The sequence below is a fragment of the Sphaeramia orbicularis genome, chromosome 18 (assembly GCF_902148855.1).
Source record: "Sphaeramia orbicularis chromosome 18, fSphaOr1.1, whole genome shotgun sequence".
Lineage (NCBI taxonomy): Eukaryota > Metazoa > Chordata > Actinopteri > Kurtiformes > Apogonidae > Sphaeramia > Sphaeramia orbicularis.
In genome coordinates this window covers 39915730-39987818 of record NC_043974.1, presented here as the reverse complement: position 1 = coordinate 39987818, position 72089 = coordinate 39915730, and the positions used below count along the sequence as shown (strand labels likewise).

Genomic DNA, 72089 nt, shown 5'->3' with positions numbered 1-72089 from the left:
TAACCTTAATGTCAGTGTTAATCTGGTTACTAACCTTATGCTGTATGCAAAGATCCTGAATACTTACATTTCCCTTGGTATTAATAAAATATCTATCTATCTATCTATCTATCTATCTATCTATCTATCTATCTATGTTCAGAAGTTATTCAACAGTTGACATCAGTAGATGATTTTGGTTGCCAGTGGCTGTTTGGGTCTTTATGGGTTAATCAAAACAAATCCATAATTCCTAATATGATGTAAAATTAAATGGGGAATTGTAATTATATTTAAATATATCTGGATATTTTTGCATTCTTCTGCAATAATCAGTAGACTTCATGGACACTATAATATAAATTACATTTTTCCACCGTGTCATTCTTCCACCCTCACCTTGGTCCAGTCACTGTCCATCCATCATAAGTCTGGTCTGCATATCCAGAGTTCTCAATGAGTCCGTCTCCATCCAGGTCGAACTTCATCTCCGACTCCATCACCGCCTGCCAAACCGAGAACCACAGAGATGAACAGAACATGTTTGTGACAGTGCAACCCAAACAGCAGATATCTTATATTATATTTAACCCATGAAGACCCAAACATCCACTGGTGACCGAAAGCATCTACTGACCTAAACTGTTTAATACTTGTTTATCCACTAATCCTATCAATACATGTAAATAATTTGTGCAAAATACAGTTTGTCATCTTTTCATGGTCATCAGATGTGACCCATTTGGACGTTCAGAGGCTCCGTAGTTACCGTGGAAACACCGCAATCATCTACAACATTGATTCACCAGTAAAACCCATGGAGTTGGATCAATAACAGTGGATAGACACATGTGGTTTATGTTCATTTAATGATATATTTTACTGAAACAATCACTTTTTCTGCAGTTTCTGACATAATGACCCTTAACTTTAATCTGATCTTTAAAGAACATCTACTGTCATACCCGCAGCCAGACGTTAGTCTGGTCTCGTCTGTCTTTTATGTTTTGTTTGTCGTTTCCTGTCTTATTTTGTTAAGTTTCCCCTCATGTGTCTTGTCTGTCGTCTTTACTTCCTGTTCTCTGTTCTCCCTGACCTCTTACCTGATTACCTGTCTCCGCCCTGATTTGCTCCACCTGTGTCTAGTTGTCTTCCCTCCCTTTTGTGTATTTAAACCCTGTCCTTTCCCCTTGTCAGTCGCCAGTTTGTAACTCTAGTAGTTCTTACCAGCGTCTTGACCTCGTTTGTTCGTTTTGTCTGCCTGTTGTGACCCTTTTTGGATTCCTCGGTTTTTTGCCTACTGCCTGCTCCCTGTCGGTTTTTGTCTGCCTCATCTGGTTTCCTGGTTTCGATCTTCTCGCCCTGACTTTCTGGTACGTGAGTATCTGTCTAGCCCATATGTCCTGTTGCCTGAGTGATAGCCTGCCTGTGCATGACCTGTTTCCGTCCCTGACCTCCCTTTGCTTTTCCCCAGTCGGGGAAAATACCCCAAACGCCGCTCGGGGAGACGGGCTGCCGCCCTCGAACCGGAGGACGAATCAGAGGAGGATATCTTCCACCTTTATCCTCAAGATTCTGTCATTATTATTATTCTTTCACCTGTGTGTGAATAATAAATCCTTTGAACCTTATTTTTGTGTCCGAGTTACTGCATTTGGATTCAGTGTTTGTACTAGCCGCATTACAGTACAAACTGGCCATAAAATGAATCCAGCAGAACTCACACAGGTCAAGGAGGCTATCCAGTCCCAGGGGCACAGGCTGGGTGGACATGAGCAGGCTCTCCACACCCTCCTGGATAAAATGAACCAGCTCACTACTCAGGTCGCCCAACTCACCAGTACCCAAGCTGCGGCTGCAGCTGCGTCAGGCGAGAATCGGGCCGCTACCCCGCCAGTTCGAGACTCGGTTGAGCCGAACATTCCGGCGCCATCCAAATATTCTGGTAATCCTGATACCTGTCGTGATTTTTTCACCCAGCTCCAGTTAATTTTTGCTTCCCAGCCCGTTCGATTTGCTAAAGACTCTGTTAAGATTGCCTATGTTGCCAGCCTGTTGGAAGGCCCTCCTTTAAGCTATTTCAACGCCCTTTTTGAGCAAAATTCCCCTGCTGTTCAGTCTTTTTCAACCCTTGTATCAGAACTTAAGAGGGTTTATGACCACCCGGTTCGGAGCCAATTTGCTGGTCATCAGCTCATGAGGCTTAGACAGGGAGATATGACAATCAGGCAGTATGTGAGCGCCTTTCGTTCCCTAGCGGTTGAATCGGGGTGGAACAACCAGGCCCTGATTACCGCTTTTTTGACCGGCCTAAGTCGTTCTGTTGGCCGGGAGATGGCGCTTCGCCAACAGCTGCACTCCTTAGACGACGTCGTCACCGAGGCTATCCGGGTCGCAGATCAAGAGTCTGTGTGGCAGTCAGAAGAACCCGAGGTCCGCACTCCAACTAGCAAGGGACCTGGTCGTGAGGTGGTTCGTTCCCCAGTTGCTGAGTCCAGCGGCAATAAAGAGGAGCCGATGCAACTGGGCCGGGCTCACATCTCGGCTGCAGAACGCCGACGACGTTTGGTTGAAGGCCTCTGTTTATACTGCGGACAAGGAGGGCACAGAGTCAGCAGCTGTGCCTTAAGACCAGATGCTAAGACAGGTGAGGGGTCGCTACTGAGCCGAACTGTTTGTCTGTCCACTGTCACTCGTCCGTTTCCTGTGGTTCTTCTGTGCTCTGATTCTCTGTCTCTCCAGCACCCCTTCCTGATCGATTCCGGTTCCGACGCTAATCTTATGGATCAGAATCTGGTACTTAAGTTGGGACTCAGCTCTACGCCTATCCAGCGTCCACTAGAAGCTCGAGCCCTGGATGATCACGTGATCTGCAGGATAACCCACTGTACTGAGCCGGTCGCTGTGCAGTTTATGGACGGACACACTGAGGACATCAGTTTTCATATTTACAACTCAGACCCTCAACCACTTATCCTGGGTTATCCGTGGTTGCAGAAACACGAACCTTTTATTGATTGGGGCACGGGGGAGGTTTATTCGTGGGGTAAAGAATGTGGAGCTCGTTGCAAGTTTGTTAAGTTACCTGTTTGTCCTCCCAAGATGCCTCAGATCTCCGTGGCCCCGGTTAGTGTTCCTCAGGAGGAGGATAAAGACTTTCCTGCACTAGAAAAGGTTCCTCCATGTTACATGACCTTAAGGAGGTATTCAGTAAATCTAAGGCTACGGCCCTACCTCCTCATCGCCCTTATGACTGTTCTATTGAGTTACGACCTGGTACTTCTCCTCCTAAAGGGAGATTATATTCCCTGTCCGGCCCAGAGAACCTGGCTATGAAGAAGTATATAGACGAGTCCCTGGCAGCTGGGTTAATACGGCCCTCGTCGTCGCCTGCAGGAGCAGGCTTCTTTTTTGTTGATAAGAAGGAGAAGTCTCTAAGACCATGCATAGACTATAGGGGGCTTAACGACATTACAATTCGTAACAGATATCCTTTGCCGCTGATGTCATCAGCATTCGAACTGTTACACGGGGCCAAAATTTTCTCCAAACTAGACCTTCGCAATGCTTACCATTTGGTTAGGATTAGAGAAGGAGATGAGTGGAAGACAGCCTTCAACACCCCCAGTGGCCACTACGAGTACCTGGTAATGCCTTTTGGCCTCACCAACGCCCCTGCTGTCTTCCAGGCCCTTGTAAATGACGTACTCAGGGATATGCTAAATGTGTTTGTGTTTGTATATCTGGACGACATTCTGATTTTTTCCCCAGACGAGGAGTCACACATTCAACATGTTCGCCAGGTGCTTCAAAGGCTACTCGCAAACCAATTATTCGTCAAGGCAGAAAAGTGCGAGTTCCACCAGCCCACGGTTTCTTTTCTGGGATTCATCATTTCTGAGGGAAATGTCCAGATGGACCCTGAGAAGGTTAGTGCGGTGAGGGAGTGGCCTACTCCTGTTTCCCGGAAGGATGTTCAAAGGTTTCTTGGCTTCGCTAACTTTTATAGGAAGTTTATTCGGGGGTTCAGCAGTGTGGCTGCCCCTCTGCATGCTCTCACCTCTTCCAAGTCTGTATTCAGGTGGAGTCCGGAAGCTGAAGAGGCGTTTAACCGCCTAAAGGGGGCGTTCTACACCGCCCCTGTCCTGTCCGTCCCTGATCCAGCTCTGCAGTTTGTGGTGGAAGTCGATGCCTCTGATTTGGGAGTGGGGGCTGTCATATCTCAACGCTCCCCTGCGGACAATAGGCTCCACCCCTGCGCCTACCTGTCAAGGAGACTGTCTCCAGCTGAGAGGAATTATGACATTGGTAATCGTGAGCTGTTGGCCATCAAGGTGGCGTTGGAAGAATGGCGGCATTGGCTGGAGGGGACGGATGTGCCGTTTCTCATCTGGACTGATCATAAGAACCTCGAATACCTCCGATCGGCTAAGCGCCTCAACTCCCGTCAGGCCAGGTGGGCTCTATTTTTCACTCGCTTCAATTTCACCCTTTCCTACCGTCCTGGCTCCAAGAATGGGAAGCCGGACGCTCTCTCCAGAGTCTTCTCTCCTGACACATCTGTTTCTGAACCTGAAACTATTCTACCCAGTTCCTGTATGGTGGGGGCTTTTCAATGGGGTGTTGAAAAATTGGTTATGGAGGCCCTGAATGACTGTGAGATCCCGGATGGCGTACCGCCAGACCGCCTGTTTGTCCCTCCTCACCTCCGCCCCCAGGTGATCCAGTGGGGCCACGCTTCCAAGATGGCGTGCCACCCCGGGGTGAAGAGGACCCTGTTTGTGCTAAAGCAACGTTTTTGGTGGACAGCCATGGAGAAGGACGTCACTGAGTACGTGGCTGCCTGTCCTGTATGTGCTGTCAATAAGACCTCCAATAAGTCTCCCATGGGGGAGCTGCGGCCGTTACCTATCCCCAAAAGGCCCTGGTCGGACATTGCTCTGGACTTCGTGACTGGTTTGCCCTTGTCCAATGGTAACACAGTTGTTCTTTCTGTAGTGGATAGGTTCTCTAAGATGGTGCACTTTATTCCCCTACCTAAGCTCCCTTCAGCTAAGGAAACAGCAGAGGCGCTGTTGACTCATGTTTTTCGCCTTCATGGTTTCCCTAGAGACGTGGTCTCCGATAGGGGGCCCCAGTTCATTGCTAGTTTTTGGAAAGCCTTTCGTTCTCTCGTTGGTGCTTCTGTCAGTTTGTCTTCTGGTTTTCACCCGCAGACCAACGGCCAAACGGAAAGGCTTAATCAGGTCCTGGAGGTGGGTCTCCGTGTGTTGGCTTCTCAGAACCCCGCCTCCTGGAGTCGTCATCTGGTGTGGGTGGAGTTTGCTCACAACTCGCTTCCCAGTGCTTCTTCTGGTCTTTCACCTTTTCACGTGGTGTATGGTTATCAGCCGCCCTTGTTTCCTTCACTGGAGAAGGAAGTGGGCGTGCCTTCGGCCTTGGCTCTAATCCACAGATGCAAGAGGACATTGAGGTTTTCCTTTAAATAGTAGTGTTCCGTTCCAGTGACGTCAGCCCGGTTAGCTCAGTCGGTAGAGAATCAGACTCATAATCTTAAGGTTGCTGGTTCGAGTCCCATGTTGGGCGCAAACATTTGGAGGGAGGTGGGTTGTTCATATTCAAACTTTTACTAAGTGCTGTGAGAAATGCCACATCGGTAGGTATAGCTTTAACAAAACATTACTATAAACAAAGCAGTCGTCCCTGGGTGAGTTCGAACCAGCAACCTTTCAGTTAACAGCCGAACTGCGCCACAGAGAAACACATGCCCATATATGGCCGTACAGAACCCTCATGAAATTACTTCCGGTGCTGCGCAGAACCAATTGAGGTTTTCCTTTAAATAGCAGTGTTCCGTTCCATGTGACGTCAGCCCGGCTAGCTCAGTCGGTAGAGAATCAGACTCATAATCTCGAGGTTGCTGGTTCGAGCCCCACATTACCCGCCAACTTTTTTTTTAAATCCACCTTCTGATACTTTGTTGACACGTGATCCGTGTTTTTGCCCCATTCTCGACACTTTCAGCTCACTTTTTCAGATCAATGTCCTTAAATCTCTGTTGCAGACTGACACAGCTCTGCTCTTCAAATGTCAATCACCCACAGCTCGTGCAGACGGTACGAGGTCACAGGCCCCGCCCACTTTCCTCGGTTTCCATAGCGACAAACACTGGAAACAATTCATCACGTCTCCCACTGGTCTGTGTGCTGCAGCTAATCATCTAGTTCACTGAAAAACTCCGTTTTCGCTCTTTTCATACAATAAAACTCAACTTTACTCTCAGCTTTAACCCTTTCATGCATGAATTACGACAATATTAGTCCACATTTTTTTCTTCAGTCGTTTTAATCCTCTTTAGGTCTCAAAAAAACAATGCAAGTCAAATTGTTTTAGCAATCTATTTTTCATGGAGTTACAAAAATGTCCACTCAGCTGGACACCATGTGTTTAATTTTTCAAGCAAACAAATATTTATTTAAGCCCATCATTAGAAAGTGTAGGGAAGGAAATCTGTTTCATCAGATTTTGAATTAGAAATGCTATTGAATTTTTAGCACTGAATTTTTTTCCCACCAAAATTAAGTATCTGAATATTTTTTTTCACTGAAATTAAGTATCTGAATATTTTTTGCACTGAAATTAAGGATCTGAATATTATTTTTGCACCAAAATTAAGTATCTGAATATTTTTTTGCACCAAAATTAAGTATCTGAATATTTTTTTGCACTGAAATTAAGTATCTGAATTTTTTTTTTCACTGAAATTAAGTATCTGAATATTTTATTTTCACTGAAATTAAGTATCTGATTTTTTTTTTCACTGAAATTAAGTATCTGAATTTTTTTTTTACAATGAAATTAAGTATCTGAATATTTTTTTCACTGAAATTAAGTATCTGAATATTTTTTTCACAGAAATTAAGTATCTGAATTTTTTATGCTCTGAAATTAAGTATCTGAATTTTTCTTTTCACTCAAATTAAGTGTTTGATTTTTTTTTTTTTTCACTTAAATTAAGTATCTGAATTTTTTTTCAATGAAATTAAGTATCTGAATATTTTTTTGCACCAAAATTCAGTATCTGAATAGTTTTTAGCACTGAAATTAAGTATCTGAATTTTTTTTTCACTGAAATTAAGTATCTGAATATTTTTTTGCACTGAAAGTAAGTATCTGAATTTTTTTTTTTTTACCGAAATTAAGTATCTGAATATTTTCACTGAAATTAAGCATCTGAATATTTTTTACACTGAAATTAAGTATCTGAATTGTTTTTTTTTCACTGAAATTAAGTATCTGAATTTTTTTTGCACTGAAATTAAGTATCTGAATTTGATTTTTCACTGAAATTAAGTATCTGAATATTATTTTGTACCAAAATTAAGTATCTGAATATTTTTTTGTACCAAAATTAAGTATCTGAATATTTTTTGCACTGAAATTAAATATCTGAATTTTTTTTCACCAAAATGAAGTATCTGAATATTTTTTTGCACTGAAATTAAGTATCTGAATTTTTTTTTTTTCACTGAAATTAAGTATCTGAATTTTTTTTTTGCACTGAAATTAAGTATCTGAATGTTTTTTGCACGAAATTAAGCATCTGAATATTTTTTGCAGTGAAATTAAGTATTTGAATATGTTTTTGCACTGAAATTAAGTATCTGAATGTTTTTTTTCACTGAAATTAAGTATCTGAATATTTTTTTGCACCAAAATTAAGTATCTGAATATTTTATGCTCTGAAATGAAGTATCTGAATTTTGAACACTTTTGACTGGCAGTGTGTATATTATTTGTGCAGTTGATAACAGCTTTTCTGCTGCTTTCATTCTACTTACACAGTGTAAGTTTAACACACAATAATTTGTCTTGCGATTAAGAAAACATTACTATAAACAAAGCAGTCGTCCCTGGGTGAGTTCGAACCACCAACCTTTCAGTTAACAGCCGAACTGCGCCACAGAGACACACATGCCCATATATGGCCGTACAGAACCCTCATGAAATTACTTCCGGTGCTGCGCAGAACCAATTGAGGTTTTCCTTTAAATAGCAGTGTTCCGTTCCATGTGACGTCAGCCCGGCTAGCTCAGTCGGTAGAGAATCAGACTCATAATCTCAAGGTTGCTGGTTCGAGCCCCACGTCGGGCGAAAACATTTTTTTTTTATCCACCTTCTGATACTTTGTTGACACGTGATCCGTGTTTTTGCCCCATTCTCGAAACTTTCAGCTCACTTTTTCAGATCAATGTCCTTAAATCTCTGTTGCAGACTGACACAGCTCTGCTCTTCAAATGTCAATCACCCACAGCTCGTGCAGACGGTACGAGGTCACAGGCCCCGCCCACTTTCCTCGGTTTCCATAGCGACAAACACTGGAAACAATTCATCACGTCTCCCACTGGTCTGTGTGCTGCAGCTAATCATCTAGTTCACTGAAAAACTCCGTTTTCTCTCTTTTCATACAATAAAACTCAACTTTACTCTCAGCTTTAACCCTTTCATGCATGAATTACGACAATATTAGTCCACATTTTTTTCTTCAGTCATTTTAATCCTCTTTAGGTGTCAAAAAAACAATGCAAGTGAAACTGTTTTAGCAATCTATTTTTCATGGAGTTACAAAAATGTCCACTCAGCTGGACACCATGTGTTTAATTTTTCAAGCAAACAAATATTTATTTAAGCCCATCATTAGAAAGTGTATGGAAGGAAATCTGTTTCATCAGATTTTGAATTAGAAATGCTATTGAATTTTTAGCACTGAATTTTTTTCCCACCAAAATTAAGTATCTGAATATTTTTTTTCAATGAAATTAAGTATCTGAATATTTTTTGCACTGAAATTAAGTATCTGAATATTATTTTTGCACCAAAATTAAGTATCTGAATATTTTTTTGCACCAAAATTAAGTATCTGAATATTTTTTTGCACTGAAATTAAGTATCTGAATATTTTATTTTCACTGAAATTAAGTATCTGATTTTTTTTTTTTCACTGAAATTAAGTATCTGAATTTTTTTTTTGCAATGAAATTAAGTATCTGAATATTTTTTTCACTGAAATTAAGTATCTGAATTTTTTATGCTCTGAAATTAAGTATCTGAATTTTTCTTTTCACTCAAATTAAGTGTTTGATTTTTTTTTTTTTTCACTTAAATTAAGTATCTGAATTTTTTTTCACTGAAATTAAGTATCTGAATATTTTTTTGCACCAAAATTCAGTATCTGAATATTTTTTTGCACTGAAAGTAAGTATCTGAATTTTTTTTTTTTTACCGAAATTAAGTATCTGAATATTTTCACTGAAATTAAGCATCTGAATATTTTTTACACTGAAATTAAGTATCTGAATATTTTTTTCACTGAAATTAGGTATCTGAATTTTTTTTTTCACTGAAATTAAGTATCTGAATATTTTTTTGCACCAAAATTAAGTATCTGAATTTTTTTTTTTCACTGAAATTAAGTATCTGAGTATTTTTTTGCACCAAAATGAAGTATCTGAATATTTTTTTTGTACTGAAATTAAGTATCTAAATTTTTTTTTTCACCGAAATTAAGTATCTGAATATTTTCACTGAAATTAAGCATCTGAATATTTTTTGCACTGAAATTAAGTATCTGAATTTTTTATGCTCTGAAAATAAGTATCTGAATTTTTTTTTCCACTCAAATTAAGTGTCTGATTTTTTTTGTTTCACTGAAATTAAGTATCTGAATATTTTTTTGCACTGAAATTAAGTATCTGAATATTTTTTTTCACTGAAATTAAGTATTTGAATGTTTTTTGCACGAAATTAAGCATCTGAATATTTTTTTGCACTGAAATTAAGTATCTGAATTTTTTTTTTTTACTGAAATTAAGTATCTGAATTGTTTTTTTTCACTGAAATTAAGTATCTGAATTTTTTTTGCACTGAAATTAAGTATCTGAATATTTTTTTGCACTGAAATTAAGTATCTGAATTTGATTTTTCACTGAAATTAAGTATCTGAATATTTTTTTGTACCAAAATTAAGTATCTGAATATTTTTTGCACTGAAATTAAGTATCTGAATTTTTTTTCACCAAAATGAAGTATCTGAATATTTTTTTGCACTGAAATTAAGTATCTGAATTTTTTTTTTTTCACTGAAATTAAGTATCTGAATTTTTTTTTTGCACTTAAATTAAGTATCTGAATGTTTTTTGCACGAAATTAAGCATCTGAATATTTTTTGCAGTGAAATTAAGTATTTGAATATGTTTTTGCACTGAAATTAAGTATCTGAATGTTTTTTTTTCACTGAAATTAAGTATCTGAATATTTTTTTGCACCAAAATTAAGTATCTGAATATTTTATTTTCACTGAAATTAAGCATCTGAATGTTTTTTGCACTGAAATTAAGTATCTGAATATTTTTTTGCACTGAAATTAAGTATCTGAAAATTTTTTTGCACCAAAATTAAGTATCTGAATATTTTTTTGCACTGAAATTAAGTATCTGAATTCTTTTTTTTTTTTTCACTGAAATTAAGTATCTGAATATTTTTTGCACTGAAATTAAGTATATGAATTTTTTATGCTCTGAAATTAAGTATCTGAATTTTATTGTTCACTCAAATTAAGTGTCTGAATTTTTTTTTTCACTGAAATTAAGTATCTGAATATTTTTTTCACTGAAATTAAGTATCTGAATATTTTTTTGCACCAAAATTAAGTATCTGAATATTTTTTTGCACCAAAATTAAGTATCTGAATATTTTTTTTTCACTGAAATTAAGTATCTGAATTTTTTTTTTCACTGAAATTAAGTATCTGAATATTTTTTTCACTGAACTTAAGTATCTGAATGTTTTTTGCACGAAATTAAGCATCTGAATTTTTTTTGCACTGAAATTAAGTATTTGAATATTTTTTTGCACTGAAATTAAGTATCTGAATTTTTTTTTTTCACTGAAATTAAGTATCTGAATTTTTTTTGCACTGAAATTAAGTATCTGAATATTTTTTTCACTGAAATTAAGTATCGGAATATTTTTTTCACTGAAATTAAGTATCTGAATTTTTTATGCTCTTAAATTAAGTATCTGATTTTTTTTTTTCACTGAAATTAAGTGTCTGAATTTTTTTTTCACTGAAATTAAGTATCTGAATATTTTTTTCACTGAATTTAAGTATCTGAATATTTTTTTGCACCCAAATTAAATATCTGAATATTTTTTTGCACTGAAATTAAGTATCTGAATTTTTTTTTTTTTCACTGAAATTAAGTATTTGAATATTTTTTTCACTGAAATTAAGTATCTGAATTTTTTTTTCACTGAAATTTAGTATCTGTATTTTTTTTTTTCACTCAAATTAAGTTTCTGATTTTTTTTTTTTTCACTGAAATTAAGTATCTGAATATTTTATTTTCACTGAAATTATGCATCTGAATTTTTTATGCTCTGAAATTATGTATCCCACTTTCCTCTGTTGAAATTAAGTATCTGAATTTTTTTTTTCACTGCAATTAAGTATCTGAATTTTTTTTACATTGAAATTAAGTATCTTATTTTTTTTTTCCACCAAAATTAATTATCTGAATATTTTTTTATACCAAAATTAAGTATCTGAATATTTTTTGCACTGAAATTAAGTATCTGAATTTTTTTTTTTTCACTGAAATTAAGTATCTGAATTTTTTTTTTGCACTTAAATTAAGTATCTGAATGTTTTTTGCACGAAATAAAGCATCTGAATATTTTTTGCAGTGAAATTAAGTATTTGAATATGTTTTTGCACTGAAATTAAGTATCTGAATGTTTTTTTTCACTGAAATTAAGTATCTGAATATTTTTTTGCACCAAAATTAAGTATCTGAATATTTTATTTTCACTGAAATTAAGCATCTGAATGTTTTTTGCACTGAAATTAAGTATCTGAATATTTTTTTGCACTGAAATTAAGTAAGAAAAAAATATTTTTTTCACTGAAATTAAGTATCGGAATATTTTTTTCACTGAAATTAAGTATCTGAATTTTTTATGCTCTTAAATTAGAGCTCTGCTCTTCAAATGTCAATCACCCACAGCTCGTGCAGACGGTACGACGTCACAGGCCCCGCCCACTTTCCTCGGTTTCCATAGCGACAAACACTGGAAACAATTCATCACGTCTCCCACTGGTCTGTGTGCTGCAGCTAATCATCTAGTTCACTGAAAAACTCCGTTTTCTCTCTTTTCATACAATAAAACTCAACTTTACTCTCAGCTTTAACCCTTTCATGCATGAATTACGACAATATTAGTCCACATTTTTTTCTTCAGTCATTTTAATCCTCTTTAGGTCTCAAAAAAACAATGCAAGTCAAATTGTTTTAGCAATCTATTTTTCATGGAGTTACAAAAATGGCCACTCAGCTGGACACCATGTGTTTAATTTTTCAAGCAAACAAATATTTATTTAAGCCCATCATTAGAAAGTGTATGGAAGGAAATCTGTTTCATCCGATTTTGAATTAGAAATGCTATTGAATTTTTAGCACTGAATTTTTTTTCCACCAAAATTAAGTATCTGAATTTTTTTTTTCACTGAAATTAAGTATCTGAATATTTTTTTGCACTGAAATTAAGTATCTGAATATTTTTTTGCACTGAAATTAAGTATCTGAATATTTTTTTCACTGAAATTAAGTATCTGAATATTTTTTTGCACCAAAATTAAGTATCTGAATATTTTTTTTCACTGAAATTAAGTATCTGAATATTTTTTTGCACTGAAATTAAGTATCTTAATTTTTTTTTTTTTTCACTGAAATTAAGTATCTGAATTTTTTTTTTTCACTGAAATTAAGTATCTGAATATTTTTTTGCACTGAAATTAAGTATCTGAATTTTTTTTTTTTCACTGAAACTAAGTATCTGAATTTTTTTTTTTCACTGAAATTAAGTACATGTATTTTTTATGCTCTGAAATTAAGTATCTGAATTTTTTTTTTTCACTGAAATTAAGTATCTGAATATTTTTTTCACTGAAAATAAGTATCTGAATTTTTTATGCTCTGAAATTAAGTGTCTGAATTTTTTTTTTCCACTGAAATTAAGTATCAGAATGTTTTTTTCACTGAAATTAACTTTCAGAATATTTTTTTTGCACTGAAATTAAGTATCTGAATATTTTTTGCACTGAAATTAAGTATCGGAATGTTATTTGTCTCTGAATTCAACTATGTTCATAAATTTAGAATAAAAAAAAATTCAGATGCAAAAAATTCAGATCACACATCCACACTGAACGTCTGCATTGGCATCACATGACCAACCTAACATAACTTGATTGGCTGGCTGTCATTTCGACTTGAGATACAATCAATTGCTTTTCCTTCGTGTCCTGGATGTGTGATCTGAATTTTTTGCATCTAAATTTTTTGCTTCTGAATTTTTAGCATCTGAATTTTTTTATTCTAAATTTATGAACATAGTTGAATTCAGAGACAGAAAAAAAAATTCAGATATTTAATTTCAGTGCAAAAAAAAAAAAAAAATTCAGTTACTAAATTTCGGTCCTAAAAAAATCCAGTGCTAGAAATTCAACAGCATTCATAATTCAAAATCTGATGAAACAGATTTACTTCCACAGAAACTGGCCATAACACTCCTGTTTGTCACCGCTCTCCTACCATCATTCACTCTTTTGCGAGGTCTAAAGGGCAGGTGTGCGTTTCACTATGTAAAGATACGTAGGTTCATGAGTAGTATGTACACGTGACCACAGACAACATACATACACAGACTCATGGACTGTGGCTCAAGTCCACCCAAGGACACACATTTTCAGATGGGATTCTTCCTTCTTAAGCCCACCCCTTTTGTAAATGTAATTTTCCAACACTCATCTGTTTTTAGTTACACTTTACATATACTCTGTGACTGATTCAAGTGAAGTCGAATGTGTCTTTGTTTAACCCATAAAGACCCAAACATCCACTGGCAACCAAAGGAAGTATTAAGTATCTGAATTTTTTTTGCACTTAAATTAAGTACCTGAATTTTTTTTTTTTTTTTTGCACTGAATTTAAGTATCTGAATTTTTTTTCCACTGAAATTATCTGAATTTTTTTTGCACTTAAATTAAGTATCTGAATTTTTTTGCACTGAAATGAAATATCTGAATTTTTTTTCTACTGAAATTATCTGAATGTTTTTTGTACTTAAATTAAGTATCTGAATTTTTTTTGCACTGAAATTAAGTATCTGAATATTTTTTCCACTGAAATTATCTGAATTTTTTTCCCACTGAAATTATCTGAATTTTTTTTGCACTTAAATTAAGTATCTGAATTTTTTGCACTGAAATGAAGTATCTGAATTTTTTTTCCACTGAAATTATCTGAATGTTTTTTGCACTTAAATTAAGTATGTGAATTTTTTTGCACTGAACTTAAGTATCTGGATTTTTTTTTTGCACTGAAATTAAGTATCTGAATTTTTTTTCCACTGACATTATCTGAATTTTTTTTGCACTTAAATTATCTGAAGTTTTTTTTCACTGAAATTAAGTATCTGAATTTTTTTTTTGCACTTAAATTAAGTATCTGAATTTTTTTTTTGCACTTAAATTAAGTATCTGAAATTTTTTTTGCACTTAAATTAAGTATCTGAATTTTTTTGTCTCTGAATTCAACTATGTTCATAAATTTAGAATACAAAAAAATTCAGATGCAGAAAATTCAGATCACACGTCCAGGTCAGCATCGGCATCACATGACCAACCTAACATACCTTGATTGGCTGGCTGTCGTTTGGACTTGAGATAGAATCCATTGTTTATCCTTGGTGTCCCGGATGTGTGATCTGAATTTTTTGCATCTAAATTTTTTGCATCTGAATTCTAAGGGCCGGACCGGACCCTTTGGCGGGCCGGATTTGGCCCCGGGCCGCATGTTTGACACCTTTGGGTGAAGACCATCAGCTAAATATTTGACATTTCATCACATAAATACAGCATTTAATAAGAAATGAGCACAGAACATGCATTGTCCTCTGATTTATTTTGCAGGATTGTCGTAATCATCGGTGTTTATAAAACATAACTATTCAGTTCATCAATACAGTCTAGATGCAGGTCAACAGGCAACAAGGCACATGCTATTACAAAAGAAACAGATCGTCAGAGGTCATTCCCAAACCTACTTATCATCATATGCTATCACTTTCACTGCATTCATGTCTTTCTAGAACCTTTAGAATGACTTTCACTGCTGCTGTTTATGGGTGTAGTCCAGTAATCATTCAGATCTGGGATCACTCACAGGTCCGGTTTAAAATAATCAGACATAGACGGTACTGACAGCAGCTCCAGAGAAACACTTCCAAGTAAACATGAATCTGAACCGACTGAAATGATGTAGTGCTTTGAATGTGCAACATCTGCTGCAACCAAAATTAGATTTTATAACTGATTTTTCATTGTCCGACTATAACCGGACACTTGAAAATAGTCGCTTTTCCATTGACCCTCAAATTGTGTGAATATAACCTGCGCATAAATATTTGCCTGATGGAAAAACGACAACTTTGCCAAAGTTTTTGCGCTGGCAAGACGTGGTTTTTCAGGCGTAGCACAAATGCTACATTGCACAAAACTGCAATGGAAAGACCTTTTTCCACAACTAGAGTCGCATGAATAAAAAAAGCCGGATGTTGACGGACGTTACAAGTGAAGACGAGTTTTAAAAGAAACATGTGGACATACCAGGAAACCAAATAATTTTTTAATTTAGTACGAGATAGAGGGGTAAAATATAATAATAATAATGAATATATCTGTAAATCAACACCATATTTACGTTCGTCGCCATGTTTATGGAATGACTTCTCATGTCATCTTGCGATAATAAATAAACAAATCATCGCATTTGTGATTGAATGGAAAAACGACAACTTCGCCAAAGTTTTTGCACTGGCAAGACGTGGTTTTTCGGGTGTAGCGCAAATGGTATATCGCACAAAACTGCAATGGAAAGACATTTTTCCGCAACTAGAGTGGCATGAATAAAAAAAGCCGGATGTTGACAGACGTTATAACAAGCGAAGAAGAAGAGTTTTAAAAGAAACATGTGGACGTACCAGGAAACCCAATCATTTTTTAATTTAGTACAGGATAGAGGGGTAATATATAATCCTACTATAACGGACGTTCTGTGTGCGATACGTGTCCCGATGTTGCAGCACAGGAGGGCGTACTGGTGCAATACAGCTGTTGCACCACAGGAGGGCGCTATCGTACAATGGCACCACGGGTACAATGCAGCTAGTAATAATAATAATGAATATATCTGTAAATCAACATGATATTTACGTTCATCGCCATGTTTATGGAATGACTTCTTGTGTCATCTGGCGATAATAAATAAACAAATCATCGCATTCGTGATTGAATGGAAAAACGACAACTTCGCCAAAGTTTTTGCACTGGCAAGACGTGGTTTTTCGGGTGTAGCGCAAATGGTATATCGCACAAAACTGCAGTGGAAAGAGCTTTTTCCACAACTAGAGTCACGTGACTAAAAAAAGCCGGATGATGACGGATGTTATAACAAGCGAAGAAGAAGAGTTTTAAAAGAAACGTGTGGACACACCAGGACACCCAATCATTTTTTAATTTAGTACAGGATGGAGGGGTAGTATATAATAATAATGAGTATATCTGTAAATCAACACCATATTTATGTTTGTGTCCATGTTTATGGAATGACTTCTCATGTCATCTCGCGATAATAAATAAACAAATCATCGCATTTGTGATTGAATGAAAAAAAGACAACTTCGCCAAAGTTTTTGCTCTGGCAAGAGATGTTTTTTCAGGCGTAGCGCAAATGGTATATCGCACAAAACTGCAATGGAAAGACCTTTTTCCGCAACTAGAGTGGCATGAATAAAAAAAGCCGGATGTTGACAGACGTTATAACAAGCGAAGAAGAAGAGTTTTAAAAGAAACATGTGGACGTACCAGGAAACCCAATCATTTTTTAATTTAGTACAGGACAGAGGGGTAATATATAATCCTACTATAACGGACGTTCTGTGTGCGATACGTGTCCCGATGTTGCAGCACAGGAGGGCGTACTGGTGCAATACAGCTGTTGCACCACAGGAGGGCGCTATCGTACAATGGCACCACGGGTACAATGCAGCTAGTAATAATAATAATGAATATATCTGTAAATCAACACGATATTTACGTTCATCGCCATGTTTATGGAATGACTTCTTGTGTCATCTGGCGATAATAAATAAACAAATCATCGCATTTGTGATTGAATGGAAAAATCGACATTACACACTTTTGTTTTTTCCACACTTAATAAATATCGGTAAAGTTTCGTGCAGACGTCCAATGGAAAAGCGACTAATGTTGTAAATCAGGAGCGTTTGCTCTTCAGACCCATCATCTGACAACATTATGATCTACAGGAGTTCTTCTCCAACCACCACAACTCTGTCAAACAACAGAAAATGTGGAAAAGTCTTCAGTCGATCAGATAAAGCAGCACAGGATAGACAGTCTGTCAGGTGGCTCCGGTCCTAGCTCTGGTCTTCTTTCTGAGCTTGTACTGCCTGGTCCTGGTCTGTGGTTCCAGTTGAAGCCAAAGTGGTCTGGTCCCTCTGTGAGGCGTTCAGGGCCAGCTGCATGGCCCAGATGCTCAGCGGCCTCATGTAGGCCAGAGAGCGGTAGATGCTCTTCTCACAGTAGGCCTCAGGAGTCTGGAAGGCCATGCCCAGCTGTTCCCACACAGTCCGGTAACAGCCTTCAGCCGTACGCAGGCCTTCGGTCAACATACCCTGAGGAGGACAACAGCAATACAGTCACAAACAGATAGTCACAGAAAAAATTATTGGAGCATCAAAAGTCATTTTGGTCATAAAATGATTCTATGGGTCAGTCTTCATGTTGGCCTGATGGTTTTAGAAATATTTAACTCATGAAAAGTGTTGAAAAAGGCTTATGACTACATTTCTCAACTCCATTCATTTACTTCTGAAAAATAACCGATTTGGACATAAGAGGTTTCTGTCATATCAGTCCCCGGACTTCTACTTGTTTTGTCTGTCTTGTGTGTCGTTTCCTGTTTTATTTTGTTAAGTTTCCCTCATGTGTCTTGTCTGGTGTCTTTACTTCCTTTTTGTGTTCACCTTTTCCCTGATTACCTGACTCCTCCCTGATTGTCTCCACCTGTGTCCGAATTTCTTCCCGCCCTCTTGTGTATTTAAACCCTGTGTTCTCCCCTGTTCATTGCCAGTTCGTTTTCCTCCTTTTGGTGTGTTAACTTACCAGCGTTTTTTGGATCCTGTTTGTTCGCCTGCCTGTTGTGACCCGTTTTGCCCTTTGACCACCGTCTCTGCCTGTCCCTCGTCTGCCTGCTCGTCTGTCTTCGACCTGGTTCGTCTATCACACCTGAGAATTCGCCTGACCCCTGTCTGTTCATCCGCCTCGGTGCCCTATCCTGGTTTCGACCCCTGCCTGGACTATCGGTACGTGAGCCTGCCTATCCCCATGTACGTTTGCCTATGGTGTGGCTTGTGATTATGCTCAGGAGAGATCTACATAATGTTACCAATTCATGCCAGAAAAGATATGTAGTGTATTAAAACTTTAATAAAGATATATGTAAAAAAAACAAAACAACAACAACGAAAAGAACAACAAAATCCATGTATACAAGAGAACAGCTGTAGAATAGCTGTCCGCTGTAGTGACCAGTGTGCATGAAAGGGTTAAATTAGAGCTGCAACCGATTAATCGATTAGGTGCTTGAAGCGAATGCAAAAATTCACGATTCGATTAATCAACTCGAATTAATTGAAGGGAAACATATTCTATTGCAGTTTTCCTGAATTGAAGCTTCTTTGTGCGTCACAATAAGCGTCCGTGTGAAACACGACAGTGGAACCAATGTTTAACAGCAGAGAAATGAAGGAAACAAAGCTTTGATTCAGGAGAATTGTGGTTGAATGATTTTTTTTGGATCAGTTTGAAGCGATTAATCGGTTGCAGCTCTACTTTAAATCACTGTTTTCACTTTAAATCACTGTGCCCTGAAATGTGTAAATACTGTACACTGACTATACATTTAGTTTTCTACAGATTTTTGAATTAGAAGTGTTTGGTTTACAGTATTACACAGGAAGTTTTTTAGACTAAGTTTTTTAGCATGTTTTCTGAGAGTATATACTAACCTTAATGTCAGTGTTAATCTGGTTACTAACCTTATGCTGTATGCAAAGATCCTGAATACTTACATTTCCCTTGGTATTAATAAAATATCTATCTATTTATCTATCCATCTATCTATCTATCTATGTTCAGAAGTTATTCAACAGTTGACATCAGTAGATGATTTTGGTTGCCAGTGGCTGTTTGGGTCTTTATGGGTTAATCAAAACAAATCCATAATTCCTAATATGATGTAAAATTAAATGGGGAATTGTAATTATATTTAAATATATCTGGATATTTTTGCATTCTTCTGCAATAATCAGTAGACTTCATGGACACTATAATATAAATTACATTTTTCCACCGTGTCATTCTTCCACCCTCACCTTGGTCCAGTCACTGTCCATCCATCATAAGTCTGGTCTGCATATCCAGAGTTCTCAATGAGTCCGTCTCCATCCAGGTCGAACTTCATCTCCGACTCCATCACCGCCTGCCAAACCGAGAACCACAGAGATGAACAGAACATGTTTGTGACAGTGCAACCCAAACAGCAGATATCTTATATTATATTTAACCCATGAAGACCCAAACATCCACTGGTGACCGAAAGCATCTACTGACCTAAACTGTTTAATACTTGTTTATCCACTAATCCTATCAATACATGTAAATAATTTGTGCAAAATACAGTTTGTCATCTTTTCATGGTCATCAGATGTGACCCATTTGGACGTTCAGAGGCTCCGTAGTTACCGTGGAAACACCGCAATCATCTACAACATTGATTCACCAGTAAAACCCATGGAGTTGGATCAATAACAGTGGATAGACACACGTGGTTTATGTTCATTTAATGATATATTTTACTGAAACAATCACTTTTTCTGCAGTTTCTGACATAATGACCCTTAACTTTAATCTGATCTTTAAAGAACATCTACATGATCAATAAATTAAATATAGGAAAATACATCCTTTGCACTGAAAAAAAAAAAAAAACGCAAAATGCAGCGAATAATATTATAATAAATAGTGATAAATCACTTAAGAAAAATTAAATATAGAAAAAAATATATTTTGGAACAGCTATAAAAGTAGCACTGGGTCTTTATGGGTTAAGGCTGGACAGGATCTACAATGTACCGCATGTATCACAACTCTTCATAGAATTTTTTTTTATGATGGCGGCATATTAAGACATCCCTCTTAAGAGTTAGTGGTTCATCTTAAATAGATCAAGAATGAAGGTAAATCTGGATTATAGTGAGCCTTAGATCACAGATTATTGTAGTGTTTGTGTTGCATAAATACTACTACTACTACTACTACTAATAATCAAAATAATAATGATAATGATACTACTACTACTACTATTATTAATAATAATAATAATAATAATAATAATAATAATAATAATAATAATAATAATAATAATAATAATAATAATAATGGTAATACTACTACTACTAGTACTACTACTACTAATAATAATAATAATAATAATAATAATAATAATAATAATACTACTAGTACTACTACTACTAATAATAATGATACTACTACTACTACTACTACTACTACTACTACTACTACTACTACTACTACTACTACTACTACTACTACTACTACTACTACTAATAATAATAATAATAATAATAATAATAATAATAATAATAATAATAATAATAATAATAATAATAATAATAATAATAATAATAATAATAATAATAATAATAATAATGATACTACTACTACTACTACTACTACTAATAATAATAATAATAATAATAATAATAATAATAATAATAATAATAATAATAATAATAATAATAATGGTAATACTACTACTACTAGTAATAATAATAATAATAATAATAATAATAATAATAATAATGGTAATACTACTACTACTAGTACTAATAATAATAATAATAATAATAATAATAATGGTAATACTACTACTACTAGTACTAATAATAATAATAATAATGATACTACTACTACTACTACTACTACTAATAATAATAATAATAATAATGATACTACTACTACTAATAATAATGATACTACTACTACTACTACTACTACTGCTAATAATAATAATAATAATAATATTAATAATGATACTACTACTACTACTACTACTAGTACTAGTACTAATAATAATAATAATAATAATAATAATAATAATAATAATAATAATAATAATAATAATAATGATACTACTACTACTAATAATAATAATGATACTACTACTACTACTGCTAATAATAATAACAATAATAATAATAATGATACTACTACTACTACTATTAATAATAATAATAATAATAATAATAATAATAATAATAATAATAATAATAATAATAATAATAATAATAATAATAATAATAATGGTAATACTACTACTACTACTACTACTAGTACTAATAATAATAATAAAAATAATAATAATGACACTACTACTACTACTACTACTACTACTACTACTACTAATAATAATAATAATAATAATAATAATAATAATAATAATAATAATAATAATAATGATACTACTACTACTAATAATAATAATAATGACACTACTACTACTACTACTACTACTAATAATAATAATAATAATAATGCAATGTCAGTTAGGCTTACAAAGGAAAATGTAAACCACTTTAGAAAATATATCACCACATATATTGTGCTTCTGCCTAAATATTTTGAGAATTTTTGGCAATATCACTCAATCAATCAATCAATCAAATTTCATTTATATAGCACCAAATCATAACAAAAGTTATCTCGTGCCACTTTACATATAGTTGGTCAAAACCAGACTCTCGAGCCAATTTCCAGAAACCCAGCAGAATCCTGCAGCCCTAATGACTCAGCCCATATCTTTTCCATATCAGATACAAATACGTCCTCAGTTACCTGGCAGATTGGCCACATGTCCTGTAAATACTGCCTGTCCTGTGTGAGATGGAAGTCTCTGTAAACCTGCAGGACAAACTTGAGGTTCAGGTCCTTCCAGTCTGCAGTGTCATGGATGAGGTAGGCATTGACCCTCTGCCACGGCTCATCATCTGGGGACAGGGTTATCGTACACAACCACAGTTAGAATAATGTCAGGATTCATCAGTCATGCCCAAGAGCATTACTGTGTGATGACAACATAACATGTTTTCAATCTGCAATTATCTGTCTCAAGCAACTTTACAAATTGAATCCTATGTTGCATTAAACAGAAATGTTCTATTACGCTGTCGCTACGAGGAAAATAGTAAGCAACCACAAGGTGTAAGGTGTCTGGTTTCTGTATTCATCATATGACTATATTGCGAAACAACCACTTGTATATGCTTTAAATACAGTCACCCATTACGTAGCTAAATTCCGACCAAATTCCTAAATAAAACTGAGTGTATTTCTAAAACATCATGCTATACAAACAACTACAAAAAAACATATCCTATAAAAGACAAATAATAAGGACACATGGCTGGGCACAGAATACCCTCTTCACTAAAACATCCTCGGTAATTTGCTTCCACAACAGCAGGTGGCGCCATCAGTCAGTAAAAATAAATACATAAATAAAAAGCTAGCGTTCTGCCAAAATCAACTCTGCCAAATAATGCAAATTTATTCACAGACATTTTCAGGGTCATTAGCACGTGGCTGGTTTAATTCCATTTGTCAGTATGAATAATTAAATAAATATAAGGTTCAAATAAATTCTTACGAAATATTTGCACTTTTCTGTTTTGTTTTGTAAATACAATCTAGTATAAGATGCCAATGAAATACATAAAAAGCCACATTCTCTGAACTGAATACACATTTCAGCAGAAGCCAAGAATGTTTTCAAAAAGAACAGAATCTTTTAGATTTTAAAACATAACTTGAACTTTGCTAACTGGAAGGGTTAGCTGCTGTTTTTAGGCTGTTCTCTTTTTTTTCTTGAAGTAGATAATTTTTTTCATCTAGTTTATAATTTTTTTAGGCTGTTCTCTTTTTTTTTCTTGTAGTAGATAATTTTTTTCATCTAGTTTATAATTTTTTTAGGCTGTTCTCTTTTTTTTTCTTGTAGTAGATAATTTTTTTCGTCTAGTGGATAATTTTTTTAGGCTGTTCTCTCTCTCTTTTTTTTCTTATACTGGATAATTTTTTTGGGCTGTTCTCTTTTTTTTCTTATACTGGATAATTTTTTTGGGCTGTTCTCTTTTTTTTTTCTTGTAGTAGATAATTTTTTTCGTCTAGTGGATAATTTTTTGGCCTGTTGCACCTCTGGGCCACCGTAGGTTTGGTTTCATACAGTCCTTTTTTTTGGATACTACAGAATATCATACTATTTTAAACTGTAATTGAAATAATATGAAAAAGCAATTATTAGTAGTAGGTCCTTCACTGGGTAAAAACTAATTAAACATTTATTTATCTACATTTCTTTTAATTATCAAAATGATACTATTTAGCAGGTACAAATCTCTGTTCTAACTGTTTTATATGTATATTTTGTAGGTGTATATTCAGTCATTTATGCCTTTTCTGCTACTTTAATTATACTTTCACAGTGTTAGTGTGACACACAATAATTCCCCCTGGGATTAGTAAAGTATTATTATAAATAAACCAGTCGTCCCTGGGTGGGCTCGAACCACCAACCTTTCAGTTATCAGCCGGATGTACTAACCGAATTGCGCCACAGAGACATACACCCCACTTAAGGTTGTATGGAACAGTCATGACAGTATTTCCAGTGTTATACAGTAGTTTATCTACACTGATACTTTTATGTTGTACAGTACACCCTCCTGACTAAGTATAATGATTGTGAACACACTTATGTTCATGGAATTGTTTGTGAATAGAGACCTTATTGCATCACAAACTCCCAGGTTTGTTGTCATCTGGTATTGTGTCCAAACCATAGTACTTCAGTTTAGAATGTACTGAGGGTATACTTTAACACATTAATAGACATATTCCCCAAGAAAGAAATCAAATAATCAAACAATAATTCCTCCTCCATCATAACGTTATTTCCAGTGAACATGTATTTTGAAGGCCCTTCACTGGGTAAAAACCCACTACATTTTTGCACCCTTATTTATTCACATTTCTTTTAATGATCATAAAGATAATATTTATCTGGTACACATTGTACAAACTGCTGCTCTAACTGTATTTAGTAGAGTGTTTGATATGTATATTTTTCTGTGTATGTTTAGACATATACACTACAGGTCAAAAGTTCTAGAACATGGCCCAGGGAAGCCTCTTTTCTTATTCTGAAGTCTCAGCAGTGGCTTTCTGCTGCAACTCGACCCATCAAACCTGCAACTGGAAGTCTTCTGTTCACAGCTGAAACTCAGACTTGCTTCCTACGACCACTATCTTCACTGTGTTTGAAGCTGTTGTCCTGTCAGTCTCCTCTCACTCCAGTTGTTGAATGTCATAAACTTGTCTTCTGGTTCTGTTGTGTCTTTGGCTCTGCCACACCTCTTCTGTCAGCATTTCCTCCAGTTTCTGAGTGCCTTTGGATGGTGAAGGAAACTGGACTTACTGACACCTGGACTTTCTTGGACATTTCTCTGTAGGACAGACCCACATTTTTAAGTGTTCTGATGGTCTGTCTCTTCTATTGTTAATTGCCTTTTCCTCTTTTCCATTTTTATAGTAACACACTACTTTCTGCAGTACAATACTGTTCAAATAATTGTCACAACGGTATGGTACCAAAGTGTGTTCCAACCCTAATCCAACAAAGTGGAAGTGCTGCTGGGTCTTCTTCTTGGTGATTATCCACAGGTGCTCTCTGGAAACTTGTGGTGTGTCTGGTTGTTTAGAGTCAAAAAAAAAAAAAAAAAAATCTGCATTCGCATGCTAGGCACACTGTAGGATTTGTGTAAAAATAAAATGTCTTTATTAATTCATGGCATTTTTTAAAAATACAGTCAACGTGTTGCAACCTCTGGTCTTCATCAGGGCTTTTTTCACTAGTGAGTTGCACACCTTCATACAATCACTTTGATGACCTGAAGGAGGGAGGTGTGAGGGGAAAGAAAAGAGAGAAACAAAAAAAAACATGCATACAGACAAACATATACATTTGCACACATATACACACACGCACACAAATAATAATAATAAAATAAATTAATTAATTTAAAAAAATAAAAAATGAAAAAGAAAAAATAATAATGGAAAAAGTATATAAAAAAATCAACAAAAAACAAAACAAAGAAGTATATTTAAAAAAAAAAAAAAAAAAAAAAAAAAATATATATATATATATATATATATACACAAATACACATTGAGGTTTTCCTTTAAATAATACTGTTCCGTTCCATGTGACGTCAGCCCGGTTAGCTCAGTCGGTAGAGAATCAGACTCATAATCTCAAGGTTGCTGGTTCGAGCCCCACATTGGGCGCAAACATTTGGAGAGAGGTGGGTTGTTCATGTTCAAACTTTTACTAAGTGCTGTGAGAAATGCCACATCGGTAGGTATAGCTTTAACAAAACATTACTATAAACAAAGCAGTCGTCCCTGGGTGAGTTCGAACCACCAACCTTTCAGTTAACAGCCGAACTGCGCCACAGAGACACACATGCCCATATATGGCCGTACAGAACCCTCATGAAATTACTTCCGGTGCTGCGCAGAACCAATTGAGGTTTTCCTTTAAATAGCAGTGTTCCGTTCCATGTGACGTCAGCCCGACTAGCTCAGTCGGTAGAGAATCAGACTCATAATCTCAAGGTTGCTGGTTCGAGCCCCACCTTAGGTGCAAACATTTTTTTTTAATCCACCTTCTGATACTTTGTTGACACGTGATCCGTGTTTTTGCCCCATTCTCGACACTTTCAGCTCACTTTTTCAGATCAATGTCCTTAAATCTCTGTTGCAGACTGACACAGCTCTGCTCTTCAAATGTCAATCACCCACAGCTCGTGCAGACGGTGAAAGGTCACAGGCCCCGCCCACTTTCCTCGGTTTCCATAGCGACAAACACTGGAAACAATTCATCACGTCTCCCACTGGTCTGTGTGCTGCAGCTAATCATCTAGTTCACTGAAAAACTCCGTTTTCTCTCTTTTCATACAATAAAACTCAACTTTACTCTCAGCTTTAACCCTTTCATGCATGAATTACGACAATATTAGTCCACATTTTTTTCTTCAGTCATTTTAATCCTCTTTAGGTCTCAAAAAAACAATAAAAGTCAAATTGTTTTAGCAATCTATTTTTCATGGAGTTACAAAAATGTCCACTCAGCTGGACACCATGTGTTTAATTTTTCAAGCAAACAAATATTTATTTAAGCCCATCATTAGAAAGTGTATGGAAGGAAATCTGTTTCATCAGATTTTGAATTAGAAATGCTATTGAATTTTTAGCACTGAATTTTTTTTCCACCAAAATTAAGTATCTGAATATTTTTTTGCACTGAAATTAAGTATCTGAATTTTTTTTTTCACTGAAATTAAGTATCTGAATTTTTTTATGCACTGAAATTAAGTATCTGAATATTTTTTTTCACTGAAATTAAGTATCTGAATATTTTTTGCACTGAAATTAAGTATCTGAATATTTTCACTGAAATTAAGCATCTGAATATTTTTTACACTGAAATTAAGTATCTGAATATTTTTTTCACTGAAATTAGGTATCTGAATTTTTTTTTTCACTGAAATTAAGTATCTGAATATTTTTTTGCACCAAAATTAAGTATCTGAATTTTTTTTTTCACTGAAATTAAGTATCTGAATATTTTTTTGTACTGAAATTAAGTATCTAAATTTTTTTTTTCACCGAAATTAAGTATCTGAATATTTTCACTGAAATTAAGCATCTGAATATTTTTTGCACTGAAATTAAGTATCTGAATTTTTTATGCTCTGAAAATAAGTATCTGAATTTTTTTTTTCCACTCAAATTAAGTGTCTGATTTTTTTTGTTTCACTGAAATTAAGTATCTGAATATTTTTTTGCACTGAAATTAAGTATCTGAATATTTTTTTTCACTGAAATTAAGTATTTGAATGTTTTTTGCACGAAATTAAGCATCTGAATATTTTTTTTCACTGAAATTAAGTATCTGAATTTTTTTTTTTTACTGAAATTAAGTATCTGAATTGTTTTTTTTTCACTGAAATTAAGTATCTGAATTTTTTTTGCACTGAAATTAAGTATCTGAATATTTTTTTGCACTGAAATTAAGTATCTGAATTTGATTTTTCACTGAAATTAAGTATCTGAATATTATTTTGTACCAAAATTAAGTATCTGAATATTTTTTTGCACTGAAATTAAGTATCTGAATTTGATTTTTCACTGAAATTAAGTATCTGAATATTATTTTGTACCAAAATTAAGTATCTGAATATTTTTTTGTACCAAAATTAAGTATCTGAATATTTTTTGCACTGAAATTAAGTATCTGAATTTTTTTTCACTAAAATGAAGTATCTGAATATTTTTTTGCACTGAAATTAAGTATCTGAATTTTTTTTTTTTCACTGAAATTAAGTATCTGAATTTTTTTTTTGCACTGAAATTAAGTATCTGAATGTTTTTTGCACGAAATTAAGCATCTGAATATTTTTTTCACTGAAATTAAGTATCTGAATATTTTTTGCACTGAAATTAAGTATCTGAATATTTTCACTGAAATTAAGCATCTGAATATTTTTTACACTGAAATTAAGTATCTGAATATTTTTTTCACTGAAATTAGGTATCTGAATTTTTTTTTTCACTGAAATTAAGTATCTGAATATTTTTTTGCACCAAAATTAAGTATCTGAATTTTTTTTTTTCACTGAAATTAAGTATCTGAATATTTTTTTGCACCAAAATGAAGTATCTGAATATTTTTTTGTACTGAAATTAAGTATCTAAATTTTTTTTTTCACCGAAATTAAGTATCTGAATATTTTCACTGAAATTAAGCATCTGAATATTTTTTGCACTGAAATTAAGTATCTGAATTTTTTATGCTCTGAAAATAAGTATCTGAATTTTTTTTTTCCACTCAAATTAAGTGTCTATTTTTTTTGTTTCACTGAAATTAAGTATCTGAATATTTTTTTGCACTGAAATTAAGTATCTGAATATTTTTTTTCACTGAAATTAAGTATTTGAATGTTTTTTGCACGAAATTAAGCATCTGAATATTTTTTTTCACTGAAATTAAGTATCTGAATTTTTTTTTTTTACTGAAATTAAGTATCTGAATTGTTTTTTTTTCACTGAAATTAAGTATCTGAATTTTTTTTGCACTGAAATTAAGTATCTGAATATTTTTTTGCACTGAAATTAAGTATCTGAATTTGATTTTTCACTGAAATTAAGTATCTGAATATTATTTGTACCAAAATTAAGTATCTGAATATTTTTTTGTACCAAAATTAAGTATCTGAATATTTTTTGCACTGAAATTAAGTATCTGAATTTTTTTTCACTAAAATGAAGTATCTGAATATTTTTTTGCACTGAAATTAAGTATCTGAATTTTTTTTTTTTCACTGAAATTAAGTATCTGAATTTTTTTTTTGCACTGAAATTAAGTATCTGAATGTTTTTTGCACGAAATTAAGCATCTGAATATTTTTTGCACTGAAATTAAGTATCTGAATGTTTTTTTTCACTGAAATTAAGTATCTGAATATTTTTTTGCACCAAAATTAAGTATCTGAATATTTTATTTTCACTGAAATTAAGCATCTGAATGTTTTTTGCACTGAAATTAAGTATCTGAATATTTTTTTGCACTGAAATTAAGTATCTGAATATTTTTTTGCACCAAAATTAAGTATCTGAATATTTTTTTTCACTGAAATTAAGTATCTGAATTTTTTTTTTTTACTGAAATTAAGTATCTGAATTGTTTTTTTTCACTGAAATTAAGTATCTGAATTTTTTTTGCACTGAAATTAAGTATCTGAATATTTTTTTGCACTGAAATTAAGTATCTGAATTTGATTTTTCACTGAAATTAAGTATCTGAATATTATTTTGTACCAAAATTAAGTATCTGAATATTTTTTTGCACTGAAATTAAGTATCTGAATTTGATTTTTCACTGAAATTAAGTATCTGAATATTATTTTGTACCAAAATTAAGTATCTGAATATTTTTTTGTACCAAAATTAAGTATCTGAATATTTTTTGCACTGAAATTAAGTATCTGAATTTTTTTTCACTAAAATGAAGTATCTGAATATTTTTTTGCACTGAAATTAAGTATCTGAATTTTTTTTTTTTCACTGAAATTAAGTATCTGAATTTTTTTTTTGCACTGAAATTAAGTATCTGAATGTTTTTTGCACGAAATTAAGCATCTGAATATTTTTTTCACTGAAATTAAGTATCTGAATATTTTTTGCACTGAAATTAAGTATCTGAATATTTTCACTGAAATTAAGCATCTGAATATTTTTTACACTGAAATTAAGTATCTGAATATTTTTTTCACTGAAATTAGGTATCAGAATTTTTTTTTTCACTGAAATTAAGTATCTGAATATTTTTTTGCACCAAAATTAAGTATCTGAATTTTTTTTTTTCACTGAAATTAAGTATCTGAATATTTTTTGGCACCAAAATGAAGTATCTGAATATTTTTTTGTACTGAAATTAAGTATCTAAATTTTTTTTTTCACCGAAATTAAGTATCTGAATATTTTCACTGAAATTAAGCATCTGAATATTTTTTGCACTGAAATTAAGTATCTGAATTTTTTATGCTCTGAAAATAAGTATCTGAATTTTTTTTTTCCACTCAAATTAAGTGTCTATTTTTTTTTGTTTCACTGAAATTAAGTATCTGAATATTTTTTTGCACTGAAATTAAGTATCTGAATATTTTTTTTCACTGAAATTAAGTATTTGAATGTTTTTTGCACGAAATTAAGCATCTGAATATTTTTTTTCACTGAAATTAAGTATCTGAATTTTTTTTTTTTACTGAAATTAAGTATCTGAATTGTTTTTTTTCACTGAAATTAAGTATCTGAATTTTTTTTGCACTGAAATTAAGTATCTGAATATTTTTTTGCACTGAAATTAAGTATCTGAATTTGATTTTTCACTGTAATTAAGTATCTGAATATTATTTTGTACCAAAATTAAGTATCTGAATATTTTTTTGTACCAAAATTAAGTATCTGAATATTTTTTGCACTGAAATTAAGTATCTGAATTTTTTTTCACTAAAATGAAGTATCTGAATATTTTTTTGCACTGAAATTAAGTATCTGAATTTTTTTTTTTTTCACTGAAATTAAGTATCTGAATTTTTTTTTTGCACTGAAATTAAGTATCTGAATGTTTTTTGCACGAAATTAAGCATCTGAATATTTTTTGCACTGAAATTAAGTATCTGAATGTTTTTTTTCACTGAAATTAAGTATCTGAATATTTTTTTGCACCAAAATTAAGTATCTGAATATTTTATTTTCACTGAAATTAAGCATCTGAATGTTTTTTGCACTGAAATTAAGTATCTGAATATTTTTTTGCACTGAAATTAAGTATCTGAATATTTTTTTGCACCAAAATTAAGTATCTGAATATTTTTTTGCACGGAAATTAAGTGTCTGAATTTTTTTTTTTCACTGAAATTAAGTATCTGAATTTTTTTATGCACTGAAATTAAGTATCTGAATATTTTTTTTCACTGAAATTAAGTATCTGAATATTTTTTGCACTGAAATTAAGTATCTGAATATTATTTTTGCACCAAAATTAAGTATCTGAATATTTTTTGCACCAAAATTAAGTATCTGAATATTTTCACTGGAATTAAGCATCTGAATATTTTTTACACTGAAATTAGGTATCTGAATTTTTTTTTTTCACTGAAATTAAGTATCTGAATATTTTTTTGCACCAAATTAAGTATCTGAATTTTTTTTTTTTCACTGAATTTAAGTATCTGAATATTTTTTTTGCACCAAAATGAAGTATCTGAATATTTTTTTGTACTGAAATTAAGTATCTAAATTTTTTTTTCACCGAAATTAAGTATCTGAATATTTTCACTGAAATTAAGCATCTGAATATTTTTTGCACTGAAATTAAGTATCTGAATTTTTTATGCTCTGAAAATAAGTATCTGAATTTTTTTTTTCCACTCAAATTAAGTGTCTGATTTTTTTTGTTTCACTGAAATTAAGTATCTGAATATTTTTTTGAACCAAAATTAAGTATCTGAATATTTTTTTGCACTGAAATTAAGTATCTGAATATTTTTTTTCACTGAAATTAAGTATTTGAATGTTTTTTGCACGAAATTAAGCATCTGAATATTTTTTTTCACTGAAATTAAGTATCTGAATTTTTTTTTTTTACTGAAATTAAGTATCTGAATTGTTTTTTTTTTACTGAAATTAAGTATCTGAATTTTTTTTGCACTGAAATTAAGTATCTGAATATTTTTTTGCACTGAAATTAAGTATCTGAATTTGATTTTTCACTGAAATTAAGTATCTGAATATTATTTTGTACCAAAATTAAGTATCTGAATATTTTTTGCACTGAAATTAAGTATCTGAATTTTTTTTCACCAAAATGAAGTATCTGAATATTTTTTTGCACTGAAATTAAGTATCTGAATTTTTTTTTTTCACTGAAATTAAGTATCTGAATGTTTTTTTTTCACTGAAATTAAGTATCTGAATATTTTTTTGCACCAAAATTAAGTATCTGAATATTTTATTTTCACTGAAATTAAGAATCTGAATTCTTTTTTTTTTTTCACTGAAATTAAGTATCTGAATATTTTTTGCACTGAAATTAAGAATATGAATTTTTTATGCTCTGAAATTAAGTATCTGAATTTTATTGTTCACTCAAATTAAGTGTCTGAATTTTTTTTTTTCACTGAAATTAAGTATCTGAATATTTTTTTCACTGAAATTAAGTATCTGAATATTTTTTTGCACCAAAATTAAGTATCTGAATTTTTTTTTTCACTGAAATTAAGTATCTGAATGTTTTTTGCACGAAATTAAGCATCTGAATTTTTTTTGCACTGAAATTAAGTATTTTAAAATTTTTTTTCACTGAAATTAAGTATCTGAATTTTTTTTTTCACTGAAATTATGTATCTGAATTTTTTTTGCACTGAAATTAAGTATCTGAATTTTTTTTTCACTGAAATTAAGTATCGGAATATTTTTTTCACTGAAATTATGTATCTGAATTTTTTATGCTCTTAAATTAAGTATCTGATTTTTTTTTTTCACTGAAATTAAGTGTCTGAATTTTTTTTTCACTGAAATTAAGTATCTGAATATTTTTTTCACTGAATTTAAGTATCTGAATATTTTTTTGCACCCAAATTAAATATCTGAATATTTTTTTGCACTGAAATTAAGTATCTGATTTTTTTTTTTTTTTCACTGAAATTAAGTATTTGAATATTTTTTTCACTGAAATTAAGTATTTGAATATTTTTTTCACTGAAATTAAGTATCTGAATATTTTTTTGCACCAAAATTAAATATCTGAATTTTTTTTTTCACTGAAATTAAGTATCTGAATATTTTTTTTACACCAAAATTAAGTATCTGAATGTTTTTTGCACTGAAATTAAGTATCTGAATATTTTTTTCACTGAAATTACGTATCTGAATATTTTTTTTCACTGAAATTAAGTATCTGTATTTTTTTTTTTCACTGAAATTAAGTATCTGAATATTTTTTTCACTGAACTTAAGTATCAGAATGTTTTTTGCACGAAATTAAGCATCTGAATTTTTTTTGCACTGAAATTAAGTATTTGAATATTTTTTTGCACTGAAATTAAGTATCTGAATTTTTTTTTTTCACTGAAATTAAGTATCTGAATTTTTTTTTGCACTGAAATTAAGTATCTGAATATTTTTTTCACTGAAATTAAGTATCGGAATATTTTTTTCACTGAAATTAAGTATCTGAATTTTTATGCTCTGAAATTAAGTATCTGAATATTTTTTTCACTGAAATTAAGTATCTGAATATTTTTTTCACTGAACTTAAGTATCTGAATGTTTTTTGCACGAAATTAAGCATCTGAATATTTTTTTGCACTGAAATTAAGTATTTGAATATTTTTTTGCACTGAAATAAAGTATCTGAATTTTTTTTTTTCACTGAAATTATGTATCTGAATTTTTTTTGCACTGAAATTAAGTATCTGAATATTTTTTTCACTGAAATTAAGTATCGGAATATTTTTTTCACTGAAATTATGTATCTGAATTTTTTATGCTCTTAAATTAAGTATCTGATTTTTTTTTTTCACTGAAATTAAGTGTCTGAATTTTTTTTTCACTGAAATTAAGTATCTGAATATTTTTTTCACTGAATTTAAGTATCTGAATATTTTTTTGCACCCAAATTAAATATCTGAATATTTTTTTGCACTGAAATTAAGTATCTGAATTTTTTTTTTTTTCACTGAAATTAAGTATCTGAATATTTTTTTTCACTCAAATTAAGTATCTGAATATTTTTTTGCACCAAAATTAAATATCTGAATTTTTTTTTTCACTGAAATTAAGTATCTGAATATTTTTTTTACACCAAAATTAAGTATCTGAATGTTTTTTGCACTGAAATTAAGTATCTGAATATTTTTTTCACTGAAATTACGTATCTGAATATTTTTTTTCACTGAAATTAAGTATCTGTATTTTTTTTTTTCACTGAAATTAAGTATCTGAATATTTTTTTCACTGAACTTAAGTATCAGAATGTTTTTTGCACGAAATTAAGCATCTGAATTTTTTTTGCACTGAAATTAAGTATTTGAATATTTTTTTGCACTGAAATTAAGTATCTGAATTTTTTTTTTTCACTGAAATTAAGTATCTGAATTTTTTTTGCACTGAAATTAAGTATCTGAATATTTTTTTCACTGAAATTAAGTATCGGAATATTTTTTTCACTGAAATTAAGTATCTGAATTTTTATGCTCTGAAATTAAGTATCTGAATATTTTTTTCACTGAAATTAAGTATCTGAATATTTTTTTGCACCAAAATTAAGTATCTGAATATTTTTTTGCACCAAAATTAAGTATCTGAATTTTTTTTTTCACTGAAATAATGCATCTGAATTTTTTATGCTCTGAAATTATGTATCTGAATTTTTTTTTTTTCACCGAAATTAAGCATCTGAATATTTTTTGCACTGAAATTATGTATCTGAATTTTTTTTTTTTCACCGAAATTAAGTATCTGGATATTTTTTTCACTGAAATTAAGTATCTGAATTTTTTTTTTCACTGCAATTAAGTATCTGAATTTTTTTTTTCACTGAAATTAAGTATCTGAATTTTTTTTACATTGAAATTAAGTATCTTATTTTTTTTTCCACCAAAATTAATTATCTGAATATTTTTTTACACCAAAATTAAGTATCTGAATATTTTTTTTCACTGAAATTAAGTATCTGAATTTTGTTTTTTCACTGAAATTAAGTATCTGAATTTTTTTTTTCACTCAAATTAAGTATCTGAATATTTTTTTGCACCAAAATTAAATATCTGAATAGTTTTTAGCACTGAAATTAAGTATCTGAATTTTTTTTTTCACTGAAATTAAGTATCTGAATATTTTTTTTACACCAAAATTAAGTATCTGAATGTTTTTTGCACTGAAATTAAGTATCTGAATATTTTTTTCACTGAAATTAAGTATCTGAATATTTTTTTTCACTGAAATTAAGTATCTGTATTTTTTTTTCACTGAAATTAAGTATCTGAATATTTTTTTCACTGAACTTAAGTATCAGAATGTTTTTTGCACGAAATTAAGCATCTGAATTTTTTTTGCACTGAAATTAAGTATTTGAATATTTTTTTGCACTGAAATTAAGTATCTGAATTTTTTTTTTTCACTGAAATTAAGTATCTGAATTTTTTTTGCACTGAAATTAAGTATCTGAATATTTTTTTCACTGAAATTAAGTATCGGAATATTTTTTTCACTGAAATTAAGTATCTGAATTTTTATGCTCTGAAATTAAGTATCTGAATATTTTTTTCACTGAAATTAAGTATCTGAATATTTTTTTCACTGAACTTAAGTATCTGAATGTTTTTTGCACGAAATTAAGCATCTGAATTTTTTTTGCACTGAAATTAAGTATTTGAATATTTTTTTGCACTGAAATAAAGTATCTGAATTTTTTTTTTCACTGAAATTATGTATCTGAATTTTTTTTGCACTGAAATTAAGTATCTGAATATTTTTTTCACTGAAATTAAGTATCGGAATATTTTTTTCACTGAAATTATGTATCTGAATTTTTTATGCTCTTAAATTAAGTATCTGATTTTTTTTTTTCACTGAAATTAAGTGTCTGAATTTTTTTTTCACTGAAATTAAGTATCTGAATATTTTTTTCACTGAATTTAAGTATCTGAATATTTTTTTGCACCCAAATTAAATATCTGAATATTTTTTTTCACTGAAATTAAGTATCTGAATTTTTTTTTTTTTCACTGAAATTAAGTATTTGAATATTTTTTTCACTGAAATTAAGTATCTGAATATTTTTTTGCACCAAAATTAAATATCTGAATTTTTTTTTTCACTGAAATTAAGTATCTGAATATTTTTTTTACACCAAAATTAAGTATCTGAATTTTTTTTGCACTGAAATTAAGTATCTGAATATTTTTTTCACTGAAATTACGTATCTGAATATTTTTTTTTCACTGAAATTAAGTATCTGTATTTTTTTTTTTCACTGAAATTAAGTATCTGAATATTTTTTTCACTGAACTTAAGTATCAGAATGTTTTTTGCACGAAATTAAGCATCTGAATTTTTTTTGCACTGAAATTAAGTATTTGAATATTTTTTTGCACTGAAATTAAGTATCTGAATTTTTTTTTTTCACTGAAATTAAGTATCTGAATTTTTTTTGCACTGAAATTAAGTATCTGAATATTTTTTTCACTGAAATTAAGTATCGGAATATTTTTTTCACTGAAATTAAGTATCTGAATTTTTATGCTCTGAAATTAAGTATCTGAATATTTTTTTCACTGAAATTAAGTATCTGAATATTTTTTTGCACCAAAATTAAGTATCTGAATATTTTTTTGCACCAAAATTAAGTATCTGAATTTTTTTTTTCACTGAAATAATGCATCTGAATTTTTTATGCTCTGAAATTATGTATCTGAATTTTTTTTTTTTCACCGAAATTAAGCATCTGAATATTTTTTGCACTGAAATTATGTATCTGAATTTTTTTTTTTTTCACCGAAATTAAGTATCTGGATATTTTTTTCACTGAAATTAAGTATCTGAATTTTTTTTTTCACTGCAATTAAGTATCTGAATTTTTTTTTTCACTGAAATTAAGTATCTGAATTTTTTTTACATTGAAATTAAGTATCTTATTTTTTTTTCCACCAAAATTAATTATCTGAATATTTTTTTACACCAAAATTAAGTATCTGAATATTTTTTTTCACTGAAATTAAGTATCTGAATTTTGTTTTTTCACTGAAATTAAGTATCTGAATTTTTTTTTTCACTCAAATTAAGTATCTGAATATTTTTTTGCACCAAAATTAAATATCTGAATAGTTTTTAGCACTGAAATTAAGTATCTGAATTTTTTTTTTCACTGAAATTAAGTATCTGAATATTTTTTTTACACCAAAATTAAGTATCTGAATGTTTTTTGCACTGAAATTAAGTATCTGAATATTTTTTTCACTGAAATTAAGTATCTGAATATTTTTTTTCACTGAAATTAAGTATCTGTATTTTTTTTTCACTGAAATTAAGTATCTGAATATTTGTTTCACTGAACTTAAGTATCTGAATGTTTTTTGCACGAAATTAAGCATCTGAATTTTTTTTGCACTGAAATTAAGTATTTGAATATTTTTTTGCACTGAAATTAAGTATCTGAATTTTTTTTTTTCACTGAAATTAAGTATCTGAATTTTTTTTGCACTGAAATTAAGTATCTGAATATTTTTTTCACTGAAATTAAGTATCGGAATATTTTTTTCACTGAAATTAAGTATCTGAATATTTTTTTGCACCAAAATTAAGTATCTGAATATTTTTTTGCACCAAAATTAAGTATCTGAATTTTTTTTTTCACTGAAATTAACTATCTGAATATTATTTGCACTGAAATTAAGTATCTCAATGTTTTTTGCACGAAATTAAGCATCTGAATATTTTTTTCACTGAAATTAAGTATTTGAATATTTTTTTGCACTGAAATTAAGTATCTGAATATTTTTTTCACTGAAATTAAGTATCTGAATGTTTTTTGCACTAAAAATACGCCACAGAGAAACACATGCCCATATATGGCCGTACGGAATCCTGATGAATTACTTCCGGTGCTGCGCAGAACCAATTGAGGTTTTCCTTTAAATAGCAGTGTTCCGTTCCATGTGACGTCAGCCCGGCTAGCTCACTCGGTAGAGAATCAGACTCATAATGTCAAGGTTGCTGGTTCGAGCCCCACGTTGGGTGCAAACAGTTTTTTTTAATCCACCTTCTGATACTTTGTTGACACGTGATCCGTGTTTTTGCCCCATTCTCGACACTTTCAGCTCACTTTTTCAGATCAATGTCCTTAAATCTCTGTTGCAGACTGACACAGCTCTGCTCTTCAAATGTCAATCACCCACAGCTCGTGCAGACGGTACGAGGTCACAGGCCCCGCCCACTTTCCTCGGTTTCCATAGCGACAAACATATTAAATTGAAATTAAGTATCTGATTTTTTTTTTTCACTGAAATTAAGTGTCTGAATTTTTTTTTTCACTGAAATTAAGTATCTGAATATTTTTTTCACTAAAATTAAGTATCTGAATTTTTTATGCTCTGAAATTAAGTATCTGAATTTTGCTTTTCACTCAAATTAAGTGTCTGAATTTTTTTTTTTCACTGAAATTAAGTATCTGAATATTTTTTTCACTGAAATTAAGTATCTGAATATTTTTTTGCACCAAAATTAAGTATCTGAATATTTTTTTGCATTGAAATTATGTATCTGAATGTTTTTTGCACGAATTAAGCATCTGAATATTTTTTGCACTGAAATTAAGTATTTGAATATTTTGTTGCACTGAAATTAAGTACCTGAATTTTTCTTTTTCACTGAAATTAAGTATCTGAATTTTTTTTTCACTCAAATTAAGTGTGAATTTTTTTTTTTTTCACTGAAATTAAGTATCTGAAATTTTTTTGCACTGAAATTAAGTATTTGAATATTTTTTTGCACTGAAATTAAGTATCTGAATTTTTTTTTTCACTGAAATTAAGTATCTGAATATTTTTTTCACTGAAATTAAGTGTCTGAATGTTTTTTTTTCACCGAAATTAAGTATCTGAATATTTTTTTCACTGAAATTAAGTATCTGAATATTTTTTTGCACCAAAATTAAGTATCTGAATATTTTTTTGCACCAAAATTAAGTATCTGAATATTTTTTTGCACCAAAATTAAGTATCTGAATATTTTTTTTCACTGAAATTAAGTATCTGAATTTTTTTTTCACTGAACTTAAGTATCTGAATGTTTTTTGCACGAAATTAAGCATCTGAATTTTTTTTGCACTGAAATTAAGTATTTGAATATTTTGTTGCACTGAAATTAAGTATCTGAATGTTTTTTTTTCACTGAAATTAAGTATCTGAATATTTTTTTCACTGAAATTAAGTATCTGAATATTTTTTTGCACCAAAATTAAGTATCTGAATATTTTTTTGCACCAAAATTAAGTATCTGAATATTTTTTTTTCACTGAAATTAAGCATCTGAATTTTTTTTTTCACTGAAATTAAGTGTCTGAATTTTTTTTTCACTGAAATTAAGTATCTGAATATTTTTTTCACTGAATTTAAGTATCTGAATATTTTTTTGCACCCAAATTAACTATCTGAATATTTTTTTGCACTGAAATTAAGTATCTGAATTTTTTTTTTTTCACTGAAATTAAGTATCTGAATATTTTTTTCACTGAAATTAAGTATCTGAATTTTTTTTTCACTGAAATTTAGTATCTGAATTTTTTTTTTTTTCACTCAAATTAAGTTTCTGATTTTTTTTTTTTCACTGAAATTAAGTATCTGAATATTTTTTTCACTGAAATTAAGTATCTGAATATTTTATTTTCACTGAAATTATGCATCTGAATTTTTTATGCTCTGAAATTATGTATCTGAATTTTTTTTTTTCACCGAAATTAAGCATCTGAATATTTTATGCTCTGAAACGAAGTATCTGAATTTTGAACACTTTTGACTGGCAGTGTGTATATTATTTGTGCAGTTGATAACAGCTTTTCTGCTGCTTTCATTCTACTTACACAGTGTAAGTTTAACACACAATAATTTGTCTTGCGATTAAGAAAACATTACTATAAACAAAGCAGTCGTCCCTGGGTGAGTTCGAACCAGCAACCTTTCAGTTAACAGCCGAACTGCGCCACAGAGACACACATGCCCATATATGGCCGTAAAGAACCCTCATGAAATTACTTCCGGTGCTGCGCAAAAGTATTTGAATATTTTTTTGCACTGAAATTAAGTATCTGAATGTTTTTTTTTTCACTGAAATTAAGTATCTGAATATTTTTTGCACTGAAATAAAGTATCTGAATATTTTTTTGCAATGAAATTAAGTATCTGAATTTTTTTTTTCACTCAAATTAAGTATCTGAATATTTTTTTCACTGAAATTAAGTATCTGAATTTTTTATGCTCTGAAATTAAGTATCTGAATTTTGTTTTTTTCATCAAAATTAAATATCTGAATATTTTTTTGCACCAAAATGAAGTATCTGAATATTTTTTTGCACTGAAATTAAGTATCTGAATATTTTTTGCACGAAATTAAGCATCTGAATATTTTTTGCACTGAAATTAAGTATCTGAATTTTCTATGCTCTGAAATTAAGTATCTGAAATTTTTTTTTTCACTCAAATTAAGTGTCTGAATTTTTTTTTTCACTGAAAATACGTATCTGAATATTTTTTTCACTGAAATTAAGTATCTGAATATTTTTTTGCACCAAAATTAAGTATCTGAATATTTTTGTTTTTCACTGAAATTAAGTATCTGAATATTTTTTTTCACTGAAATTAAGTATCTGAATATTTTTTTCACTCAAATTAAGTATCTGAATATTTTTTTCACTGAAATAAAGTATCTGAATATTTTTTGTGCTGAAATTAAGTATCTGAATATTTTTTTCACTGAAATTAAGTATCAGAATTTTGTTTTCACTGAAATTAAGTATCTGAATTTTTTATGCTCTGAAATTAAGTATCTGAATATTTTTTTCACTGAAATTAAGTATCTGAATATTTTTTTGCACCAAAATTAAGTATATGAATATTTTTTTGCACCAAAATTAAGTATCTGAATTTTTTTTTTCACTGAAATTAACTATCTGAATATTATTTGCACTGAAATTAAGTATCTCAATGTTTTTTGCACGAAATTAAGCATCTGAATATTTTTTGCACTGAAATTAAGTATTTGAATATTTTTTTCACTGAAATTAAGTATCTGAATGTTTTTTGCACTAAAAATACGGCACAGAGAAACACATGCCCATATATGGCCGTACGGAATCCTCATGAAATCACTTCCGGTGCTGCGCAGAACCAATTGAGGTTTTCCTTTAAATAGCAGTGTTCCGTTCCATGTGACGTCAGCCCGGCTAGCTCACTCGGTAGAGAATCAGACTCATAATGTCAAGGTTGCTGGTTCGAGCCCCACGTTGGGTGCAAACAGTTTTTTTTAATCCACCTTCTGATACTTTGTTGACACGTGATCCGTGTTTTTGCCCCATTCTCGACACTTTCAGCTCACTTTTTCAGATCAATGTCCTTAAATCTCTGTTGCAGACTGACACAGCTCTGCTCTTCAAATGTCAATCACCCACAGCTCGTGCAGACGGTACGACGTCACAGGCCCCGCCCACTTTCCTCGGTTTCCATAGCGACAAACACTGGAAACAATTCATCACGTCTCCCACTGGTCTGTGTGCTGCAGCTAATCATCTAGTTCACTGAAAAACTCCGTTTTCTCTCTTTTCATACAATAAAACTCAACTTTACTCTCAGCTTTAACCCTTTCATGCATGAATTACGACAATATTAGTCCACAGTTTTTTCTTCAGTCATTTTAATCCTCTTTAGGTCTCAAAAAAACAATAAAAGTCAAATTGTTTTAGCAATCTATTTTTCATGGAGTTACAAAAATGTCCACTCAGCTGGACACCATGTGTTTAATTTTTTGAGCAAACAAATATTTATTTAAGCCCATCATTAGAAAGTGTATGGAAGGAAATCTGTTTCATCAGATTTTGAATTAGAAATGCTATTGAATTTCTAGCACTGAATTTTTTTTCCACCAAAATTAAGTATCTGAATATTTGTTTTCACTGAAATTAAGTATCTGAATTTTTTTTTTTCACTGAAATTATATATCTGAATATTTTTTTGCAATGAAATTAAGTATCTGAATATTTTTTGCACTGAAATTAAGTATCTGAATTTTTTTTTTCACCGAAATTAAGTATCTGAATTTTTTTTTTTCCACCAAAATTAAGTATCTGAATATTTTTTTCACTGAAATTAAGTATCTGAATTTTTTTTTCACTGAAATTAAGTATCTGAATTTTTTATGCTCTGAAATTAAGTATCTGAGTATTTTTTTCACTGAAATTAAGTATCTGAATATTTTTTTGCACCAAAATTAAGTATCTGAATATTTTTTTGCACCAAAATTAAGTATCTGAATTTTTTTTTTCACTGAAATTAAGTATCTGAATATTATTTTTCACTGAAATTAAGTATCTGAATATTGTTTTTCACTGAAATTAAGCATCTGAATATTTTTTTCACTGAAATTAAGTATCTGACTTTTTTATGCTCTTAAATTAAGTATCTGATTTTTTTTTTTCACTGAAATTAAGTGTCTGAATTTTTTTTTTTCACTGAAATTAAGTATCTGAATATTTTTTGGCCCTGAAATTAAGTATCTGATTTTTTTTTTTTCACTGAAATTAAGTATCTGAATATTTTTTTTTTCACCGAAATTAAGTATCTGAATATTTTCACTAAAATTAAGTATCTGAATATTTTCACTAAAATTAAGTATCTGAATATTTTTTTCACTGAAATTAAGTATCTGATTTTTTTTTTTCACTGAAATTAAGTATCTGAATTTTTTATGCTCTGAAATTAAGTATCTGAGTATTTTTTTCACTGAAATTAAGTATCTGAATATTTTTTTGCACCAAAATTAAGTATCTGAATATTTTTTTGCACCAAAATTAAGTATCTGAATTTTTTTTTCACTGAAATTAAGTATCTGAATATTATTTTTCACTGAAATTAAGTATCTGAATATTGTTTTTCACTGAAATTAAGCATCTGAATATTTTTTTCACTGAAATTAAGTATCTGAATTTTTTATGCTCTTAAATTAAGTATCTGATTTTTTTTTTCACTGAAATTAAGTATCTGAATTTTTTTTTGCACCAAAATTAAGTATCTGAATATTTTTTTGCACCAAAATTAAGTATCTGAATTTTTTTATGCACTGAAATTAAGTATCTGAATATTTTTTTGCACTGAAATTAAGTATCTGAATATTTTTTGCACTGAAATTAAGTATCTGAATTTTTTTTTTCACCGAAATTAAGTATCTGAATTTTTTTTTTCCCACCGAAATTAAGTATCTGAATATTTTTTGTGCTTAAATTAAGTATCTGAATATTTTTTTCACTGAAATTAAGTATCTGAATTTTTTTTCACTAAAATTAAGTATCTGAATTTTTTATGCTCTGAAATTAAGTATCTGAGTATTTTTTTCACTGAAATTAAGTATCTGAATATTTTTTTGCACCAAAATTAAGTATCTGAATATTTTTTTGCACCAAAATTAAGTATCTGAATTTTTTTTTTCACTGAAATTAAGTATCTGAATATTATTTTTCACTGAAATTAAGTATCTGAATATTGTTTTTCACTGAAATTAAGCATCTGAATATTTTTTTCACTGAAATTAAGTATCTGACTTTTTTATGCTCTTAAATTAAGTATCTGATTTTTTTTTTTCACTGAAATTAAGTGTCTTAATTTTTTTTTTTCACTGAAATTAAGTATCTGAATAATTTTTGGCACTGAAATTAAGTATCTGAATATTTTTTTTTTCACCGAAATTAAGTATCTGAATATTTTCACTAAAATTAAGTATCTGAATATTTTCACTAAAATTAAGTATCTGAATATTTTTTTCACTGAAATTAAGTATCTGAATTTTTTTTTCACTGAAATTAAGTATCTGAATTTTTTATGCTCTAAAATTAAGTATCTGAGTATTTTTTTCACTGAAATTAAGTATCTGAATATTTTTTTGCACCAAAATTAAGTATCTGAATATTTTTTTGCACCAAAATTAAGTATCTGAATTTTTTTTTCACTGAAATTAAGTATCTGAATATTATTTTTCTCTGAAATTAAGTATCTGAATATTGTTTTTCACTGAAATTAAGCATCTGAATATTTTTTTCACTGAAATTAAGTATCTGAATTTTTTATGCTCTTAAATTAAGTATCTGATTTTTTTTTTTTCACTGAAATTAAGTGTCTGAATTTTTTTTTTTCACTGAAATTAAGTATCTGAATATTTTTTTGCACCCAAATTAACTATCTGAATATTTTTTGGCACTGAAATTAAGTATCTGAATTTTTTTTTTTCACTGAAATTAAGTATCTGAATTTTTTTTTTTTCACCGAAATTAAGTATCTGAATATTTTCACTAAAATTAAGTATCTGAATATTTTCACTAAAATTAAGCATCTGAATATTTTATGCTCTGAAATTATGTATCTGAATTTTTTTTTTTCACCGAAATTAAGCATCTGAATATTTTCACTAAAATTAAGTATCTGAATATTTTCACTAAAATTAAGCATCTGAATATTTTATGCTCTGAAATGAAGTATCTGAATTTTGAACACTTTTGACTGGCAGTGTGTATATTATTTGTGCAGTTGATAACAGCTTTTCTGCTGCTTTCATTCTACTTACACAGTGTAAGTTTAACACACAATAATTTGTCTTGCGATTAAGAAAACATTACTATAAACAAAGCAGTCGTCCCTGGGTGAGTTCGAACCAGCAACCTTTCAGTTAACAGCCGAACTGCGCCACAGAGACACACATGCCCATATATGGCCGTACAGAACCCTCATGAAATTACTTCCGGTGCTGCGCAGAACCAATTGAGGTTTTCCTTTAAATAGCAGTGTTCCGTTCCATGTGACGTCAGCCCGGCTAGCTCAGTCGGTAGAGAATCAGACTCATAATCTCGAGGTTGCTGGTTCGAGTCCCACATTACCCTCGAACTTTTTTTTTAAATCCACCTTCTGATACTTTGTTGACACGTGATCCGTGTTTTTGCCCCATTCTCGAAACTTTCAGCTCACTTTTTCAGATCAATGTCCTTAAATCTCTGTTGCAGACTGACACAGCTCTGCTCTTCAAATGTCAATCACCCACAGCTCGTGCAGACGGTGAAAGGTCACAGGCCCCGCCCACTTTTCTCGGTTTCCATAGCGACAAACACTGGAAACAATTCATCACGTCTCCCACTGGTCTGTGTGCTGCAGCTAATCATCTAGTTCACTGAAAAACTCCGTTTTCTCTCTTTTCATACAATAAAACTCAACTTTACTCTCAGCTTTAACCCTTTCATGCATGAATTACGACAATATTAGTCCACATTTTTTTCTTCAGTCATTTTAATCCTCTTTAGGTGTCAAAAAAACAATGCAAGTGAAACTGTTTTAGCAATCTATTTTTCATGGAGTTACAAAAATGTCCACTCAGCTGGACACCATGTGTTTAATTTTTCAAGCAAACAAATATTTATTTAAACCCATCATTAGAAAGTGTATGGAAGGAAATCTGTTTCATCCGATTTTGAATTAGAAATGCTATTGAATTTCTAGCACTGAATTTTTTTTCCACCAAAATTAAGTATCTGAATATTTTTTTGCACTGAAATTAAGTATATGAATTTTTTTTTTCACTGAAATTAAGTATCTGAATATTTTTTTGCACTGAAATTAAGTATCTGAATATTTTTTTGCACTGAAATTAAGTATCTGAATATTTTTTTCACTGAAATTAAGTATCTGAATGTTTTTTGCACGAAATTAAGTATCTGAATGTTTTTTGCAGTGAAATTAAGTATCTGAATATTTTTTTGCACTGAAATTAAGTATCTGAATTTTTTTTTTTTTTTCACTGAAATTAAGTATCTGAATTTTTTTTTTTCACTGAAATTAAGTATCTGAATATTTTTTTGCACTGAAATTAAGTACATGAATTTTTTATGCTCTGAAATTAAGTATCTGAAATTTTTTTTTTCACTGAAATTAAGTATCTGAATATTTTTTTCACTGAAAATAAGTATCTGAATTTTTTATGCTCTGAAATTAAGTGTCTGAATTTTTTTTTTCCACTGAAATTAAGTATCAGAATGTTTTTTTCACTGAAATTAACTTTCAGAATATTTTTTTTGCACTGAAATTAAGTATCTGAATATTTTTTGCACTGAAATTAAGTATCTGAATATTTTTTGCACTGAAATTAAGTATCGGAATGTTATTTGTCTCTGAATTTAACTATGTTCATAAATTTAGAATAAAAAAAAATTCAGATGCAAAAAATTCAGATCACACATCCACACTGACCGTCTGCATTGGCATCACATGACCAACCTAACATAACTTGATTGGCTGGCTGTCATTTCGACTTGAGATACAATCGATTGCTTTTCCTCCGTGTCCTGGATGTGTGATCTGAATTTTTACATCTAAATTTTTTGCTTCTGAATTTTTTGCATCTGAATTTTTTTTATTCTAAATTTATGAACATAGTTGAATTCAGAGACAGAAAAAAAATTCAGATATTTAATTTCAGTGCAAAAAAAAAAAAAAATTCAGATACTAAATTTCGGTCCTAAAAAAATCCAGTGCTAGAAATTCAACAGCATTCATAATTCAAAATCTGATGAAACAGATTTACTTCCACAGAAACTGGCCATAACACTCCTGTTTGTCACCGCTCTCCTACCATCATTCACTCTTTTGCGAGGTCTAAAGGGCAGGTGTGCGTTTCACTATGTAAAGATACGTAGGTTCATGAGTAGTATGTACACGTGACCACAGACAACATACATACTCAGACTCATGGACTGTGGCTCAAGTCCACCCAAGGACACACATTTTCAGATGGGATTCTTCCTTCTTAAGCCCACCCCTTTTGTAAATGTAATTTTCCAACACTCATCTGTTTTTAGTTACACTTTACATATACTCTGTGACTGATTCAAGTGAAGTCGAATGTGTCTTTGTTTAACCCATAAAGACCCAAACATCCACTGGCAACCAAAGGAAGTATTAAGTATCTGAATGTTTTTTTTGCACTGAAATTAAGTATCTGAATTTTTTTTTTTTTTTTTGCACTGAATTTAAGTATCTGAATTTTTTTTCCACTGAAATTATCTGAATTTTTTTTGCACTTAAATTAAGTATCTGAATTTTTTTGCACTGAAATGAAATATCTGAATTTTTTTTCTACTGAAATTATCTGAATGTTTTTTGCACTTAAATTAAGTACCTGAATTTTTTTTTGCACTGAAATTCTGAATTTTTTTTGCACTTAAATTAAGTACCTGAATTTTTTTTGCACTGAAATTAAGTATCTGAATTTTTTTTCCACTGAAATTATCTGAATGTTTTTTGCACTTAACTTATCTGAAGTTTTTTTGCACTGAAATTAAGTATCTGAAATTTTTTTTGCACTTAAATTAAGTATCTGAATTTTTTTTTTGCACTTAAATTATCTGAATTTTTTTGCACTTAAATTAAGTATCTGAATTTTTTTTTTGCACTGAACTTAAGTATCTGAATTTTTTTTCTACTGAAATTATCTGAATGTTTTTTGCACTTAAATTAAGTATCTGAATTTTTTTTTTTTTTTTTTTTTGCACTGAACTTAAGTATCTGAATTTTTTTTGCACTGAAATTATCTGAATGTTTTTTGCACTTAAATTAAGTATCTGAATTTTTTTGCACTGAACTTAAGTATCTGAATATTTTTTCCACTGACATTATCTGAATTTTTTTTTTGCACTGAACTTAAGTATCTGAATTTTTTTTGCACTGAAATTAAGTACCTGAATTTTTTTTTTTTTTTTTTTGCACTGAATTTAAGTATCTGAATTTTTTTTCCACTGAAATTATCTGAATTTTTTTTTTGCACTGAACTTAAGTATCTGAATTTTTTTTGCACTGAAATTAAGTACCTGAATTTTTTTTTTTTTTTTTTTTGCACTGAATTTAAGTATCTGAATTTTTTTTCCACTGAAATTATCTGAATTTTTTTTGCACTTAAATTAAGTATCTGAATTTTTTTGCACTGAAATGAAATATCTGAATTTTTTTCTACTGAAATTATCTGAATGTTTTTTGTACTTAAATTAAGTATCTGAATTTTTTTTGCACTGAAATTAAGTATCTGAATTTTTTTTGCACTTAAATTATCTGAAGTTTTTTTTGCACTTAAATTAAGTATTTGAATTTTTTTTGCACTGAAATTAAGTATCTGGATTTTTTTTTTGCACTGAAATTAAGTATCTGAATTTTTTTTCCACTGAAATTATCTGAATTTTTTTTGCACTTAAATTAAGTATCTGATTTTTTTTTTTTTCACTGAAATTAAGTATTTGAATTTTTTTTTCAATGAAATTAAGTATCGGAATGTTATTTGTCTCTGAATTTAACTATGTTCATAAATTTAGAAAAAAAAAAAATTCAGATGCAAAAAATTCAGATCACACATCCACACTGACCGTCTGCATTGGCATCACATGACCAACCTAACATAACTTGATTGGCTGGCTGTCATTTCGACTTGAGATACAATCGATTGCTTTTCCTTCGTGTCCTGGATGTGTGATCTGAATTTTTTGCATCTAAATTTTTTGCTTCTGAATTTTTAGCATCTGACTTTTTTTTATTCTAAATTTATGAACATAGTTGAATTCAGAGACAGAAAAAAAAATTCAGATATTTAATTTCAGTGCAAAAAAAAAAAAATTCAGATACTAAATTTCGGTCCTAAAAAAATCCAGTGCTAGAAATTCAACAGCATTCATAATTCAAAATCTGATGAAACAGATTTACTTCCACAGAAACTGGCCATAACACTCCTGTTTGTCACCGCTCTCCTACCATCATTCACTCTTTTGCGAGGTCTAAAGGGCAGGTGTGCGTTTCACTATGTAAAGATACGTAGGTTCATGAGTAGTATGTACACGTGACCACAGACAACATACATACACAGACTCATGGACTGTGGCTCAAGTCCACCCAAGGACACACATTTTCAGATGGGATTCTTCCTTCTTAAGCCCACCCCTTTTGTAAATGTAATTTTCCAACACTCATCTGTTTTTAGTTACACTTTACATATACTCTGTGACTGATTCAAGTGAAGTCGAATGTGTCTTTGTTTAACCCATAAAGACCCAAACATCCACTGGCAACCAAAGGAAGTATTAAGTATCTGAATTTTTTTTGCACTGAAATTAAGTATCTGAATTTTTTTTCCACTGAAATTATCTGAATGTTTTTTGCACTTAACTTATCTGAAGTTTTTTTGCACTGAAATTAAGTATCTGAAATTTTTTTTGCACTTAAATTAAGTACCTGAATTTTTTTTTTTTTTTTTGCACTGAATTTAAGTATCTGAATTTTTTTTCCACTGAAATTATCTGAATTTTTTTTGCACTTAAATTAAGTATCTGAATTTTTTTGCACTGAAATGAAATATCTGAATTTTTTTTCTACTGAAATTATCTGAATGTTTTTTGTACTTAAATTAAGTATCTGAATTTTTTTTGCACTGAAATTATCTGAATTTTTTTCCCACTGAAATTATCTGAATTTTTTTTGCACTGAAATTAAGTATGTGAATTTTTTTGCACTGAACTTAAGTATCTGGATTTTTTTTTTGCACTGAAATTAAGTATCTGAATTTTTTTTGCACTTAAATTATCTGAAGTTTTTTTTTACTGAAATTAAGTATCTGAATTTTTTTTTTGCACTTAAATTAAGTATCTGAAATTTTTTTTGCACTTAAATTAAGTATCTGAATTTTTTTGTCTCTGAATTCAACTATGTTCATAAATTTAGAATACAAAAAAATTCAAATGCAGAAAATTCAGATCACACGTCCAGGTCAGCATCGGCATCACATGACCAACCTAACATACCTTGATTGGCTGGCTGTCGTTTGGACTTGAGATAGAATCCATTACTTATCCTTGGTGTCCCGGATGTGTGATCTGAATTTTTTGCATCTAAATTTTTTGCATCTGAATTCTAAGGGCCGGACTGGACCCTTTGGCGGGCCGGATTTGGCCCCGGGCCGCATGTTTGACACCTGTGGGTGAAGACCATCAGCTAAATATTTGACATTTCATCACATAAATACAGCATTTAATAAGAAATGAGCACAGAACATGCATTGTCCTCTGATTTATTTTGCAGGATTGTCGTAATCATCGGTGTTTATAAAACATAACTATTCAGTTCATCAATACAGTCTAGATGCAGGTCAACAGGCAACAAGGCACATGCTATTACAAAAGAAACAGATCGTCAGAGGTCATTCCCAAACCTACTTATCATCATATGCTATCACTTTCACTGCATTCATGTCTTTCTAGAACCTTTAGAATGACTTTCACTGCTGCTGTTTATGGGTGTAGTCCAGTAATCATTCAGATCTGGGATCACTCACAGGTCCGGTTTAAAATAATCAGACATAGACGGTACTGACAGCAGCTCCAGAGAAACACTTCCAAGTAAACATGAATCTGAACCGACTGAAATGATGTAGTGCTTTGAATGTGCAACATCTGCTGCAACCAAAATTAGATTTTATAACTGATTTTTCATTGTCCGACTATAACCGGACACTTGAAAATAGTCGCTTTTCCATTGACCCTCAAATTGTGTGAATATAACCTGCGCATAAATATTTGCCTGATGGAAAAACGACAACTTTGCCAAAGTTTTTGCGCTGGCAAGACGTGGTTTTTCAGGCGTAGCACAAATGCTACATTGCACAAAACTGCAATGGAAAGACCTAAAACAGCATCTACATGTGGACAAGACACAAGAGAAGACAAGAGAGAAAAAAAAAAAATCTTTGTTTTGGTCGTGACGCTCTGAGCATATGTGGGAATAGTCAAATAGAGTGTGTGTGGACATCCACAGTGAACACAAACTTCTTACCGTTCCACAACAGTTTGTCGAATGCAGTGCTGCCTTTGTCCAGTGTGCTTCTGTAGAGCTGGTACATCTCCTTATTGTCCAACAGGATGGCCATCTTACACATCACACACAGCGACGCCAGCCACAGCCCACCACAATAAGCACTGCAGAAATACAAAAAGGAATAAAAAAAAGAGTGAAAATGATGATCATTTGGATTACATAGACCTAGAAGTAAAAATCAGATCACATTCATGAGAACAGGACCAAAAGAAGAAAAAACAAAACAAAAAAACAAACCCAGTGCCTCTGGCCACAGCAGTCACCTGCACTCAAGCATAAAACCACATCCCAGGACGAAATGTACAAATAAAGAAGCCAGTGTCAACACAAGAAAACATTTGCTAAGGCCTATTTAGCTTTAATACAGCACATTATGAACCCTACTGGTACAAAAAAACTTCCATCTATCTATAAATCTATCCAGAAACCGCAGCTAGGTGGTTTGGAATTTTCACCCATTAACAAAGAAGCTTTAAAATGTGTAATAAAACTCCACATTACAGAGTTTCACAATATTATTCTGTTAGCGTCTGCCTGTAAATGTCTTCAGCTCCTCTTTTCGACCTTGGTTGTTTTACACTGTGTTCTGTTTCAGCTTTAACAGACATAACCACATGGTCAATAAGACTTTTTCATGGTCTTTTCGCCGTTACTACAGCCTCTAACACTGCAGATAAGCGCCACAGTGATAAACACGTCTCACTTTTTCCATTTCCTTTTTTCATTTCCTTTTTGAAAGCCACTCAACCTGAAGGTAGAAAATCTCACACAGATACTTGTGTCGTTGTCAGCTCCACTGGACTCATCCTAGTTTAACCCGTAAAGACCCAGTGCTCCTTTTGTGGCAGTTCCCAAAGTAATTTTTCTTTCTAGGGATTTATCATCATTTATTATAATATTATCTTCTGTATTTAGCATTTTTTTCAGTGAAAATCTGGTATTTTCCTATATTTAATTTATTGATCATGTAGATGTTCATTAAAGCTCATATTAAAGTTAAGGTCATTATGTCAGAAACTGCAGAAAAAGTGACTATTTCAGTTAAATCTATCATTAACTGACCATAAACCCAGAGTGTCCATCCACTGTTATTGATCCGACTCCATGGGTTTTACTGGTGAATCAATGTTGTAGAAGATGACGGTGTTTCCACGGTAACTATGGAGCCTCTGAACGTCCAAATGGGTCATATTTGATGACCATGAAAAGATGAAAAACTGTATTTTACCTGAATTACTTCACCATATTGATGCACCTTATGTAGTTTTATTACACTTACCTGTCAAATCACTTTAACCCTTTCATGCATGAATTATGAGAACCTTAATCAAATTATTTTCCTGAGTGTTTTTATTCCTCTTTAGGCATGAAAAAACAATGCAATTGAAAATTTTGTTCTGAAAAATAAATAAATTAATTAAATTAAAATAATGTTTAATTTTTTTTTTAAAATACATAAAAAAATAATAATGAAAAAAACTTCTTATGAACCTATTTTTCATGAAGTTGCAAAAATGTCCATTCAGCTGGACACCATATGTTTAATTTTAGATGCACAGAAACATGTATTTACTAATAAATTGTGTGAAAACTATGGTGTGGCTTGTGATTATGCTCAGGAGAGATCTACATAATGTTACCAATTCATGCCAGAAAAGATATGTAGTGTATTAAAACTTTAATAAAGATATGTGTAAAAAAACAAAACAACAACAACGAAAAGAACAACAAAATCCATGTATACAAGAGAACAGCTGTAGAATAGCTGTCCGCTGTAGTGACCAGTGTGCATGAAAGGGTTAAATTAGAGCTGCAACCGATTAATCGATTAGGTGCTTGAAGAGAATGCAAAAATTCACGATTCGATTAATCAACTCGAATTAATTGAATGGAAACATATTCTATTGCAGTTTTCCTGAATTGAAGCTTCTTTGTGCGTCACAATAAGCGTCCGTGTGAAACACAACAGTGGAACCAATGTTTAACAGCAGAGAAATGAAGGAAACAAAGCTCTGATTCAGGAGAATTGTGGTTGAATGATTTTTTTTGGATCAGTTTGAAGCGATTAATCGGTTGCAGCTCTACTTTAAATCACTGTTTTCACTTTAAATCACTGTGCCCTGAAATGTGTAAATACTGTACACTGACTATACATTTAGTTTTCTACAGATTTTTGAATTAGAAGTGTTTGGTTTACAGTATTACACAGGAAGTTTTTTAGACTAAGTTTTTTAGCATGTTTTCTGAGAGTATATACTAACCTTAATGTCAGTGTTAATCTGGTTACTAACCTTATGCTGTATGCAAAGATCCTGAATACTTACATTTCCCTTGGTATTAATAAAATATCTATCTATCTATCTATGTTCAGAAGTTATTCAACAGTTGACATCAGTAGATGATTTTGGTTGCCAGTGGCTGTTTGGGTCTTTATGGGTTAATCAAAACAAATCCATAATTCCTAATATGATGTAAAATTAAATGGGGAATTGTAATTATATTTAAATATATCTGGATATTTTTGCATTCTTCTGCAATAATCAGTAGACTTCATGGACACTATAATATAAATTACATTTTTCCACCGTGTCATTCTTCCACCCTCACCTTGGTCCAGTCACTGTCCATCCATCATAAGTCTGGTCTGCATATCCAGAGTTCTCAATGAGTCCGTCTCCATCCAGGTCGAACTTCATCTCCGACTCCATCACCGCCTGCCAAACCGCGAACCACAGAGATGAACGGAACATGTTTGTGACAGTGCAACCCAAACAGCAGATATCTTATATTATATTTAACCCATGAAGACCCAAACATCCACTGGTGACCGAAAGCATCTACTGACCTAAACTGTTTAATACTTGTTTATCCACTAATCCTATCAATACATGTAAATAATTTGTGTAAAATACAGTTTGTCATCTTTTCATGGTCATCAGATGTGACCCATTTGGACGTTCAGAGGCTCCGTAGTTACCGTGGAAACACCGCAATCATCTACAACATTGATTCACCAGTAAAACCCATGGAGTTGGATCAATAACAGTGGATAGACACACGTGGTTTATGTTCATTTAATGATATATTTTACTGAAACAATCACTTTTTCTGCAGTTTCTGACATAATGACCCTTAACTTTAAGGGAAAGAAAAGAGAGAAACAAAAAAAAACATGCATACAGACAAACATATACATTTGCACACATATACACACACGCACACAAATAATAATAATAAAATAAATTAATTAATTAATTTAAAAAAATAATAAATGAAAAAGAAAAAATAATAATGAAAAAAGTATATAAAAAAAAAATCAACAAAAAACAAAACAAAGAAGTATATTTAAAAAAAAATAAAAATAAAAAAAAAAAAATATATATATATATATATATATATATATATATACATATATACCCAAATACACATTGAGGTTTTCCTTTAAATAGTAGTGTTCCGTTCCATGTGACGTCAGCCCGGTTAGCTCAGTCGGTAGAGAATCAGACTCGTAATCTCAAGGTTGCTGGTTTGAGCCCCATGTTGGGCGCAAACATTTGGAGGGAGGTGGGTTGTTCATGTTCAAACTTTTACTAAGTGCTGTGAAAAATGCCACATCGGTAGGTATAGCTTTAACAAAACATTACTATAAACAAAGCAGTCGTCCCTGGGTGAGTTCGAACCACCAACCTTTCAGTTAACAGCCGAACTGCGCCACAGAGACACACATGCCCATATATGGCCGTACATATATCTCTACAATATATCTACAATATATCTGAATATTTTTTTAACTGAAATTAAGTATCTGAATATTTTTTGCACTGAAATTAAGTATCTGAATATTTTTTGCACTGAAATTAAGTATCTGAATATGTTTTGCACTGAAATTAAGTATCTGAATATTTTTTGCACTGAAATTAAGTATCTGAATATTTTTTGCACTGAAATGAAGTATTTGAATTTTGAACACTTTTGACTGGCAGTGTGTATATTATTTGTGCAGTTGATAACAGCTTTTCTGCTGCTTTCATTCTACTTACACAGTGTAAGTTTAACACACAATAATTTGTCTTGCGATTAACAAAACATTACTATAAACAAAGCAGTCGTCCCTGGGTGAGTTCGAACCACCAACCTTTCAGTTAACAGCCGAACTGCGCCACAGAGACACACATGCCCATATATGGCCGTACAGAACCCTCATGAAATTACTTCCGGTGCTGCGCAGAACCAATTGAGGTTTTCCTTTAAATAGCAGTGTTCCGTTCCATGTGACGTCAGCCCGGCTAGCTCAGTCGGTAGAGAATCAGACTCATAATCTCAAGGTTGCTGGTTCGAGCCCCACGTTGGGTGCAAACAGTTTTTTTTAATCCACCTTCTGATACTTTGTTGACACGTGATCCGTGTTTTTGCCCCATTCTCGACACTTTCAGCTCACTTTTTCAGATCAATGTCCTTAAATCTCTGTTGCAGACTGACACAGCTCTGCTCTTCAAATGTCAATCACCCACAGCTCGTGCAGACGGTACGAGGTCACAGGCCCCGCCCACTTTCCTCGGTTTCCATAGCGACAAACATATTAAATTGAAATTAAGTATCTGATTTTTTTTTTTTCACTGAAATTAAGTATCTGAATATTTTTTTAACTAAAATTAAGTATCTGAATTTTTTATGCTCTGAAATTAAGTATCTGAATTTTTCTTTTCACTCAAAATAAGTGCCTGAATTTTTTTTTTTCACTGAAATTAAGTATCTGAATTTTTTATGCTCCTAAATTAAGTATCTGAATTTTGCTTTTCACTCAAATTAAGTGTCTGAATTTTTTTTTTCACTGAAATTAAGTATCTGAATATTTTTTTCACTGAAATTAAGTATCTGAATATTTTTTTGCACCAAAATTAAGTATCTGAATATTTTTTTGCATTGAAATTATGTATCTGAATGTTTTTTGCACGAAATTAAGCATCTGAATATTTTTTGCACTGAAATTAAGTATTTGAATATTTTGTTGCACTGAAATTAAGTACCTGAATTTTTCTTTTTCACTGAAATTAAGTATCTGAATTTTTTTTTCACTCAAATTAAGTGTCTGAATTTTTTTTTTTTCACTGAAATTAAGTATCTGAATTTTTTTTTTGCACTGAAATTAAGTATTTGAATATTTTTTTGCACTGAAATTAAGTATCTGAATTTTTTTTTTCACTGAAATTAAGTATCTGAATATTTTTTGCACTGAAATTAAGTATCTGAATATTTTTTTGCAATGAAATTAAGTATCTGAATTTCTTTTTTTCACTCAAATTAAGTATCTGAATATTTTTTTCACTGAAATTAAGTATCTGAATATTTTTTTGCACCAAAATTAAGTATCTGAAATTTTTTTTTCACTGAAATTAAGTATCTGAATATTTTTTTGCACCAAAATTAAGTATCTGAATATTTTTTTGCACTGAAATTAAGTATCTGAATGTTTTTTTTCACTGAAATTAAGCATCTGAATATTTTTTTCACTGAAATTAAGTATCTGAATATTTTTTTGCACCAAAATTAAGTATCTGGATTTTTTTTTCACTGAAATTAAGTATCTGAATATTTTTTTGCACCAAAATTAAGTATCTGAATGTTTTTTTTTCACTGAAATTAAGTATCTGAATATTTTTTTGCACCAAAATTAAGTATCTGAATGTTTTTTTTCACTGAAATTAAGCATCTGAATATTTTTTTCACTGAAATTAAGTATCTGAATATTTTTTTGCACCAAAATTAAGTATCTGAATTTTTTTTTCACTGAAATTAAGTATCTGAATATTTTTTTGCACCAAAATTAAGTATCTGAATGTTTTTTTTTCACTGAAATTAAGTATCTGAATATTTTTTTGCACCAAAATTAAGTATCTGAATGTTTTTTTTCACTGAAATTATGCATCTGAATTTTTTTTGCACTGAAATTAAGTATCTGAATATTTTTTTGCATTGAAATTAAGTATCTGAATTTTTTTTTTTCACTCAAATTAAGTATCTGAATTTTTTATACTCTGAAATTAATTCCATCCATCCATTTCCTTCCGCTTATCCGGGGCCGGGTCGCGGGGGTAACAGTCTTACCAGGGATGCCCAGACTTCCCTCTCCCCAGACACCTCCTCCAGCTCTTCTGGGGGGACCCCGAGGCGTTCCCAGGCCAGCCGAGAGACATAGTCTCTCCAACGTGTCCTGGGTCTTCCCCGAGGTCTCCTCCCTGTGGGACATGCCCGGAACACCTCCCCAGGGAGGCGTCCAGGAGGCATCCGAAACAGATGCCCGAGCCACCTCAGCTGGCCCCTCTCGACGCGGAGGAGCAGCAGCTCTACTCCGAGCTCCTCCCTGGTGACTGAGCTCCTCACCCTATCCCTAAGGGTGCGCCCAGCCACCCGACGGAGGAAACTCATTTCGACCGCTTGTATCCGGGATCTTGTCCTTTCGGTCATGACCCAAAGCTCATGACCATAGGTGAGGGTAGGAACGTAGATTGACCGGTAAATCGAGAGCTTCGCCTCTCGGCTCAGCTCCTTCTTTACCACAACCGACCGATACAGCGACTGCATCACTGCAGACGCTGCACCGATCCGTCTGTCAATCTCGCGCTCCATCCTTCCCTCACTCGTGAACAAGACCCCAAGATACTTAAACTCCTCCACTTGGGGCAAAGACTCCCCACCGACCCGGAGAGGGCAGACCACCTTTTTCCGGTCGAGAACCATGGCCTCGGATTTGGAGGTGCTGATCCTCATCCCGCTCGCTTCACACTCGGCTGCAAACCGCCCCAGGGCACGCTGAAGGTCCAGGTTCGATGAGGCCAACAGGACAACGTCGTCTGCAAAAAGCAGAGATGAAATCCTGTGGTCCCCAAACCGGACCCCCTCCGGCCCCTGGCTGCGCCTAGAAATTCTGTCCATAAAAATTATGAACAGAACCGGTGACAAAGGGCAGCCCTGCCGGAGACCAACATGCACCTGGAACAGGTCTGACTTACTGCCGGCAATGCGAACCAGACTCCTGCTTTGGTCATACAAGGACCGGACTGCCCTTAGCAAAGGGCCCCGAACCCTATACTCCCGAAGCACCCCCCACAGGATACCACGAGGGACACGGTCGAACGCCTTCTCCAGATCCACAAAACACATGTGGACTGGTTGGGCGAACTCCCATGAACCCTCAAGCACCCGATGGAGAGTATAGAGCTGGTCCAGCGTTCCGCGACCGGGACGAAAACCGCATTGTTCCTCCTGGATCCGAGGTTCGACTATCGGTCGGATCCTCCTCTCCAGTACCCTGGAATAGACTTTCCCCGGGAGGCTGAGGAGTGTGATCCCCCTATAGTTGGAGCACATCCTCCGGTCCCCCTTCTTAAAAAGGGGAACCACCACCCCGGTCTGCCAATCCAGAGGTACTGTCCCCGACTGCCATGCGATGTTACAGAGATGTGTCAGCCAAGACAGTCCCTGCACATCCAGAGACTTAAGGTAGTCAGGGTGAATCTCATCCACCCCCGGTGCCCTGCCACCGAGGAGCTTGCCAACCACCTCGGTGACTTCAGCTTGGGTAATGAATGAGTCCACCTCTGAGACCTCAGCCTCTGCTTCCTCCATGGAAGACGTGGCAGTGGGATTGAGGAGATCCTCGAAGTATTCCTTCCACCGTCCGACAACATCCCCAGTCGAGGTCAGCAGCTCCCCACTTCCACTGTAAACAGTGTTGGTGGCGCACTGCTTTCCCCTTCTGAGGCGCCGGATGGTTTGCCAGAAATTCCTCGAGGCCGACCGATAGTCCTCCTCCATGGCCTCCCCAAACTCCACCCAGACCCGAGTTTTTGCCTCCACAACTGCTCGGGCTGCAGCTCGCTTGGCCTTCCGGTACTCATCAGCTGCCTCGGGAGTCCCACGGGCCAACAAGGCTCGATAAGACTCCTTCTTCAGCTTGACAGCATCCCTTACTTCCGGGGTCCACCACCGGGTTCGGGGATTGCCGCCACGACAGGCACCGGAGACCTTGCGACCACAGCTCCGAGCAGCCGCTTCAACAATGGAGGTGGAGAACATAGTCCACTCGGACTCAATGTCCCCAGCCTCCCCCGGGATCTGGGAGAAGCTCTCCCGGAGGTGGGAGTTGAAGACCGCACTGACATCGGGCTCTGCCAGACATTCCCAACAGACCCTCACAACACGTTTGGGCCTGCCGAGTCGGTCCGGTTTCCTCCTTCGCCAGCGGATCCAACTCACCACCAGGTGGTGATCGGTTGACAGCTCTGCCCCTCTCTTCACCCGAGTGTCCAAAACACGCGGTCGGAGGTCTGATGATACGACAACGAAGTCGATCATCGACCTCCGGCCTAGGGTGTCCTGGTGCCAAGTGCACTTATGGACATCCCTGTGTTGGAACATGGTGTTTGTTATGGACAAACTGTGACTAGCACAGAAGTCCAATAACAAAACACCGCTCGGGTTCAGATCAGGGAGGCCGTTCCTCCCCATCACCCCCCTCCAGGTCTCACTGTAAATGTGAAAATACAGATTAATTTTTTTTTTTCACTGAAATTAAGTATCTGAATATTTTTTTGCACCAAAATTAAGTATCTGAATATTTTTTTTTCCACTGAAATTAAGTATCTGAATATTTTTTGCACGAAATTAAGAATCTGAATATTTTTTTCACTGAAATTAAGTATCTGAATGTTTTTTGCACGAAATTAAGCATCTGAATATTTTATTTTCACTGAAATTAAGCATGTGAATGTTTTTTTCACTGAAATTAAGTATCTGAATATTTTTTTCACTGAAATTAAGTATCTGAATATTTTATTTTCACTGAAATTATGCATCTGAATTTTTTTTTTTTTCACTCAAATTAAGTATCTGAATATTTTTTTCACTGAAATTAAGTATCTGAATTTTTTTTTTCACTGAAATTAAGTATCTGAATATTTTTTTTCACTGAAATTAAGTATCTGAATATTTTTTGCACTGAAATTAAGTATCTGAATATTTTATTTTCACTGAAATTATGCATCTGAAATTTTTTTTTCACTCAAATTAAGTATCTGAATATTTTTTTCACTGAAATTTAGTATCCGAATTTTTTTTCACTGAAATTAAGTATCTGAATATTTTTTGCACTGAAATTAAGTATCTGAATTTTTTTTGCACTGACATTATGCATCTGAAATTTTTTTTTCACTCAAATTAAGTATCTGGATATTTTTTTCACTCAAATTAAGTATCTGAATTTTTTATGCTCTGAAATGAAGTATCTGAATTTTTCTTTTCACTCAAATTAAGTGTCTGATTTTTTTTTTTTTCACTGAAATTTAGTATCCGAATTTTTTTTCACTGAAATTAAGTATCTGAATATTTTTTGCACTGAAATTAAGTATCTGAATTTTTTTTGCACTGACATTAGGTATCTGAATTTTTTTTTTCACTGAAATTAAGTATCTGAATATTTTATATTCACTGAAATTATGCATCTGAATATTTTTTGCACTGAAATTAAGTATCTAATTTTTTTTTGCACTGAAATTAAGTATCTGAATATTTTTTGCACCAAAATTAAGTATCTGAATTTTTTTTTTCACTGAAATTAAGTATCTGAATATTTTTCTGCACCAAAATTAAGTATCTGAATTTTTTTTTTTCACCGAAATTAAGTATCTGAATATTTTCACTGAAATTCAGCATCTGAATATTTTTTGCACTGAAATTAAGTATCTGAATTTTTTTTTTCACTGAAATTAAGTATCTGAATATTTTTTTCACTTAACTTAAGTATCTGAATGTTTTTTGCACGAAATTAAGCATCTGAATATTTTTTGCACTGAAATTAAGTATTTGAATATTTTTTTGCACTGAAATTAAGTATCTGAATTTTTTTTTTCACTGAAATTAAGTATTTGAATATTTTTTTGCACTGAAATTAAGTGTCTGATTTTTTTTTTCACTGAAATTAAGTGTCTGAATTTTTTTTTCACTGAAATTAAGTATCTGAATATTTTTTTCACTGAAATTAATTATCTGAATTTTTTACGCTCTGAAATTTAGTATCTGAAGTTTTTTTTTTTCACTCAAATTAAGTTTCTGATTTTTTTTTTTTCACTGAAATTAAGTATCTGAATTTTTTATGCTCTGAAATTATGTATCTGAATTTTTTTTTTTCACCGAAATTAAGTATCTGAATATTTTCACTAAAATTAAGCATCTGAATATTTTATGCTCTGAAATGAAGTATCTGAATTTTGAACACTTTTGACTGGCAGTGTGTATATTATTTGTGCAGTTGATAACAGCTTTTCTGCTGCTTTCATTCTACTTACACAGTGTAAGTTTAACACACAATAATTTGTCTTGCGATTAACAAAACATTACTATAAACAAAGCAGTCGTCCCTGGGTGAGTTCGAACCACCAACCTTTCAGTTAACAGCCGAACTGCGCCACAGAGACACACATGCCCATATATGGCCGTACAGAACCCTCATGAAATTACTTCCGGTGCTGCGCAGAACCAATTGAGGTTTTCCTTTAAATAGCAGTGTTCCGTTCCATGTGACGTCAGCCCGGCTAGCTCAGTCGGAAGAGAATCAGACTCATAATCTCAAGGTTGCTGGTTCGAGCCCCACGTTGGGTGCAAACAGTTTTTTTTAATCCACCTTCTGATACTTTGTTGACACGTGATCCGTGTTTTTGCCCCATTCTCGACACTTTCAGCTCACTTTTTCAGATCAATGTCCTTAAATCTCTGTTGCAGACTGACACAGCTCTGCTCTTCAAATGTCAATCACCCACAGCTCGTGCAGACGGTACGACGTCACAGGCCCCGCCCACTTTCCTCGGTTTCCATAGCGACAAACACTGGAAACAATTCATCACGTCTCCCACTGGTCTGTGTGCTGCAGCTAATCATCTAGTTCACTGAAAAACTCCGTTTTCTCTCTTTTCATACAATAAAACTCAACTTTACTCTCAGCTTTAACCCTTTCATGCATGAATTACGACAATATTAGTCCACATTTTTTTCTTCAGTCATTTTAATCCTCTTTAGGTCTCAAAAAAACAATAAAAGTCAAATTGTTTTAGCAATCTATTTTTCATGGAGTTACAAAAATGGCCACTCAGCTGGACACCATGTGTTTAATTTTTCAAGCAAACAAATATTTATTTAAGCCCATCATTAGAAAGTGTATGGAAGGAAATCTGTTTCATCAGATTTTGAATTAGAAATGCTATTGAATTTCTAGCACTGAATTTTTTTTCCACCAAAATTAAGTATCTGAATATTTTTTTCACTGAAATTAAGTATCTGAATTTTTTTTTTCACTCAAATTAAGTATCTGAATAATTTTTTCACTGAAATTAAGTATCTGAATTTTTTTTTTTCACCGAAATTAAGTATCTGAATTTTTTTTTTGCACTGAAATTAAGTATTTGAATATTTTTTTGCACTAAAATTAATTATCTGAATGTTTTTTTTCACTGAAATTAAGTATCTGAATATTTTTTGCACTGAAATAAAGTATCTGAATATTTTTTTGCAATGAAATTAAGTATCTGCATTTTTTTTTCACTCAAATTAAGTATCTGAATTTTTCTTTTCACTCAAATTAAGTGCCTGAATTTTTTTTTTTTCACTGAAATTAAGTATCTGAATTTTTTTTTTCACTGAAATTAAGTATCTGAATATTTTTTTTTCACTGAAATTAAGTATCTGAATATTTTTTTGCACCAAAATTAAGTATCTGAATTTTGTTTTTTCACCAAAATTAAATATCTGAATATTTTTTTGCACCAAAATTAAGTATCTGAATATTTTTTGCACTGAAATTAAGTATTTGACTATTTTGTTGCACTGAAATTAAGCACCTGAATTTTTCTTTTCACTGAAATTAATTATATGAATATTTTTTTTCACTGAAATTAAGTATCTGAATTTTCTATGCTCTAAAATTAAGTATCTGAATTTTTTTTTCACTCAAATTAAGTGTTTGAATTCTTTTTTTTCACTGAAAATACGTATCTGAATATTTTTTTCACTGAAATTAAGTATCTGAATATTTTTTTGCACCAAAATTAAGTATCTGAATATTTTTGTTTTTCACTAGAATTAAGTATCTGAATATTTTTTTCACTGAAATTAAGTATCTGAATATTTTTTTGCACCAAAATTAAGTATCTGAATATTTTTGTTTTTTCACTGAAATTAAGTATCTGAATATTTTTTGGACTGAAATTAAGTATCTGAACGTTTTCTTTCACTGAAATTAAGTATCTGAATATTTTTTGCACTGAAATTAAGTATTTGAATATGGTTTTGCACTGACATTAAGTGCCTGAATTTTTTTTTTTCACTGAAATTAAGTATCTGAATTTTTTTTTTTGCACTGAAATTATGTATCTGAATTTTTTTTTTTCACCGAAATTAAGTATCTGGATATTTTTTTCACTGAAATTAAGTATCTGAATTTTTTTCATTTTTCACTGAAATCAATTATCTGAATTTTTTTTTTTCAATGACATTAAGTATCTGAATTTTTTTTTCACTCAAATTAAGTGTCTGAATTTTTTTTTTTTCACTGAAATTAAGTATCTGAATATTTTTTTTGCACCAAAATTAAGTATCTGAATGTTTTTTGCACTGAAATTAGGTATCTGAATTTTTTTTTTCACTGAAATTAAGTATCTGAATATTTTTTTGCACCAAAATTAAGTATCTGAATATTTTTTTGCACTGAAATTAAGTATCTGAATATTTTTTTGAAATGAAATTAAGTATCTGAATTTTTTTTTTTTTCACTTAAATTAAGTATCTGAATTTTTCTTTCACTGAAATTAAGTATCTGAATATGTTTTTTGCACCAAAATTAAGTATCTGAATAGTTTTTAGCACTGAAATTAGATATCTGAATTTTTAATGCTCTGAAATTAAGTATCTGAATTTTTCTTTTCACTCAAATTAAGTGTCTGAATTTTTTTTTTTTTTCACTGAAATTAAGTATCTGAATTTTTTTCATTTTTCACTGAAATCAATTATCTGAATTTTTTTTTTTCAATGACATTAAGTATCTGAATTTTTTTTTTCACTCAAATTAAGTATCTGAATTTGTAATGCTCTGAAATTAAGTATCTGAATTTTTGTTTTCACTCAAATTAAGTGTCTGAATTTTTTTTTTTTCACTGAAATTAAGTATCTGAATATTTTTTTTGCACCAAAATTAAGTATCTGAATAGTTTTTAGCACTGAAATTAGGTATCTGAATTTTTTTTTCACTGAAATGAAGTATCTGAATATTTTTTTGCACCAAAATTAAGTATCTGAATATTTTTTTGCACTGAAATTAAGTATCTGAAAATTTTTTTGAAATGAAATTAAGTATCTGAATTTTTTTTTTTTTCACTTAAATTAAGCATCTGAATGTTTTTTGCACTTAAATTAAGTATCTGAATTTTTAATGCTCTGAAATTAAGTATATGAATTTTTCTTTTCACTCAAATTAAGTGTTTGATTTTTTTTTTTTTCACTGAAATTAAGTATCTGAATTTTTCTTTCACTGAAATTAAGTATCTGAATATTTTTTTTGCACCAAAATTAAGTATCTGAATAGTTTTTAGCAATGAAATTAGGTATCTGAATTTTTAATGCTCTGAAATTAAGTATCTGAATTTTTCTTTTCACTCAAATTAAGTGTCTGAATTTTTTTTTTTCACTGAAATTAAGTATCTGATTTTTTTTTCACTGAAATTAAGTATCTGAATATTTTTTGCACTGAAATTAAGCATCTGAATATTTTATTTTCACTGAAATTAAGCATCTTAATGTTATTTGCCCTGAACTTAAGTATCTGAATATTTTTTTTTGCAATGAAATTAAGTATCTGAATATTTTTTTCACTGAAATTAAGTATCTGAATTTTTTTTTTTCACTGAAATTAAGTATCTGAATATTTTCTTATAATAATATAATAATAATAATAATATAATAATATTTAATTTCAGTGCAAAAAAAAATTTCAGATACTTAATTTCAGTGAAAAAAATATTAAGATGCTTAATTTCAGTGAAATAAAACATTCAGATACTTAATTTCAGTGCAAAAAATATTTAGATACTTAATTTCAGTGAAAAAAAAAAATTCAGATACTTAATTTCAGTGCAAAAAATATTAAGATGCTTAATTTCAGTGAAATAAAACATTCAGATACTTAATTTCAGTGCAAAAAAAATTCAGATACTTAATTTCAGTGCAAAAAATATTCAGATACTTAATTTCAGTGAAAAAAAAAATTCAGATACTTAATTTCAGTGCAAAAAAATATTCAGATACTTAATTTTGGTGCAAAAAAAATATTCAGATACTTAATTTCAGTGCAAAAAATATTCAGATACTTAATTTCAGTGAAAAAAAAAAAATTCAGATACTTAATTTCAGTGAAAGAAAAAATTCAGATACTTAATTTCAGTGCAAAAAAATATTCAGATACTTAATTTGAGTGAAAAAAATATTCAGATACTTGATTTCATTGCAAAAAACATTCAGATGCATAATTTCAGTGAAAATAAAATATTCAGATACTTAATATCAGAGCATAAAAAATTCAGATACTTAATTTCAGTGCAAAAAAATATTCAGATACTTAATTTCAGTGCAAAAAAAATTCAGATACTTAATTTCAATGCAAAAAAATATTCAGATACTGAATTTAAGAGAATAAAAAATTCAGATACTTAATTTCAGTGAAAAAAATATTCCGATAGTTAATTTCAGTTAAAAAAATATTCAGATACTTAATTTCAGTGCAAAAAAACAATTCAGATACTTAAGTTCAGTGAAAAAAAAAAAAATTCAGATACTTAATTTCAGTGCAAAAAATATTCAGATACTTTATTTCAGTGAAAAAAAATATTCAGATACTTAAATTCAGTGAAAAAAAACATTCAGATACTTAATTTCAGTGCAAAAAATATTCAGATACTTAATTTCAGTGAAAAAAAATATTCAGATACTTATTTTCAGTGGAAAAAAAAAATTCAGAGACTTAATTTGAGTGAAAAAAAAAATTCAGATGCTTAATTTCAGAGCATAAAAAATTCAGATACTTAATTTCAGTGAAAAAAATATTCAGATACTTAATTTCAGTGAAAAAAAAAATTCAGATACTTAATTTCAGTGCAAAAAAATATTCAGATACTTAATTTTAGTGCAAAAAAATATTCAGATACTTAATTTCAGTGTAAAAAATATTCAGATACTTAATTTCAGTGAAAAAAAAAAATTCAGATACTTAATTTCAGTGAAAGAAAAAATTCAGATACTTAATTTCAGTGCAAAAAAATATTCAGATACTTAATTTGAGTGAAAAAAATATTCAGATACTTGATTTCATTGCAAAAAACATTCAGATGCATAATTTCAGTGAAAATAAAATATTCAGATACTTAATATCAGAGCATAAAAAATTCAGATACTTAATTTCAGTGCAAAAAAACAATTCAGATACTTAATTTCAGTGAAAAAAAAATTCAGATACTTAATTTCAAGGAAAAAAAAAATTCAGATACTTAATTTCAGTGCAAAAAACATTCAGATGCATAATTTCAGTGAAAATAAAATATTCAGATACTTAATTTCAGAGCAAAAAAAACAATTCAGATACTATATTTCAGTGATAAAAAAAAATTCAGATATTTAATATCAGAGCATAAAAAATTCAGATACTTAATTTGAGTGAAAAAATAAATTCAGATTCATAATTTCAGTGAAAATAAAATATTCAGATACTTAATTTTGGTGCAAAAAAATATTCAGATACTTAATTTAAGTGAAAAGAAAAATTCAGATACTTAATTTCAGAGCATAAAAAATTCAGATACTTAATTTTATTGCAAAAAAATATTCAGATACTTAATTTCAGTGCAAAAAACATTCAGATATTCAATTTTAGTGAAAAAAAAAATTCAGATACTTAATGTCAGTGCAAAAAAAATTCAGATACTTAATTTCAGTGCAAAAAATATTCAGATACTATATTTCAGTGAAAAAAAAAATTCAGATACTTAATTTCAGTGTAAAAAATATTCAGATACTTAATTTCGTGCAAAAAACATTCAGATACTTAATTTCAGTGCAAAAAATATTCAGATACTATATTTCAGTGAAAAAAAAAATTCAGATACTTAATTTCAGTGTAAAAAATATTCAGATACTTAATTTCAGTGAAAAAAATATTCAGATACTTATTTCAGTGATAAAAATATTCAGATACTTAATTTGAGTGAAAAAAAATATTCAGATACTTAATTTCAGTGCAAAAAAACAATTCAGATACTATATTTCAGTGAAAAAAAAAATTCAGATATTTAATATCAGAGCATAAAAAATTCAGATACTTAATTTGAGTGAAAAAATAAATTCAGATGCATAATTTCAGTGCAAAAAAAATTCATATGCATAATTTCAGTGAAAATAAAATATTCAGATACTTAATTTCAGAGCATAAAAAATTCAGATACTTAATTTCAGTGAAAAAAAATATTCAGATACTTAATTTCAGTTAAAAAAATATTCAGATACTTAATTTTGGTGGAAAAAAAATTCAGTGCTAGAAATTCAATAGCATTTCTAATTCAAAATCTGATGAAACAGATTTCCTTCCATACACTTTCTAATGATGGGCTTAAATAAATATTTGTTTGCTTGAAAAATTAAACACATGGTGTCCAGCTGAGTGGACATTTTTGTAACTCCATGAAAAATAGATTGCTAAAACAATTTGACTTCAGTTTCAGTGCAAAAAAAAATTCAGGTAATTAATTTAAGTGCAAAAAACATTCAGATAATTTCAGTAGAAAAAAAATTCAGATATTTCATTTCAGTGCAAAAAAATTCAGATACTTAATATAAGTGCAAAAAAAATTCAGATACTTAATTTCAGTGAAAAAAAAAAAAATCAGATACTCAATTTCAATGGAAAAAATTATTTAGATTCTTAATTTCAGTGCGAAAAATATTCAGATACTTAATTTCAGTGCAAAAAATATTTAGATACTTAATTCCAGTGAAACAAATATTCAGATACTTAATTTCAGTGCAAAAAATATTCAGATACTTAATTTCAGTGCAAAAAAAATATTCTGAAAGTTAATTTCAGTGAAAAAAACATTCCGATACTTAATTTCAGTGGAAAAACAAAAATTCAGATACTTAATTTCAGTGAAAAAAACATTCAGATACTTAATTTCAGTGAAAATATTCAGATACTTAATTTCAGTGAAAAAAAAAAATTCAGATACTTAATTTCAGTGCAAAAAAATATTCAGATAGTTAATTTGGGTGCAAAAAAATATTCAGATACTTAATTTCAGTGAAAAAAATTATTCAGATACTTAATTTCAGTGAAAAAAAAAAAATTCAGACACTTAATTTCAGTGAAAAAAAAAAAATTCAGATACTTAATTTCAGTGAAAAAAATATTCAGATGTTTAATTTCAGTGAAAAACAATATTTAGATACTTAATTTCATTGAAAAAAATACTCAGATACTTAATTTCAGAGCATAAAAAATTCAGATACTTAATTTCAGTGAAAAAAATATTCAGATACTTAATTTCAGCACAAAAAATATTCAGATACTTAATTTCGGTGGAAAAAAAAAAATTCAGATACTTAATTTCGGTGAAAAAAAAAATTCAGATACTTAATTTCAGTGCAAAAAATATTCAGATACTTAATTTCAGTGAAAAAAAATATTCAGATACTTAATTTCAGTGCATAAAAAAATTCAGATACTTAATTTCGGTGGAAAAAAAAAAAATTCAGATACTTAATTTCGGTGAAAAAAAAAATTCAGATACTTAATTTCAGTGCAAAAAATATTCAGATACTTAATTTCAGTGAAAAAAAATATTCAGATACTTAATTTCAGTGCATAAAAAAATTCAGATACTTAATTTTGGTGCAAAAAAATATTCAGACACTTAATTTCAGTGAAAAAAATATTCAGATGCTTAATTTCATGCAAAAAACATTCTGATACTTAATTTCAGTGCAAAAAATATTCAGATACTTAATTTCAGTGCAAAAAAATATTCAGATACTTAATTTTGGTGCAAAAAAATATTCAGATACTTAATTTCGGTGGAAAAAAAAAAATTCAAATACTTAATTTTGGTGAAAAAAAAATTCCGATACTTAATTTCAGTGCAAAAAAATATTCAGATACTTAATTTCAGTACAAAAAAACATTCAGATACTTAATTTCTGTGCAAAAAAATATTCAGATACTTAATTTTGGTGCAAAAAAAAAATTCCGATACTTAATATCAGTGAAAAAAAAAAAAATTCAGACACTTAATTTCAGTGAAAAAAAAAATTCAGATACTTAATTTCTGTGAAAATTTTCAGATACTTAATTTCAGTGAAAATAAAATATTCAGATACTTAATTTCAGTGAAAAAAAAATATTCAGATACTTAATTTCAGTGAAAAAAAATATTCAAATACTTAATTTCAGTGCAAAAAAAAATTCAGATACTTAATTTCAGTGAAAAAAAAAAATTCAGATACTTAATTTTGGTGCAAAAAAATATTCAAATACTTAATTTTGGTGCAAAAAAAAATTCAGATACTTAATTTCAGTGAAAAAAATATTCAGATACTTAGTTAGAGTGAAAAAAAAAATTCAGATACTTAATTTCATTGCAAAAAAATATTCAGATACATAATTTCAGTGAAAAAAAAAATTCAGATACTTAATTTCAGTGCACAAAAATATTCAGATACTTAATTTTGGTGGAAAAAAAATTCAGTGCTAGAAATTCAATAGCATTTCTAATTCAAAATCGGATGAAACAGATTTCCTTCCATACACTTTCTAATGATGGGCTTAAATAAATATTTGTTTGCTTGAAAAATTAAACACATGGTGTCCAGCTGAGTGGACATTTTTGTAACTCCATGAAAAATAGATTGCTAAAACAATTTGACTTGCATTGTTTTTTTGAGACCTAAAGAGGATTAAAATGACTGAAGAAAAAACTGTGGACTAATATTGTCGTAATTCATGCATGAAAGGGTTAAAGCTGAGAGTAAAGTTGAGTTTTATTGTATGAAAAGAGAGAAAACGGAGTTTTTCAGTGAACTAGATGATTAGCTGCAGCACACAGACCAGTGGGAGACGTGATGAATTGTTTCCAGTGTTTGTCGCTATGGAAACCGAGGAAAGTGGGCGGGGCCTGTGACGTCGTACCGTCTGCACGAGCTGTGGGTGATTGACATTTGAAGAGCAGAGCTGTGTCAGTCTGCAACAGAGATTTAAGGACATTGATCTGAAAAAGTGAGCTGAAAGTGTCGAGAATGGGGCAAAAACACGGATCACGTGTCAACAAAGTATCAGAAGGTGGATTAAAAAAACTGTTTGCACCCAATGTGGGGCTCGAACCAGCAACCTTGTGATTATGAGTCTGATTCTCTACCGACTGAGCTAGCCGGGCTGACGTCACATGGAACGGAACACTGCTATTTAAAGGAAAACCTCAATGTGTATTTGTGTATATGTATATATGTATATATATATATATATATATATATATATATATATATATTTTTTTTTTTTTTTTTTTTTTTTTAAATATACTTCTTTGTTTTGTTTTTTGTTGATTTTTTTTATATATTTTTTTCATTATTATTTTTTCTTTTTCATTTTTTATTTTTTTAAATTAATTAATTAATTTATTTTATTATTATTATTTGTGTGTGTATATGTGTGCAAATGTATATGTTTGTCTGTATGCATGTTTTTTTTTGTTTCTCTCTTTTCTTTCCCCTCACACCTCCCTCCTTCAGGTCATCAAAGTGATTGTATGAAGGTGTGCAACTCACTAGTGAAAAAAGCCCTGATGAAGACCAGAGGTTGCAACACGTTGACTGTATTTTTTAAAAATGCCATGAATTAATAAAGACATTTTATTTTTACACAAATCCTACAGTGTGCCTAGCATGCGAATGCAGATTTTTTTTTTTTTTTTTTTTTTTGACTCTAAACAACCAGACACACCACAAGTTTCCAGAGAGCACCTGTGGATAATCACCAAGAAGAAGACCCAGCAGCACTTCCACTTTGTTGGATTAGGGTTGGAACACACTTTGGTACCATACCGTTGTGACAATTATTTGAACAGTATTGTACTGCAGAAAGTAGTGTGTTACTATAAAAATGGAAAAGAGGAAAAGGCAATTAACAATAGAAGAGACAGACCATCAGAACACTTAAAAAGGTTGGTCTACATGTGCAGGCTGCATACACACATGTTCAGTTCAGTCCGACTCTGTACTCATGAAGCCCAGTGAGCTTTGGGATGTTTGTGTCTCAGTAAGGGTTATGCATCTAATTAGTTTATAAATGAACCATATTCCAATTTTTATTTTTTTATTTTTTTTTGGGGGGGGGGGTTGTTTGTTTTTCTCTTCAACTTGCAACTTCATTTGAGTCTCAGAGAATAGTTACCCTTTTTTCCCCTTAATTTGTGGTGGTTTAGTTGTAATTATGGTGACACATGTACAGGGTGGGGAAGCAAAATTTACAATGAACATTTAGTTGTTTTTTCTCAGCAGGCACTACGTCAACTGTTTTGAAACCAAACATATATTGATGTCATAATCATACCTAACACTATTATCCATACCTTTTCAGAAACTTTTGCCCATATGAGTAATCAGGAAAGCAAACGTCAAAGAGTGTGTGATTTGCTGAATGCACTCGTCACACCAAAGGAGATTTCAAAAATAGTTGGAGTGTCCATAAAGACTGTTTATAATGGAAAGAAGAGAATGACTATGAGCAAAACTATTACGAGAAAGTCTGGAAGATACTATTAAAGAAGAATGGGAGAAGTTGTCACCCCAATATTTGAGGAACACTTGCGCAAGTTTCAGGAAGCGTGTGAAGGCAGTTATTGAGAAAGAAGGAGGACACAGAATAAAAACATTTTCTATTATGTACATTTTCTTGTGGCAAATAAATTCTCATGACTTTCAATAAACTAATTGGTCATACACTGTCTTTCAATCCCTGCCTCAAATTATTGTAAATTTTGCTTCCCCACCCTGTACAGTTGCGGAAAAAATTATTAGACCACCCTTTTTTCTTCAATTTCTTGTTCATTTTAATGCCTGGTACAACTAAAGGTACATTTATTTGGACAAATATAACGGTGTATGACAGTGTTTCCACATTCACTCCGGAGCCTCTGAACATCCAAATGGGTCATATCTCATGGCCGTGAAAAGATGACAAACTGTATTTTACACCAATTATTTACATGTAATGACAGGATTACTGGATCAACAGATATTAGACAGTTTACATCAGTACATTTGCAGAAAAAATTATTAGACCACCCCTTGTTTTCTTCTATTTCTTGTTCATTTTAATGCCTGGTACAACTAAAGGTACATTTGTTTGGACAAATATAATGATG

At 31.1% G+C, this 72089-nt stretch overlaps 1 protein-coding gene across 1 annotated transcript; it reads right to left on the bottom strand.

Moving 5' to 3' along the window:
• Window positions 1-17283: 17283 nt before the first annotated feature.
• LOC115438356 (non-lysosomal glucosylceramidase-like) lies at window positions 17284-53342 on the bottom strand. The gene is made up of 5 exons (XM_030161932.1): window positions 53200-53342; window positions 50551-50693; window positions 22100-22251; window positions 19558-19664; window positions 17284-17796 (listed from the first exon to the last, which is right to left on the bottom strand). The coding sequence occupies exons 1-5, from the start codon at window positions 53340-53342 to the stop codon at window positions 17787-17789; spliced, it is 555 nt and encodes a 184-aa protein (XP_030017792.1). The 3' UTR covers window positions 17284-17786.
• Window positions 53343-72089: the final 18747 nt, after the last annotated feature.

What these genes read in the sequence shown, in the direction of transcription:
- LOC115438356 (XM_030161932.1), bottom strand. Translation starts at nt 53,342, where the DNA reads ATGTTCCGTTCATCTCTGTGGTTCGCGGTTTGGCAGGCGGTGATGGAG. An exon ending in CGACAAACTGTTGTGGAACG is followed by an intron (nt 22,252 to 50,550) that starts GTAAGAAGTTTG and finishes CCCTGTCCCCAG; the next exon opens with ATGATGAGCCGTGGCAGAGG. An exon ending in ACATGTGGCCAATCTGCCAG is followed by an intron (nt 19,665 to 22,099) that starts GTAACTGAGGAC and finishes TCGGTTTGGCAG; the next exon opens with GCGGTGATGGAGTCGGAGAT.